The 65,539-nt window shown below is 38.7% G+C and overlaps 2 protein-coding genes and 1 long non-coding RNA gene across 4 annotated transcripts; 2 read left to right on the top strand and 1 right to left on the bottom strand.

Annotated features, from left to right (window-relative positions):
• Positions 1–4,806: 4,806 nt before the first annotated feature.
• On the top strand, positions 4,807–22,735 carry tnfsf10 (TNF superfamily member 10). 2 transcript variants are annotated; one of them, XM_083935940.1, is made up of 8 exons: positions 4,807–5,015; positions 7,180–7,305; positions 14,025–14,070; positions 14,171–14,287; positions 14,949–15,193; positions 16,736–16,876; positions 22,210–22,301; positions 22,636–22,735. In XM_083935940.1, the coding sequence occupies exons 1-8, from the start codon at positions 4,908–4,910 to the stop codon at positions 22,709–22,711; spliced, it is 951 nt and encodes a 316-aa protein (XP_083792066.1). In that variant the 5' UTR covers positions 4,807–4,907; the 3' UTR covers positions 22,712–22,735. The 2 variants fall into 2 exon arrangements, with proteins under 2 accessions (XP_083792066.1, XP_083792067.1); XM_083935941.1 differs by lacking the exons at positions 22,210–22,301; positions 22,636–22,735 and having other exon boundaries at positions 16,736–17,075.
• Positions 22,736–22,784: 49 nt separating this feature from the next.
• Positions 22,785–33,821, bottom strand: msl2b (MSL complex subunit 2b). Its single transcript, XM_083936384.1, has 3 exons — positions 32,702–33,821; positions 26,977–28,331; positions 22,785–24,572 (listed from the first exon to the last, which is right to left on the bottom strand). Exons 1-3 carry the CDS (start codon positions 32,841–32,843, stop codon positions 24,273–24,275), a joined length of 1,797 nt encoding a protein of 598 aa, XP_083792510.1. The 5' UTR covers positions 32,844–33,821; the 3' UTR covers positions 22,785–24,272.
• Positions 33,822–53,269: 19,448 nt separating this feature from the next.
• On the top strand, positions 53,270–57,513 carry LOC310963713. The gene is made up of 4 exons (XR_014593703.1): positions 53,270–53,389; positions 54,724–54,841; positions 56,358–56,436; positions 57,052–57,513. It is a non-coding gene; the product is annotated as an uncharacterized lncRNA (long non-coding RNA).
• The last annotated feature ends 8,026 nt before the right edge of the window (positions 57,514–65,539 follow it).

Here is a 65,539-nt window from a genome sequence, read left to right as displayed (position 1 = left end):
TGTGACTGCTTATGCTTAATGACAGCTGAGGTTTGTTCATTATTTTCAGCCAGATTTTGCTGTGCTGCACCGCAAATACACAGGCTGAAATTTGCGTACACGATCTCAGACCTGACCTGAGATTTGATCGTAGCTCCCGCTCACGTCCAAATTGATAAATGCCAAAGTTTGCCAGGAAATGTTCGTACGCACGTTTTTCTGCAGTACGTTCGTTTGATAAATGAGGGCCACTGTGTTTTGGTTGCTCAATGTTGAAGGTTGTTTTTTTAACTTGTATTCAGTGTTGAAGGTTTATAGTGTATATTATGATTCCCATTCTCAGCTCTACTGTGTCTCATAAGCTGCTACAGAAATATTCGGGTTGAAACCATAAAAAATGGTCCAAAATCCCACTGAGACTTTAAGGAACACCACAGAAAAATATAATTTCTCGATTTTTTGCTATTTTGCATCATTTTATGGTGGTTTTGCATCTAGTTTCAGTCATTTTGCATCTTTTTAACGTGGTTTTGCTCGTATTTTTAGACATTTTGCATAATTTTCATGGTGGTTTTGCATCTTTTTTCCTATCAAAGAAACTCTTCTTTCCTCTGAGCCTCTCTCTTCCTCAGCGTAATGAGGAGTTAACCCTCATCTTGTGTCAGTCACTTGTCAGCAGCACAGCCTCTGTGTGGGGAGGCGGACCCCTCGAGTTACCCAGAGTGCAGCAGGAGAGCCCTGTGAGGAGCAGCTTAGAGAACACGCTAGTTGAGATTTGGAGGAATAAAAACAAAGATGGAGTTGGTTTCAAAGTGAACACCACAGCTGCCGTGTGGGAGCACTTCAGGTTCAAACCCAATGACCGTGGTGAACCACTTCACCTGAGCCGCTGTGACACATTTGTTTAAAACAGCAGCAACTAAACACCAACGAGTTCAAACAGACTGAGAGTCCATTTGATTTACCGTTTCTGGTTGTTTTGTTTCTTTATTTTGGATATTGAAAATGTCTTCCAGTTCTCATGTTAAATATTCTTTAGAAATAAACATTTATTGATCTTTGAAAGGGTGTACTTGCATTATTATGACATTATCATTATATCAGTTGAAAATAGTCTCAAAACGGCAAAATTATCGCTTATCGCAATCATTTCTGGGACAATTTATCGCCCAGCAAAATGTGTTATAGTGAATGGCCTGAGATCAAAACACCACGGCTCTCCTCTGAACGCCCCAGGTCTTTAGTTTGTGGTTGTAAAGTTTCATGAGGCTGTGATTATCACAGCAGCTCATTTTAGACAATGAAATGTCTCCTATGGGGACAGACGTCATCACACATGGAGACAACTGGGCTCAATGGATCCACAAGAGTCTCGTCTTTACAGTCAGACCCAGTTTATCACCTTCAACTCTGTGCATGGACCCCAGGGGGCAGAAATACAGGGAAACTCTCAGGGACCCAGAGAAAAGATTTTCATTCACATATCTGGAGGTCAGAGGTCAACGCACCCCCTTTGACTGGACATGCCAGCTTTTCTCTAGCCAAAATTATCCCTAACTTTGGAACGTTATTTACCAATGGACTCCTTAGATTGTATAGTTTCAGATGATACCAACATATTCACTATAAAAAAATGTCGCCCAGGCCCGTCCAAATGTTTTAAATACAGTGTGAAATTTGAGATCGACAAGCTGTTCACCTGGGATCCAGGAGGGTCACATACCCGTTGGAGTTTGAGGCCAAAGCCCCATGAAGAATAAGGAATCCTACTGAATTATTACGGGTACATTACCTTTACAACACCCTTTTGGCAATGCTGCGCAAAGGATGGCAAACGAATGGCGGGTCATAACGGACAAAGAAAGGCAAATTAAAGAGGCAGAAACGCACAAAGAAAAAGCGAGGGAGAGGCAGAGGGGAGTTTGTGAGGCGTCTGCAGAGGGAGGGAGTCGACTTTGCGGGGGAGTCAGTCAGTTCTCGTCTTCGTATCCCTATCAAAACTTGGCTTCAGTTCAGAAATACACTCTGTGTGTGTGTGTGTGTGTGTGTATGCCTGTGTGTGTGTGTGTGTGAGTGAGTGTGAGTGTTTGAGCCTGTATTCATGACAATGTGGCGACTACATCTTGTTCATATTGCGGGACTTTAAGGTAATTTCCGGACAAAAAGCTCAGAAGGTAAAAATTTCAGACTTATTTTTTTATCATTTATATCAACTGTCTTGTAGTGAGGAGGCTCTAATGGATGATCTTGACCCTCACATACTCTCTGTGCTTTCCAACATACACACACACACACACACACACACACACACACACACACACACACACACACACACAGTTTACAGTCTTCGTTACCCCCAGCAGGCCCTTGCAGGCGCAGGAGAGTGAAACCTAAGCAGAGAGAGCGTCTCCCAGGGGGATGGCGGGGCGTAGGAGCCAGATTGAGTCCAGATGTTGCAGATATAGGAACGAGCCAACAGAACCAGGATCCATTTATAGGCTCAGACTGCCTCACTGCACAGCAATACATCGATAACAACGCCACCAAAAGAAAAATGAAAGAGGAAAATGTGTGAACCTTCTTATTCAAGTTCCGTTTGTGTCTAAATTGTAACGTCCTTTGGCTTGAAATGTACTTTTTTTGGATGTGCTCTAAAAACGCTCAGCAGTTAGTCTAAAAATAAAACTACTCCTCCAAAGTTGACGTTTCTTGACACACGGGGTTTCACTGAAGATCAGCAACACATTGAGAGTGTTTGGATGAGAAGATATCAGATATATGTAGAGTTTAAAGTCACGTTTTCAGGAAATTAATGAGCTTGTGGAGACCCCGGACAACATCGGAGGCAAATTGCCGTTGGCTTCACGCTTGAGCGCGATGTGTTAAACTTTTCAAAGAGGTGAGATGATAGACGCACTCCTGATATTTAGCCTTAGTCGGGGATTACAAGAGCCAATGAGAGCGCAGGACACAGGCTGATGAAAAACCAAGGGAAATTTTCTGTGTGCAGCTGCAGACAAACTCGACTGCAACTAATGGGTCCATCATGTAGACCAAAAATACTTTTCCCCATTGACTTACATGGAGAAAGAGACGTCTATAAACCCCGGCAAAATGACCCGTTTTAACATCAGAATTTGATCCATTCAGTCTGATAACACTCATCAAGTCTAGAAGAGACGCACAAATAAATCATTTAATCCACATTCGAGTTAGTGGCTCGGCCAGGGGAAGTCTTGTCTTTCTTTCCACGCCCAACCTCATCGTCAAACCTCAAATCTCTTTCCAGTGCGCTCAACAGGTTCTTCATGTTTTTGGTCTGCAGCCTCAAAAGAAGAATCTCCCATCAGATACCGTCTAAAAAATATATTTATAACACCAGTTCATTCACTTATATAGTGTCCTGAGATAACTTCTGTTATGATTTGGCACTATAAATAAAATTGAATTGAATTATATTAATCACTGATGAACATAAAAGTGATTACATTTTCACATGTCCTTAAAACCGTAAAAACATATCATCTTGGCTGCATGTGGTCCGACTCAGCCGACAGTAGCAAATAAGCTGAAGCCTTGAAGAAAATATGAATTTATGATTTCCTCAGGGACGTAGTCATTTAGCATTTTTTTGTGGTGGTTTTGCATCCTTATTTAGTCATTTTGCCTCTTTTCTAAGTCATTTTCTATCTTTTTGCGATGGTTTTGCATCTATTTTTAGTCATTTTGCACATTTTCTAAGTTATTTTGTATCGTTTTGTGATGTTTTGCATCTATTTTTAGTCATTTTGCATCCTTTTGTGATGGTTTTGCATCCTTATTTAGTCATTTTGCATCCTTCTGTGGTGGTTTTGCATCCTTTTGTGGTGGTTTTGCATCTATTTTTAGTCATTTTGCATCCTTTTGTGTTGGTTTTGCATCTATTTTTAGTCATTTTGCATCCTTTTGTGGTGGTTTTGCATCCTAATTTAGTCATTTTGCATCCTTTGTGGTGTTTTTGCATCTATTTTTAGTCATTTTGCATCCTTTTGTGGTGGTTTTGCATCCTAATTTAGTCATTTTGCATCCTTTGTGGTGTTTTTGCATCCTTATTTAGTCATTTTGCATCCTTTTGTGGTGGTTTTGCATTTATTTTTAGTCATTTTGCATCCTTTTGTGGTGGTTTTGCATCCTTATTTAGTCATTTTGCATCCTTTTGTGGTGGTTTTGCATCCTTATTTAGTCATTTTGCATCCTTTTGTGGTGGTTTTGCATCCTTATTTAGTCATTTTGCATCTTCTTCTGGTGGTTCTTAATCTATTCTTTGACATTTTATCTTTCTATGTCGTAATTGTATTTCTCTCTATGCCCATTTTACATCTATTTTCAGTCATTTTGCGTGTCTTTTCAGCATCTCTGACTTTATGGACCCATTCTCCATCCATGCTTATAACCGTATGACATTAATCAGTGCTGCACTTCAGTGATGCTAAATATATGTCGGGTACGTTTAATATAAATGATTTAAACTTTAGTTTAAGTGAATCTAGACTCTCTAACATTGTACTAAAATGTCATGTACGTGCCCAAATTCAGCTGTGCCACTCATTCATATAGCTAAGACATTGTTTCTGCTCATATTCTGATCTCACAGTAAAGCTCGGGGCAACAGATCTGCAGCCAAGATATGAAAGTTCACAATAAACTTGAAGGCTATCTGTGTTTTTCCAGCCCAGAAATAAAACAATAATCTCAGGAGAAGTTCTGCAGGCCGGCCCCGCCTCCTCCTCCTCCTCCTCCTGCTGCTGCCGCTGCTGCTGCTGCTTGCAGGGGACTGGGAGGGTAGAAGTTAAGCAGTCAGTCTCCTGCTGCCATTGTTCTTGTTCTGGAAGTCTGAGAACGGGACCGGGGGACGGCGCTGGTCGGGTACCGGACGGCGGTCTGTCGTTATGACGGGCTCCGGTCCGAAGCTCGGGGTGCTTCTGCTGCTGGCGGTTCTGCTGCAGACTGTGGTCGTCACCATCACCGTGCTGCACTTCACCACGGCTCTCAATTCGGTAAGTGAAGGCTCCCGGAGCGACGAACCGGAGACGCGCGGAGGCTTTTACGCATCGTGCGCACCGCGAAGTTGTTGGGAAAACTTGACTTTTTGTTGACCTTGAAGACTCCACTTTCATTTCTTGTGCGTCCATTTATTGTCACAAACAGATCAGGACACGTCTACTTTATTTAGTGTTCTTATTTCTGCACAATGCAATTACAGGACACATGAATTACGTCCACAGTTAAAACAATAATTCAGTTTTTGCAACAATGCAGCTTCATGCAACGACACACTTTTTTCTCTCTCTGCGTTTAAAAACCCGGAAAAATAGGACAAGGAAGTAAAAAAAAAAAAAAGCTCTGGCAGCTGCACAGGTTGACTGCAGCTATTTTTTATGATTAGCTGTGATTATGTGTGTGTGTGTGTGTGTGTATGTGTGTGTGTGTGTGTGTGTGTGTGTGTGTGTGTATGTGTGTGTGTGTGTGTGTGTGTGTGTGTGTATGTGTGTGTGTGTGTGTGTGCTGCACTCACTGCTTGTTTTGGTGAGGCCACACTCCTTTTGGTTAGTTACCTGGATTGATTCCAGCTCAGCTCTTAAGTCTGTGTTTACAGGAAAGAATCATTAACCCAGAAGAGATGCGGCAGAAATGAAAGTGTAACAGATGACAGAAAGAAAGAGAAAGAAGAAATTGTGTTGACTCAGGTTGCAGGGAAACTTTCACAGTGATTGTGAAGGTGTAAAAGGTTTATGCATCATTTTTCTGCCTTAAAAAGCAAATCTGCATCTAATTATACGATACAAAAGTGTGTCCTAAAGTTGATACAAGCCATAAACTGTGGTTTTCAATTCAGCTTCCTATACTATCCTACTGATATAAAAATTAATTTAATTAAATATTAGATATATATTTTAAGAACATAAAATGCAGAACATGATGCTTAGGGTGATTAAGCAATGGTGTTGTTAAAGTTTTTTAATATTACATTTATTTTAATTTATTCTTTATTTAATTTGTCAGCAGTTTGGTCAATATTGAGATTATTTAGTACATTTACTCACAAAAAATGTGTTTTAACAGTTGAATTTCTTGACCTTTAAACATAATCCAGCTGGAAAATATATAAAGAAATAAATGGAAATGAAATGAGATAAAGATAGATAGATAATAGATATTTAAATGATAATAATAATAATAATAATAATAATAATAATAATAATACTAATGCTTTCATTTGGATAGGGGCAGTGCACATTAATGAACATATTTGCATATCTCTGTAAACATATCGGATTAAGCTGTTAATTTTCATCTGTAGTCCCTACTAAATAAATAAAAAAGATAAAAAATGAATAAGATACGTTGTAACATTTGTCCATTATCCATTAAAAACTACTAAACATATATAAAAATAAGTTATATAGATTTAAAAAAGATAAAATGCGTTGTAACAATAATGTGTTTCTATTGAAAACGATTAAAAACATATTAAATATATAAAAATAATAAATTAGATTATAATCATTAAGATGAGATGTAACATTTGAACACACTGAAAACTCTAAGGTATATAAGAATAATGAAAACAAATAAATAAGATAGAACTAAATAAGATAGAATAAGTTGTAACATTAGTGCGCTTCTATTGAAGACTATTAAAAATATTCAATTTATAAAAACAATAAATAAGCTTATAATAACATAAGTAATTACATTAGTGCACTTCTGTTGAAAACTCCTAAACAAATATTCAATATATTAAAATGATAAATAAGAATAAATTAGACCAACATCAATATTCAACATATTTCAGTCAGTAACTAATAAAATAAAATGAAATAATCGTTTTATCAGGATTATTTTGTTTTCATAATCATTGGAAGCCTCAACCATGATCGAAATTCAAATAAGATTAAAAGCCCAGCTCGTACTGAACATGATGCTGACTTAGATGTTCCTCAGTCGTCAAGTCAGATTTCAAGAATAATAGAGCATTTTTAAATTCATATAACACTTTAAAACATTGTACACTTGATTTAACCACATCTTTTTGTGGTGGTTTTAGAGTAAAAGTAACCAAAATGAAAATCCTTCCTGGGGCGCGTTTGACAAGACACTAAAAGAGACGGTCGTTGTAATTGTTTTGATGCCCTTGTTGACATTTTCATTCTGTTGCAGATGAAGGAGACGTTCGCCAGGAGCAGCGTTTCCTGCCTGACGGGCGCCGACCTGCACAGCATCACGGCTGTTCGTGGGGATCCGTGCTGGCAGGTCACTCAGCAGCTCCACCTGCTCATTGAGAAGGTACAGCGAAGCAACAATAACTCTTCCAAAAAACACGTCCAAAACTTGTACGTAAAATCTCATAATTCTCACTTTTAAGTTGTGTCAAGTATGACTTCACAACCGCACAGCAGCACAGAAATGACCTTTGCATATCAGTATTTGTTGATCAGCTTTAACGACTCAGTGATTATTTGGCCAGCTGCTGAGATCTCTGTCTTTTCAAAGCTCAGTGTTTTTTCCCCTCTGGCTGTTGTGGATCAAAAACTCCCCACCCACTGGAGTTTGGAGACATTACGAATCTCTCCCCCCCATCAACCCCACCCCAACACTTCATCATGCTGTAACGGCCAACGAAGCCGAGGATATATCAGCTTTAATGTTACTATCGGAATTATTGCAGGCTCTCTTATTGATCGGACTTTTCTTGCGAGGTTTGAATCGAGGTTTCCACGTACCCAATGCTGTTGCAGAAATCCAAAAGCCTCACTTTGTCGTTTTTTTCTCCAATCAAAAATGCCACATTTTTGCATCATTTCCGCTTCACGTGAAGACAACTTGCCAAAGTGCGTAAAAACTTTAAAGCACCTTTGAGGATCTAATTTTCATGATTCCATTCAGCTTTTCTAATGCAAATTTAAAAAACTGTTAGCTGAGGAATTTTTGATAAAATGGCAAGTGGAGTCATATTTAATGTGTACAATTGGTGCATAATACATGAACACATTTTCTTTCATCACACAGCATAAGCAAAAACGTTGCAGGGCATCATTTACTGTTGCCGTCGTAGGGTTGCAGCGTGTGAAACTGCTTGAAGATGGACTCTTTAATTTGATTGAATTCTGCAGACAATTAAATAAGAGCAAGTATAACAGTTGTACAGTGTGTCAACGCGTCTGCCTTAAAATAAAAAACAGGAACAAAAACAAAAAACCCCGACATTGATCCCACTATCCCTCCCAACAACCCACGTTAGACATGGTCACAGTAACCAACTAAGTAATTAAATAACATATAACATAAGTAGATAAGTAAGGTACAATGAGACCAAACAGAGTGAAATCCATAGCTAATGGCAAAAATAAATAAGGTAATTCAAGAAAAAGAGAAGGAGAAAGAAAAAAAGAAGGGGGGGTCTCTCCTTCCAGGCACTAGGAAGTGTCCTCAGCGTCATCAGGAATAACAGTGAGACTATTGCTATTTAAGCAGCAGTGGGTCCCAAGTTTTGTGGAATGCTGTCAAAGATCCCCTCTGTGAAAACCTAAACTTCTCCAACCATAGACATTGCAAAATATCACATATCCAACTATTGTGAGTCTGTGGAGAAAGGTTTCCTTTTAAGGAGAATGTTGCGTCTGGCGAGCAGGGTGGTAAAGGCCACGACACGTTGTGTAGTAATGGGCAGATTCCAAATTTGTGTTAAGAGCCTGTTTGAGGGGTGGACATTTATCAGACCAACATTCAGAAAGCTTCAGGCACGTCCAGAACATGCGTGCGTGGTCGGCTGAGTACAACCATCACTGTGACTGGGGTATATCTTAGCCAGTTTAGCGTTGCTGAAATGGGCTCTATGGAGCACCTTCCACTGTAATGGGCCGGGCCTGGCCCAAATTGAGGATGAGTGGACCAGTTTCAGAATGTCCCTCCACTGGTCATCAGTAATGTCTACCCCCAAATCCTTTTGCCATGCATTTTTAGGTGAGACAGTGGGGACTGGGCTCAGAAGAGTAATCTTATTATAAATGACAGATATCAGTCGTTTGTGTTGTACGTTGAGAGATAGGAATTGGTCCATATCAGCTTAAGGGGGGTGGTTTGGAAAATGTGGGAATTGCTTTTGGAAAAAATGTCTCATTTAAAGGTACCAAAAAAAGCTATGAGGCAGGCTGTATTTGTCCAACATAGATGCAAAGGACTCAAAAACACCTTCGTCATACAAGCATTTTGAGGCCCTATGCGTTTCTCCCTTCCTGCACAGACCATATGCGGAATCTATGGTCTGTGCAGGAAGGGAGAAATGCATAGTTATTCAAGCCCTTTGCAAACTGTACTGCTTCCTGAACTGGATCCAGATTTTAATGGCATTGGTGACGACCGGATTGGATGAGACCTTGTGGGCAGTATTGGGGAGCTGTGAGCAAATCGTAGAGTGCAGAGAGCAGGAGGAAGATGTTATCTCAGTATGAGCACAGGGTGGGCAGGCGTCTGCAACTTCACTGCGGAGCCAATATAAAAGTTTATTAATGTTGCAGGTCCAGAAGTAGTGATGGAAATTAGGGAGTTCTAGTCCACCGTGAGGTTTAGGGAGTCGGAGAATATGTTTTTTGATACGGGCTGGTTTGTTCTGCCAAATAAAAGCATTAAGCTGTTGATCTAGATTAGTTGACTTGCATTTACCTAATAGTGGCTGGAAGTTCTTTTGAAAAAGGTCCCTGAAGACAAGGCTGTAGACAAACACAACACACACACACACACACACACACACACACACACACACACACACACACACACACACACACACACACACACACACACACACACACACAAACACACAAACACACACTCACACACACACAGAATAACACAACACATCAAATACTCGAACCCCTTGTCGGCTGTTTTAATGGGGAATATTGATAGTGGGAATGATTTTGCCAAGTTGTTGACAAAGAATAACTCACTTTTCTGAATATTCATCTTATACCCCGATAGGTGCCCAAACTGATCCAGGATTGATAAAACTGGGGGGAGGGAGGATGTGGGGTTTCAAATAAATAAGAAAAGGTCATCAGCATGTAAGGAGAGTTTGTGGACCAGGCCAAAACGACCCTGACGGGTCCCACGTTTGAGAAGGAAACGGACGCCATTAGTGCTTACAGATGCAGAGGAGGTTACATACAGAAGCTTAACCTAAGAAATAAAATTAGAATTGAAGCCAAATTTTTCCAAAATGAAAAATAGAAAGCATCACTCCACCCGGCCGAAGGCTTTCTCTGCGTCTAGCACCACTACGACCTCAGGAGTGTCCGATCCGTGTTAGAATATGATGTTGAGCAGCCTTCTGGTGTTGAGTATGCTCCATCGAGTTTTACCAGTTCCTCCACAATTTCCACCAGCCTAGCCCTTTCCGCCCTTCTTATTTGAGAAATATAGGACATCATTTCTCCTCGAGCAGTAGCTTTATGCGCTTTCCACAGAGTGCCACTGCTGACATCAGGGGGGTCATTAAACTCTACGTAAGAGCGGAATTGAGTCCCAACAAAATCTTTAAACTTTCTAAAATCTTTAAACCTACTATCTGACAGTAAGTTTGAGCTGAAGCTCCATGGTGAACATTGAATTGTATCTCATGGAAAACTAAAGTCAACTGTGATAGGAGCATTGTCAGAAGTGACTATTGGGTGATATTCACACGCATTCACGCAGTCGAGGAGGTTGTTATCAATTAAAAATAAATCAATTTGGGAGAATGTGTGGTGTACATGGGAGAAAAAGGAGAAAGATTTCCCATGGGGGTTTCTAAACCTCCAGGGATCAGAAATTCCCAACTGTGATACATATGTGTTTACTGTGTGTGCTGATTTGGCTAGTGTAACCTGTGTAGGAGAAGATCTGTCAAGAGTCACATCCTGCACCAGGTTAAAGTCTCCGCCCATGATAATACAGTCACTGTCAGCGTTTGGGATTTTTGCAAATAGCCTTGTAAAAAACTGTACATCTTCCCAGGTGGGCGCAAGCACTAAAACCAAGACCACTAGTGTGTTCTGGAGTGTGTCTGAAACTATGACATAGCGGCCTTCAGTATTTAGGATTACATTTGTCGGCTCAAACAGGACCCTTTTATGAATGATGATAGCTGCTTTGAGATCAGTGGAGAGGGCTGTGCGGTGCTCTGCCCAGAGGTTAGCAATAGCAGCCATGCTAATCTCGCCACCTGCCTCCTCTGCAGGGCTAGCCTTTGCCCCCTGGTCTTTTACAGTCTGTCTTGTTGAATGTGTCAGCATATTTAGGTGGTGTATCCGTTAAATGAGACAAATATTACTATTGTTGTGTCTTTCGGGGTCCTGAAACGTAAAAATGATCAAAAGTCGTGGGAGCAAGACTCGACTCGAGTCTAGAAAGGTCATTTTTAATCCGGATAACTTCCTGCCTGGAAAAATGTTAATTTCTTTACATGATACTGGGAAATGTAACTGAGAATGTATCGACAAGTGTAGTTTGTGCATTTCTTCTTCCTCCTTCTTCACCCTTAACACACACACATATTTTGACTCACACACACACACACACACACACACACACACACACACACACACACACACACACACACACACACACACACACACACGCACCGTCCTGGTGCTACCAAATGTGTTTTGTGGGAACACAACCGGTGCAGACAGATGTCCGTCCTCCACAGAGCTGGGTCCGTCTGACGTTCCTGTCTGTTATAGTGAAGGTTTTCGTTGCCACCGTACTCTACAGGGGAATTGTTGGGTCTATGTAAATCATAAATAAGTCATAGAGTGTGGTCTTTACCTACTCTGTAAAGTGTCCTGAGACAACTTTTGTTATGATAAATAAATAAAATTGAGTTGAATTGAATCGAATTGAATTGGACAAATGTGGATTGATCCGCCTCTGAAAATTTTCCCCAACAAATTAACTTTTTTCCATTTGAGTCATAAAATCTACAAGAAAGAAACAAAAAACAGCAACAAAGTGAACTGTTTGACAGCATCTTATACATCTAATGCATCTATTTTAAGTGTTTTTGCATCTTTTTGTGGTGGTTTTGCACCTATTTAATGTCATTTACATCTGGTCCATGGTTTTGCATCTATTTTTAGTCATTTTGCATCTTTTAATAGTGGTTTTGCATCTATTTTTAGACATTTTGTGTATCCTTGTCACCATTTCTTGTCTCTATTAGGTCTATTTTCAGTCGGTTAGCATCTTTTTGTGGTCGTATAAGGACATTATTATTATTATTATTATTATTATTATTGGGGGCTTCCCTGGGCTGCTGATCTCTGAACATTAGCAGGAGAAGAAAAAATGCTGAAATGATCCAAATGACTGTCTGCAGACGCACAATGAGCTCCTTCATAGCTGGAGATGTGATGTGATCCTGTGTGGTTTAATCAGCACAGGAATGTGTTCACCTGCTCTCTCTCTTTCTCGCTCTCACACTGCACACATTCTTTTCCCTTTACTTTATATTTCTGCATATTGTTTGTTTTTGTCCTCCTTCTCCTCCTCTGACTTTCTTGAATAACACACGCCGGGTATTTTCCCCGACTCAGCTGCTTGATTAAATTTAGTTCAGAATATAAACATGATGCCGGGACATTCCCCTGAGACTAGAACATCTCGAGGTTTTAACTGAAATCCCATTTCAGGCTCCTGTGAAGAAGATAAAAAGGGCATCTTGTTATCTTATGTCTTACTCTAAATATCTCCTCAAACATGTTTCACTCGAGTTTGTTTGCTTCACACCCGGATAATAAATGATTCAGTCGCTGCTCGGTTTATAAAGCTTAAAAAATCTGTTGAAGTATGACATATTCATTTTGCATCTTTTTCTGATGGTTGTACATCTATTGTCAGTAACTTTAGATAGATAGTAGATAGATAGATAGATAGACGGAACACGGACAAAACGAAACATGGGCACTTAGACATGAGCACGAGATAAATCAAGATAAATGAATAAATGAATAGTAAGGTGCAGTGGCAGGACGATAAACGGAGGTTTATGAATTGAAAAGTCGGAAGGTAGGAGTGATTTCCTGTAATGTTCCTTAGAGCAGTGGGGTTGGATCAGTCTGCTGCTGAAGCTGCTCCTTCTTCCATGATTGCAGGCAGTGTTACAAGCATCCTGTCCACCACCTCCTCCAGGGGGACATTTCTATGGCATCGTTTTGTTTCCCTCTTTGGGCATTTTACATCTATTTTCATTCTTTTTGTGTCTTTGTCGTAATTTTTTGTCTCTATGCTCGTTTTGTGTCTGTTGAGATGATCCAAGTATGATCAGGAGATGCAACTCTGGCGTTTCCTGCGATCTAATCGCGGCCATCGTACCTGGGACTTCAGAAGGAGACTCCCCCATCTTTCCATAGTCAGAAACTTGTGATCTGAGCCTGTCAGGAGCAAAACAAATCAATACATTTTTGATTATAAGTTTCCATTAAATTAAAAACTGTTGACGTTTAAGATAGTGCACATCAAGCAAGTCCTTCCTCCTTGATGTCACAAGGACTTTTCAACATTTATATGATCTTTTTAGTTGAGAATCTTGAATTTGGGGCAGATGTATAAACTCTACAGAAAAACCTGCAAGACCACGTGTCTCATTCTACACAAGTTATTTATTACGATGAACAAATGTTGTTTTCCTGCTCTTCGGTCGTGCTTTTTTCCTCTTTTCTCATCATGTTTTTTTCTCAATTTCATTTACATCTACGTCTCAGTGGAATGGTTTTCATCAGTTTGGCAGTCATTGCATCCTTTTGGAGCCAATTCGTCATGTAAAGGAATCTAAAACACGAGGGAGAGGGAGAGGGGTCGGTTACCAGGGAGGGATCTGTTACCAACCTGAACATCAAGGCTCCTTTTTTTCCCAGATGTCAGCAGAAGTTCACGTCCAACAAAAAGGCTGCTGGGTAGACCTGCAGAATAAAACTAACTAGTGTTGGTTTTGAGAGTTTAATGTATGTTTTCTGCTGTTCACCCTGCAGTCTCTGTCTCAGCGTTACCAGAAGCAGATTTCATCGGCAGTGAGAGGTGAGAAAACTAAAACGCACGCTGACATTTGAGTGGCATTTGTTCGTGGACGCGTTTTCATGTTGTTGCATTCCTTTTTTTTCTCTCTCCACTTTTTTAGATGAAGTATCTCGCGTGCTGCCCTCGCTTGTGATGGTAGACAGGGCTTCACCCCGCCCCATAGTCGCAGCCCACGTCACCGGCAGCTTTGTGCCAAAACTGGAGCAAGAGGGCGGAGGTGAGTCGTGCAGGAAGAGACCGATCAAAACTGTCTTTGTAAACCGGATCAGCCTGCAGAGGGCACTTTGCATCTGTTTTAAGATAAGATAAGATATTCCTTTATTAGTCTCACAGAGGGGACATTTTCTATCCACAGCAGCAAAGAGGACATAGAGGATGTCATTTTCAGTCATTCTGCATCTTTTTTAATGTTTTGTGTCTCTTTGTTGTCAGTTTTTTGGTCTATGTGGTCATTTTACATCTATTTTTAATCTCTTGTGTCTCTTTGTTGTCATTTTTTATCTATGTGGTCATTTTGTGTCTATTTTCAGTCATTTAGCATCTCCCTGTGGTCGTTTTGCATCCATATAATCATTTTTTTGTCCCTTTTTTTGTGGCCATTTCTGGTTGTTTTGTGTTAACTTGTGGTCATTTAGCATGTCTTTATGATCATTTTTTGTGTTTTATCAGCAACATGTTGAGTCAGGGCCCCTGACTTTATGGGCCCTTGGGCTTGTGCCTGTTCAGTAAACCATCCATAAAGTCCTTTATACACTACTCTGGTTTATTGTTATTTAAATGTAACCATGTCGGTATGTTTCGTCCCTTAATGAATTAAAAAATGTGATTCCTAACTTTTTCTTGTGATTTAATTGAGTAAATGTTTTGTTTGTTTTCAGCTCCGGTCTCCGCTGGGCGCAGGGTTCAGGGTCAGAAGATCTCGTGGTGGGAGGGGCAAAAGGGGCTGGCCTTCCTCCAGGACGTCCGGCTGGTGGACGGAGAGCTGGTGGTGCCGCAGTCCGGCCTCTACTACGTCTACGCCCAGACGTACTTCAGACACACCCACTCCCTGGAGGAGGAGGGTGAGGACGGCGAGGAGGCGGAGGACAGAGGGAGACCCCTGCTGCAGTACGTCTACAAAAAGGTGAGCTGAAGGTTGGCGTTGGGTTTTACGCGAGTTTGTTGCTTTACATCGTTCTCTTCTAGTTTATAATTATTTGTCTTGACCTGGATTTGACTCTTTCTTTTGTTGCAAGCCGTAATGTAGAATAGGGCTGCAATAAAAAAAATATTCTCATTATAAATGGCTCTATTTTAATCAAATCATGTTTAATTTTCCACCTAATCTACCTCTGATTTTAAATAGCGTGCTTATTCTGCAAATTCAATCAACACACAACACAATGTTATTGATCTGATATGAGACAGCAGAACACTGGGAAACAGTGAATGCAACACAGGTCTCCAGACGGATTGAAAGCAGGAGCCTGGTGTTCACATGCAGCTCCACTGTCTAGAAATGACATTTGAATCTCTCAGTTTTTGTTGCACTGAACTCTGCAGACGGATGATTCACAGCAGATGAGTAACTTTAGAGGTCGGCCTGTGACTAATGTGAGTCCAGACAGTGACTGGGTTGCATCAACTCAAAGCAACTTTCTGCTTTGTGTGCTAAAACTAAACTAACGCTGAATAGATTACAATTAGTTTATGGAAAGTCTCGCAATAATCTGATGAAATCTTACTCAGCAAAACACCATCACAAATATGTTTGTAAGGTGAGTTATATCAGACAATAAATAAAACATCCATAGTTTTTTTTAAGAGTGAAAACTGAAAGGGGAAATCAGTCGTTGTTTTTCTATAAAAATGAAGGAACGTTGGTTGTTAAAATAGATGCAAAACCACCAGAAAAGGATGCAAAATGACAGAAAAAGATGCAAACCCACCAGAAAAAGATGCAAAATGTCTAATAATGGATGCAAAACCATCACAAAAAGATGCAAAATGACTGAAAATAGATGCAAAACCACCACAAAAAGATGCAAAATGACTTAAAACAGATGCAAAACCACCAGAAAAAGATGCAAAATGACTAAAAATAGATGCAAAACCACCAAAAAAGATGCAAAATTACTAAAAAAAGATGCAAACCCACCAGAAAAAGGTGCAAAATGACTAAAAATAGATGCAAAACCACAACAAAAGACGCAAACGTATAATAGATGCAAAACCACCACAAAAAGATGCAAAATGACTAAAAATAGATGCAAAACTACCAGAAAAAGATGCTAAATGACTAAAAATAGATGCAAAACCACCACATAAAGATGCTAAAAGGCTAAAATAGATGCAAAACCACCACATAAAGATGCTAAAAGGCTAAAATAGATGCAAAACCACCACAAAAAGATGCAAAATGACTCAAAACAGATGCAAAACCACCACAAAAAGATGCAAAACCACCACAAAAAGATGCAAAACCACCACAATAAGATGCAAAACCACAACAAAAAAGATGCGAAACCACAACAAAAAAGGACCAAGAAGAGAAACATAAAGATCACGTAGAAAACCGTCTCAACAGTGTAGAGGGGCCTCTTACATGTCTGTGCTTGGGGGCCTGTTGTCTCTGAATACGCCTGTGCCGCTGCCCTCTCTCACTCATCTCTCCTGCTCCGTCCAGGTGAGCTCCTACCCAGTTCCCATCCTGCTGATGAAGACGAGCCGAACCTCCTGCTGGTCCCGGGGCTCCCAGTTTTCTCTGCACTCCGCCCACCAGGGGGGGCTGTTCCCGCTTAGCAGCGACGACCGCCTGTTTGTCACGGTAACCAACGCCTCTGCCGTGGACATGGACGAGAAGAGCAGTTTCTTTGGGGCGTTTCTCATCAGCTAATGAAATAAGACGCAGGGACTTGGTATCGCGTGACAACGGATCACGTTGTTTTTTTTTAATGCATCCACTTGGTAAAACATCACATTGTTGCAGCCTTAGGACTCGAACCCAAATGAAAAACTGAGTCACAGGGATGTCTGGCTTTCTTTAAAAGGGTCACAAACCGACAAGAAATCTGACAACACTGGTTTAGTGTGTGTGTGTGTGTGTGTGTGTGTGTGTGTGTGTGTGTGTGTGTGTGTGTGTGTGTGTGTGTGTGTGTGTGTGTGTGTGTGTGTGTGTGTGTGTGTGTGTGTGTGTGTGTGTGTGTGTGTGTGTGTGTGTGTGTGTGTGTGTGTGTGTGTGTGTGTGTGTATGTGTGCATTAAGGGTAAAAGGGAGGTGTGGTCACTCATCTTCAGCTGGATCGCCCCGGGACTGGAAAATAATTATTTTTAACTGATTGGAACTGTGCTGTGATTTACACATATGATGTGAAAAGGATCATTTTGCAACTGAAGTATGCCACAGTTTGCCGTAAATCTGCAGTAAGTATAAGGCTGTGAATAACACCAATAAACAGCAGTTTCATAAGAAATAGAAATAGAATAAGAAATATTACACACATGTACAGAGAAATAAGAATAGGCACTGTTAGGACAGACGGTTACGATATGCAGAAAAAATAGAGACAAAATAGATAAACAGGTGACTTCGACATTATCAGGTCTTTACTTGTCAAATAACTTAGTCTGTGTAAAATATTGACTAAAGTGTGATCATCAAATATGGAAAAAATAAGGTTTCAATAATGTATCTCGCTCGTTCTTTCACTTCCTGGTTGATTAAAAAAAGTCAGTTAAGTTAGCTTGTTAGCTCGTTAGCTCTTTAGCAAAGAGGACGTATAGACGAGAGTTCACTGAGCGCTTTCACAGTGGTGCGACGACAAACTGACTTTCTTGACTTTCAAAATGATTTAAATTGACAAATGTATAATTCATGGCTCGATTTGAACAGGATAAAAAAAATCTAGTTTGTCTCTCTCCGTTCACTACCATTCATATTTTGTCAGCATAAAGTCGCTGGGATTGCAGGGACTTCGCCTCTCTATGAGTCTTTGGACTCAACAAACATTTCTTCAAGGCAGAAGCTTTTAAAGGGAAATTTCAGTGTGCAGAGCAGCAGGGTTTCCTAACGGGGCTTGCACAACTCCAATTTTATTTTCATACTGGTCAGCTAACCGACACTGTTCTGCTGACATTCTGCACACCAAGGTTGAACTCAGGCGCCCTGGGACTTCTTTCTTTCTTTCCCCACACTCAATCCTTGAAGCAGCAAATAAAACAAACTGACAGGCAGCAGTTAGATAAAACCTAAAGCTCTAGAGCCAACTATCAAGCTATCTTCAAGGTCCATCATTTCACTTTTTTGTGTGATATCTATTGATTCTACCAGAGCAAAATTACTTAAATAAATTCAAAACCACAACAAAAAGATACAAAATGACTAAAAATAGATGCAAAACCACCACAAAAAGATGCAAAATTACTTAAAATAGATGCAAAACTAATATAAATCATGTTTATTTCTGCTGTAAAGTCGTGTATTTTGAAATGGGGGTCTAAAGGGATTGGCTCACTTCTTTGCAGCCTCAAGTGGCCATTTGAGGAAGTGCAGTTTTCAGCACTTCTGTGATAGCTTCATTTTTTTTTAGCATCGAAGGTTTACGCTTCCTCGTAACTCACAAACAGCTCAGATTCTCCAGCAGGGGGAGCTGTTTTGTTCTCGCTAAAAGCTCAGACATGCACCGCCTACAGGAAAGAAAAGGCACAGCAGCTTAAACATCCGTCTGCCTCAAAGAATTGTTTGTATAAAACGCTTTCCAGCTGAAAATGAGTGATGATCTGAGTCCCTGGATGTGTGTTTGTGTAAAGATGTAAATATTGAGCTACATTATTTTGTATTTTGTTTATTTTTCTAATAAGCCTGCAAAGCTCTCAATGAACTCTTCTTAAATTTCCCTGTGCCACTGCTCACATTACAGGCCTCTCAGACGGCTGAGCTGACAGCCCTGCTGAAAGATTCAAGGTGTAACTTTTCCTTCAAGTTTTACAGCACCAACTTTTAAAACACTGCTCCCTACAAATCAGGCTTTCACTTCGTGTTTTTGTTGGCAGCAGCAGCAGCACCGCCACAGTCTCTCTCTCTCTCTCTCTCTCTCTCTCTCTCTCTCTCTCTCTCTCTCTCTCTCTCTCTCTCTCTCTCTCTCTCTCTCTCTCTCTCTCTCTCTCTCTCTCTCTCTCTCTCTCTCTCTCTCTCTCTCTCTCTCTCTCTCTCTCTCTCTCTCTCTCTCTCTCTCTCTGCTGTTGGCTCGTCCGTCTCACCCGCTCTCCAAATGGAGCATTAAACGCTCCCTAAGCGCTTCTCGGGCATTCATGTCATGTCGTCTTAGCTGCAGATGTGACCTGTAGACCTGGAAAACAATAGTAAACACAGCATCCAAACAGCAGATGTGGAGAAATGTTTTTTTTTTTCTGTAGCTCCTCTGTTCATGTGAACACTGAAGGTCATGTATTTGACTGAAGGAGAGCTGGACGAATGAGGGAGTGTAACTGATCGAGCGTAAATGTTTTGAGTGAGGAAATACTCACTCTTTCAGGTCTACTTTCTAGATCCCTCCTGGGGCTTAGAGCCACATCGTGTGACCTTCATCAGCTGATGGAGAAACGATATTAGACGTCATCCAACTCTCCTCATCCCTCAAGTTTGCACATCCTTGATTCTTTTCCTCGTGTCATGGTTCCTCCCGCCTGAGATGCAAGAGGAGGCAAAGGAAACACCTGAGCATCCTCCTTGAGATGCTGCTTTTCATTCTGCTTTCTTACCCGGGTGCCCAGACCACCTGCACATCAGAAGCATTTTGCATTTGAATCGATCTAGCCATCTGCAGCAGCTCCGACAGGTTCACGACCTGGAGTGTTTATTTACTATTTACACGACAGTACCAGTGGAAACTTGAGGTGTCACCCGATAAAAAGGCTGGATAAATATGTTTATTTACATCTTGCAGTGTGGGCGTAGCAGAGCGTGCATCGCTCGCTGTATTGAATTCAAACGTATGCAAAACCACCACAAAAGATGCAAAATTACTAAAAATAGATCCAAAACCACCACAAAACAGATGCAAAATGACTAAAAATAGATGCAAAACCACCAGAAAAAGATGCAAAATGAATAAAAATAGATGCAGAACCACCACTAATAGATGCAAAATTACTAAAAATAGATCCAAAACCACCACAAAAAGATGCAAAATGACTAAAAATAGATGCAAAACCACCACAAAAAGATGCAAAATGACTAAAAATAGATGCAAAACCAGCACAAAAAGATGCAAAATGACTAAAAATAGATGCAGAACCACCACAAAAAGATGCAAAATGACTAAAAATAGATCCAAAACCACCACAAAAAGATGCAAAATGAATAAAAATAGATGCCAAACCACAACAAAAAGATACAAAATGTCTAAAAATAGATGCAAAACCACCACAAAAAGATGCAAAACTACTATAAATCATGTCCACTTCTGCTGTAAAGTCGTCTATTTTGAAATGGGGGTCTAAAGGGATTGGCTCACTTTTTTGCAGCCTCAAGTGGCCATTTGAGGAAGTGCAGTTTTCAGCACTTCTGTGATGGCTTCATTTTGTTTACACTAACTCATAACGCAGAAACTCACCTGTAGCAGCTCAGGTTGTTTTCTTCTGGCTAAAAGCTCAGACTTACACCGCTATGCCAAACATCTACTGAGAGTTGAACGGTCGTTTATCGTCTGCTGGACGCTTAGAACTTCACGCACCAGACTCTTCCTCCCTCCACCCGGAGCAGACGAGGAGAGAGGAGATGTCCTGAGGAGCTTAGAAGCGAGGAGGACACACAGAAGTGTCCTACGCAGAAGTCTTTTTCTTCATCAAGGGGCGTATAAATACTCCTGCAGGTAAAGCTGTGCAGCGCCTCCACATGGACTCAAGACGCAAGGTGGAAAGTGAGGAGACGAGTTCACAGGAAGGAACTGAGAGATGGCACGCAGAGATGGAGGAGACAAGGAAGCACACACCAGACCAATGAGTCATTATACAACAGCTGGTGAAGGTCAAAAAGGTCCAATAGGAAATATTGACAAAGTCAAGAATGAACCCGGTTTAACCGTCTGTATGTGAGAAAAGCAGTTATGAGTTCTCCTTTTCCCAACTGGACCTGAATGCAACTGTAGCGCTGGTGTAAATATCCCAAGCCTTTTTGCACCTTTTAGACTTTTTCCAAATGTTTTTTTCCCACAGAGGTCGCAGAGACATTTATACTCCAGACGATGGTTTTAACATGGTTTAGAGTTCATTTGTGCTCTTTAATTTGACTTTTCTGACACGAGCGAACCACTAACCTGCAGTCAGTGCCTTATCAATACGTCCAGCCCCCCTCTGGAATAAGTGGAAACATCCACCTGCACGCTCCAAACACCTGGAAGGGACCAGAAAAGGACACAACTGTACACTAAATCACATTCTATTTGAATTGTGAATGCAATCAATGTGAATGTAAATAATGGGTTGGTTTTGACTGTAAATATGTGAAATAAAAGACACTGTAAAAGGAAACATCTTGCATTCATCCCACTTCTTACTTTCTAAGTCATATTTGGAGGTTTTAAGCTGACCCATGAAGACAACGGTGGTGTTTGGTCTGTTCAGAAACCACCTCAGGCACCCTGATGAAACCAAGATCGCACGGAAACGTTTGCTGAAGAAAGAATGAAGAATTTTGCAACATGTTTGTACGTTTGACCAAGAATCTAAATATCCATCAGTCAGTAAAAGCCAGAAATATCCACAAAAAGCTGCCGATTAGAGATCTTTTTCCTTTTTAGAGTTACATTTTGCAGATAATGTAAAATATTGGAAAATCAAGCTTTATCCATTTATTTTGGTAAAATCACTAAATATGACATAATAATAATACATTTATATTAATTATAACATTGATTTCATTTTGGGCTACTGGGCGGTGTAGTGGTTAGCACTGTCGCCTCACAGCAAGAAGGTCACAGGTTTGCATCCCGGGCCCTTCTGTGTGGAGTTTGCATGTTGTCCCCGTGTCTGCGTGGGTTTCCTCTGGGTTCTCCGGTTTCCTCCCACAGTCCAAAGACGTGCACGTGTTAGGTTAATTGATGAGTCTAAAATTGCCTGTAGGTGTGAATGGTTGTACGTCTCTATGTGTGTCCTGTGATAGACTGCCGTCCTGTCCAGGGTGTACCCTGCCTCACGCCCGATGTCAGCTGGGATCGGCTCCAGCACCCCCGACCCCGGGATAAAGCGGTTGAGGTGAGATTAATTTCATTTTATATTTGTCATAATTATAATTAGGGATTTTACCAAAATACTTTAAAATTAAGCTAAATGTACCCGTATGTTGAGGTAAAATCACTAAACATCATTTAATAATACTTTATTTATGAATAACATTAATATATTTGTTAGTGATTTTACCAAAATATTGGGAAATGAAGCTGAGTTTATCCTTTGTTTGAGTAAAATCCCTCAGAATAATTGAATAGTTTCTTGATATTAATAACATGAATTATATTTAGTGATTTGATGAAACTAAATGGATAGATTGAGCCTAAGTTGGCTGTGTTTGACCCTTTTGTGTTGTAAGAGGTGAGCTGAAGTCCTGGACATCTGAAAGGCTCTCCTGCCTCCTGCTGGGGCTCATTAAACACAATCACATCTGACACATGAAGCCCAACGCTGCCCTCCACTGTTTCTGTGACGCAACAGCAGCAGCAGCAAATAATCACACGACACTTTTTGGTTAAGTTTTTGATTTTCTTTCTTTTTTGTGGAAATATGTTACAGTTATATTACAGTTATTTAAATGCCCCGAGGGAGAACAACAACAACAATAATAAACAAACAAAAAAAAAAACGTTTGGAGACTAAACACTAAAGAAGGAGACAGCAACTAAACATGAGACAGAAAAACTGTCCAGACTCCATCGACGGGCGGAAAACTGGCGCCCGGCGCGTCGACCTACGCGTTAGCAGACGTCCAATAAATACTGCACATGTTAACGCAACAAAAAACCAGAACGAAAGACGAGGGAAACTCTCCTCCTCAGTTTCCTCTGTGGTATTTAGCAGCATGTGTATGTAGCTTCGGGGAAACCAAAAACTTGTGAATAACAAAAACGACGGCGGAGGGGGTACTGCAGTCAACCAGAGTTTTCAAACACGAGCAGAAATATGGCGTTCTGATGTGTGGAAAAGTGCTAAAAGCAAGAACCAACAAACCAGGGACTGGAGTTTGATCCTCCACCAGCCGATCTCATGGTTTTTTACTTTATAACGACATGTTCAGGTGTCTCACGGAGTATTCGAACATTCAACAGACAAACTTGTATTTGGTGGGTTTTCAAACTCTCATCCTGGTTCTTTTGCTTGGAAATAAAAGGGATTATTGTCAATGTTTTTAAAGTTTTATGTGTCAAAATCCTCTGGTTGAAAGCAGCTCTGCCCCCCCCCCCCCCATCCTGCAGCCTCCTCCATTGGTTTTTCAATGTAACGTATAAAATATATCATAAAACGTCTGCTTAAATGGAAACCGATTTGTCGTCCATGTACAAAAAGTTCAGTCTTTTATATAAATTACACCGGTCTATGATGATGATGATAATCATGATGATGATGATGATGGTGTCTCCGTTCCTGCTAATAAAAAGGGTGTCTCCAAAGCGAACCCCTTCCCCCTCGCACATCCACGCTCACATGCTCGCACACACGGGCGGGCAGCGTGCGACCCCGGTCAACACCCCTGACCTAAGCTACACGTCATGCTCTACACCAGGGGTGTCAAAGTGATCCAGTAAAGGGCCGTGTGGCTGCAGGTTTTTATTCCAACCAAGCAAGAACACACCTGACTCGACTTCCTCAATCATCTGAACTGCCTTCACACAGTTGATTTGTGGGACCAAGTGTGTTTTTGATTGGTTGGACTGAAAACCTGCAGCCACACGGCCCTTGGATCAGTTTGACCCCCCTGCTCTACACGTTACCCATAGTAGAGAAAGAAATCGAGAGAGGAAATCTTTTCTCCTTCTCTGTACGCGACACCGCAAGCATGGTGCAGTTCCAGGCGATGGATCATCTGGCGACCCTCGCTATCGCCTGTCACTGTAGCTGCCTTGTTCTGGCTCCGCTGCCGTAGCTCCCTGGCACACCCCGAAACGGGTAACGCAGGGGTGGGGGGGCGGGCAATGTGCGTTTACAACTGCGAGGAAAGGAGGGGGCGAAACCTCAGCAGTCAAAGCGCATTTCCAGTGAATCGTCAAAGCCCCTGCTGTCGTGCCCCGCCCCCGATAAGAAGGTGGCTGTGACCGGCGCCCCTGTCGCCGTGGTGACGTTGAGGAGGGTGTTGCCGGGGGAGCTGGTGGCCGGGCTACGGAGGGCTGCCGCGGCGATACTGGTGAGGTTGATGCCCAGTGTGAGGCGCGTCTGCTCCAGAGCTTTCTCCGGCACGGCGAACGCCTCCAGCTTCTTCTCTCCGTTGGCCATGTAGGAGTTCTGGCAGCCGCGGCAGATACAGTCCAGGCACGCCTGAAGGAAGTGGGAGGAGTTCATTAAGCGTAACGGATGACAACGTGATCTGATCGAGAAATGATTTAATAACAATAATAATGAAAAATAAAACTTTGGTTCCACGATCAAGGAGTTCCTGCACTTTCTAAAGGACTTGTTGTTGTCATAAAGAAATAAATATGGCATGTTTTACATAACAGAAAAAAATTGTATTTTTCGTGTTTTAAACATGTATAAATACTTCATAATTATAAGCTTTGTATTTTATGTCTGCATATGTCGTTGGGCCAACACGAGAAGAGTATGCATGATAATAATAATAAAAATGATAATAATAATATGTTAATTCCACTACAGAAGAGACTGGAGATTAGATTTCACATAACTAAGCACTGAAAAAGCTATTTTAAAGAAGCTTCACTCTGATAAAATGCTAATTTAAAGTCCATTCAAAAAGAGCAAGTTTGCACAAATATGATCCAGAAAATAACTTAGTGCTCTCAAATGGAGAGTTATGAGACAGCATAACAAGCCCAAATAAATAACTGAAAGGAAATGCGAATTTCAAAATAAAGGCGCTCTGTGTTGGTATTTTTACTTTCAGGGTTCCCTTGTGTCCTGGAAAATCTGGGGGGAAAAAAATCCATACTTGGAAAATCCGAGAAAATGTTAAATGTTCTGGAAAATCTTGTGTTGCTTCATTTAATGTCTTTAACAGAGTAGACGCAGTGTTTTGTCTTTAAATCATGAAAAATAGAGAAAAATGCTAAATCCATCTCAAAGTGCAGGGTCCTTTCTTTAAATGTCTTGTTTTTCCTACATTCAAAAATATTCCGTTTTATTTGATATAAAAACATATCTGAGAGACTAAAAACACTATTTTCTGACATTTCTGATTAAAAAATCACTTAACAATTAACCGATTATCAAAATAGGTAGGGGATAATTTTATAGCCCAACTCGCAACTCAGGTCCTTTTATTAAAAGAAAAGTTACATTTACTCTTATTTTCCATGACCAGAATTCCCCTCAAGGTTTCCCAGGACACGTGGGAACCTATGGTGGGAACCGTGAAAGTCATAATACCAATACAGAGCGCCTTTATTTGGAAATTCTCATATACTTTGATTTATTATAGGGGCTTTTTATGCCTTTACTTGTTAGGGCAGCTGGAGGTTGGCATCCCATGTTTATTCTTTCTAATAAAAAAGAGTAGTTTGTTTCTAATCTAAATGTTGGAAGAGCTCAGTAATAAAATCACAATTTACTTGTTTTTTTGAGTTGATATAACTATAGACTGTGTGATATGGATAGAACATCGGATCTTGATAAAACGTATAATAATAACAGATCACCTGAAGACTGTCTCATAACAGAAAGGTTGTTTCATTTGATTATTTAGCAGATGCAGTGTTTGGGGACGGGGAAAACGCCTCATCCAGCGTCTCAAAGTCCAAGGTCGTTTCTCTAAATGTCATGTTTTGTCCAAAATTCAGGGATATTCTCCTTAATCTTATTTTTTTAAAGATTTTTTTGGGTAGTTTTCAAGCCTTTATTCTGTACGACAGACAGGAAATGGGGTGTGAGAGAGAGGGGGAGACATGAAGCAAAGGCCCACAGGTCGGAGTCGAACCCATGGGACGACTGCTCTAACCACTGTTGTCACTTTAATTTCATATAAAAACAGAAAAAAACATATCTGAGAGGCTGAAAACACTATTTTCAGACATTTTTGCATTAAAAAAAATGACTTTTAAACATTTAATCTATTATCAAAATAGTTGGGGTATAGTTTTGCAGCTCGGATTATTTTATAAAAAGAAAGTCTTGTTGAAGTTTAACTAGCTGTCTAGCTCAAACAAGTCACCAAGAATATATTTTTAACACAAACTATCCTCCCTGTATCCAAATGTCTTTTATATTTGTTATTTTATTACAATATTTTCTTTTTTATGATCATTACTTCTTTTCTTACAATTTGATATCCTTTTATTTGTTCTTATTTTTGTTGATGCTTTGTTGTTTCCTTATTTAATCATAAAGGTTGTGGATTTATATATATGATGCTTAGGTTGTGAGCTTTACTTACATTATATGACAAAATAAGTAAGTATTAAAAAAATACATCTTAATGCTGCTGTTTGCTTAGAAATGTTTTGCAAGTTTGTTGAACAACAGTTGTTCATGGTATGTTTTGTTGGCTGTTGCCATGAAAAAGAAAATCACTATAAAATTGTGTTTTTAAACAATATTTCATCCCTGTAAACGACTCCCACGGAAACAAATTCATTCATAAACAAACAGAATCTGTTCAACGTAATGAGCCCCGGCTGGAGATTCACTTTGTTAGATAGATATATTTCCAGACATTTAGTGTGTCTGGCGTTGACAGCAGCATCAGCGTCGGTGTTGTTGTTCTCACCTTGCGGTTGGAGTAGCAGGGGCAGCGCTGTCCCCTACAGGTCAACACAGAGGGGTTCTGCGTGGCTCGGCCGCACTTGCAGCCCTTCTTCTCCACAGGCTTCTTATACAGTGGCTTCGAGGGGCTGGGCGGATGTGTCAGGGGGTGAGCGTGGGGGTGCGGGGGGACTCTGTCGCGGGGTTGTGTACGGGGCTTGGGGGTCCCTTGCCTGGCCTTGGTGTAAGCCTTCTTGGGGCCACCATGATGCTCCACAGTCTTTTTCAGCGTCTTGTTCGAGATGAGCACAGTCTTGCCCACCTTTAGGGGGCCGCCGTTTGGCACCGGGGCCTGGTGCGGGTGGGGCGTGGCTGCGGGAAACTTGGTGGTGGTGGTGGCACCGGGGTTAGGGTGATGGGGGGAGCTGTTGGCACCGAGGGGAGGACCCCGTAAAAGGGTGGAGATAGGGAGGGGCTGCACCTTCTCGCTGTCGCTTTCCGAGCGTGAGCGCTTGCGGTGGTACCGAGGGGGGACGTGGGGGACGACTGTGGAGGGCTGAGGGGGGGGCTGCGGTGATGGCTGCGGGTGAGGTTGGAGGGGGCGAGGGCTGTTCCCTCGGGGGAGGGAGGGGATGAAGCGGGAGGAGTCGGGGCAAGGGTTGTGGGGCCCGTTGAGGCTGGATTGAGGTACGGAGGGGGGGCAGTCCGGCTGGGGGTCGGGGTCAGTGTCCGTCTCCAGAGTCCTGAGCACCTCCTCAACACTCAACAACAACGGCCCCTCGCTGTGCTTCAGGTCGTCCCCGAAAGTGCTGATGTCACAGAGGCCCGCCTCCCCTGTGGCGCTCACACACAAGGGGATCTGCTCGGAAAAGCTCTCCTGTTTTAAGAGGCCTCCTCCCGTTTCTATAGTGATGGGTTGCAGAGTGTCCGAAATTAGCAGACCATTACAATCATGCAGCCCGTTGATACTGACGGGGCTCAGCTCCTCCGCCTTGAGCTCCCCCGCGGGCGGAGCTTCATCCGATTGGACTATGTCTGAGGTGGTGGCCGTTTGTGAAAGGCCGAGCGAATCTGAAAGGTCCTCCACCTCTTGCTCGCCCTCAGCCAGCGTGAGGCCCTCGTTGAGGATGGCCTGGAGGTCTGGCGAGTCACTAGCGGCGCTGGCTATGTGCGGGGCGAGCGGCGACTGCGTGATGTAGAGACAGAGCTTCCTGTAACAGTGGACGAGCAAGGAGAGCTGCCGGTTTTCCTCAAAGCGGGAATAGTCCTTACACCAGCTGCAGGACGGCTTCAGCTGCATCCTCTGACCTTTACAACCTCGACACACGTAATGCTGACATGAGGAGTCGGTGGGAGCGATGGGGTCCTGCAGAAGGTTACCTGAGGAGAAGAGGAGGAGAAAAAATGTTAACACACTGCACAGGAACAGTGCAGAAACAGTCACACGTGATTAATTCACAGACTTGCACATGAAGCAGAAAGAGCAACTACAGCAAAATAAATCTTATCCAACCAACAAATGATGGCACACATGATCTGCAGGGTACCTGCACCTTTTCCAAAGTCAAATACAAGCACTTTTCAAGCTTTTAAAGGTGCACTTTAAAGCGTTTTCAGCACCTTACAGCTGTGCTAAACTACACATGTAAAGTAAATACAATATCAATCTAAATCTAACGTTATTGTGCCATAAACAACAAAAAATATGTTTCGTGCCATCGTTCTACTGAAGAGTGCTTTAGGACGTAGCATCCTAAATAACCTACATTTTCAAGCACAAAATTGATGCACTTTAAGCATTTACTGTGCATTTTCAAGCGTTTTCAGACCCTTACAGCTGTAGTAAATTATACATGTTAAGTACAATATACTGTTATTACACGTCTTCATCACATTAAATCAGTTGTTATAGTTTATTGAGACTTCTTCCTACTTTTTTCAGTGAAGTGAGGTTTTTTATTTGTACATATGGTACATACAGTATACTGATTTTTGAACTTCTTCCTCACATTAAATCAAATGTTAAAGTTTATCGAGACGATTTAAAAAAAGAAAAGGTTTGCTGTCTGCCGTTGATTTAGTTGATTAATCTTGTGTCATTTTCTTAGTCATAACTTTGTTTTTATCAATCTAAATCTAACATTATTTCGCCATAAACAACCAAAATTAAGTATTGTTTTAGTCTACTGAAGGGTGTTTGTAAAAATGGATGTGGCATCCTAAATAACCGACATTTCAAGCACTTTATTGTAAATCCCAGCCCTTTTTAAACCACATTGAAATTCAAGTATTTTCAGGGAATTGCGCACCTGTAAAAACCCTGAAATTAGCGCAACAACAGTTTGAGGTGTCACACAATGTGTAACCTGTTTGTAGACCTGGCATCCTAAATAACCTACATTTCAAGCACTTTATTCAAAACCCCAAGCTCTTTTTCAACCTTAAAACACCACATTAGAATCCCATTGTTTTCAAGGATCTCCAGCACCAGTAGGAGCCCATGATCTGATGAATTAAGGCCCGGTGCTTTCTCATTTGCAGTGTGTTTTGTATAGCTTTCCTAAACTCACGTGTATTTGTAAACCTGAGCGTCGCCTGGCAACTTTCCAGACTGGGTGACAGCCGCTCTTTGAGAGGAGCTTCCTTAGCAACGCTGGTTGCTAGGGAGTGCAGCTGCAAATAGGGAAGAGGAAGGGGGGCAGTTGAAGGTCCACCAATGAGAAACAAAACCAACCATTCAAAATTGGCGCGGTTTGTCTGATAAATCCCACGTAACCACAAAAAAGTCTATATTTAAAAGCAATGTATGGACTGCTGTTACAGTATAATGATTTGATATTCAAACAGTGGAGGAGGTTAACTGTGAGTGTAATAAAGCTGCCCAAGGAGATAGTCCCTGTATATACTCACTCACGGTGGCTAAAGGGGAGCTGCTGCATTATGTATGAGCAGTGAAAACCATGCATTAAATATATCGCCAAAATAAATCAAAGATGAGGTTTATTTACAACCTGACACAAGCAGACTAACCAGAGAAATGTGCAGAACTAAACTAAGCACTATCACTGAGGCCCAATAAATAAATCAATAAAATGAACCCATGTATTTTGAATAAATGCATGAATACAAATATAAAAGAATAAATGTATACATAAAAAGTTAAATAAATTCAGAAATACTTTACATTTATTTACTTTACTATTTTTGTTCACCTACATTTATTTATTCCTGTATTTCTGTGTCCATATGTTAATGAGGTAGGAGGTTCCATTTACTCATGCATTTCTTCATTAATTCCTTTATATATTCATGTCTTTATTTAACATTTAGTTATTCATCAATTTCTGTATTTATTTATGCATTTATTTCTTTATTCCTGTATTATTTTGTATGTATCGATGCATCAATGTGTTGATTTATTTATTCCAGCATTTATTACGTATTCATTCATTTTTGCATTTATTTATTTATTTTACTTTTATTTAAGTATTCATTTATTTCAGCATTTATTTATTTCTGTATTATTTTTAGGCATTCCTTTATTCATGTATTTACTTTACAATAATTTAACCATTTATTTTACATTTAGCAATGCATTTATTTATGCATTCATTTATTTATGTTTTTATTTTATATTTATTTAAGTATTCATTTATTTCAGCATTTATTTATTCATTAATTTCTGCATTTTTTTATTTAAGCATTTATTTGTTTATTCCTGTATTATTTTTTCATGCATTCATTTATTTCTGTATTTATTTTACATTTATTTCAGCATTTATATTTAATTATTTCACCATATGTTAATTTATTTCACTATTTATTTATTTCTGTATTTATTTATTTTTGCGTTTATTTCTGTTTTTATTTGTTTATTCCTGTATCTATTTATACATGTATTAATGCATTTATTAATGTATTTATTGAGACTTGAGTCATGTTTAGTCCTCCATAGGGAAACACTCCTTTGCTTGAATGATTTGGATGCCCAGCCACTGCTATTTAATGTACAAACACCATAAAGTACTACCCTTCTTTCTGTTTTTGTGCATGCGTTTTGACTTTGAATTAGAGGATGTGGAGAGTGTGAGATAGATTGGGTGCATATATCCTGTCTGAGTGGACCGTTATTCAACATGATCGACAGAGAAACGCCCGCTGCTACCAAATAACACACAGAGGGGGGTGTGTCATGGTGGGTGTAGACAACTACTACGATGCGTTCACTGCGCCTGGGATTTTCAACACCATTTGAATTTATCTGCTATGATTCTTAGATTGATGAACAGTAAGGGGAGACAGATTTTTTACTTTAAGTACATGTACAGATATATATGTAAGTATTAAAATTGTGTATAATGTATAATTCCAGGATGTCTTTATTTGTATGCAACTGGGATACTATATTATTATTGATGAATTGCACTTAAGCATTATTTCAATGTTGCAGCTGGTTCAGGTTGAACACGTAATAATTAGGAAAGCTGCAGGCTAATAATATTGGGCTATAAACAAAAAACATATCCTTAAAATCAACCTTCAACAGAAAAATATATCAACGTAGCCCTGGGTTTTGTTACCAAATATTCCGTGTTTTATGTTTTCAAAACCATACGGTCTCTGTGTTGTTGTTTTGGGTTCTATCTTGTTTTTCTGGAGAGCAGTTTGTAACCCTGTTGAGAAATGTGCTCTATAAATAATGTTGATAATTGTTAGTTATTTCCAACAAGTATTAATATGATGAAATTTATGATTATGATTATTATTATTATTATTATTAAAATATAAGATAGTAAAATATAAAAATTAGGACAAATATATACATACACAATGAGGTAGTAAAAACTGGAGGGTGGGTCATTGCATTTTGATTTCTTGAATAATAAATTCTTTATAATGGCTGGGTGGAAAGTCTGAGATAATATATATTTTCATTATTTATTTGGTAAGAATGTATTATAACATCACTAATACATGGTAAACTTGATAGTTAATACAGTATCTACTTATCATATTTTGCCTTTAATTAGCTTTTACGGTTTACATATTTATAATATATCTTTTTTTTACCGATGCTTTTGTTAGAAAAGCATTAATATATGAATAATTAACAACTAGTCATATAAATGTAGTGAAGTAAAATATAAATACATAGCCCAAAAATGTAAATATTCAAGTAACTTCAAATTGATCCTAAGTTTACTTTCTTAATTACAATATTTGTTATTGTATATTTTTATTTATTTAAGTCCATGTGCTGTATATGATTCTATTTCAAAGTGCTGAAATGTTTTAAGCTTTATTTCCACGAGTTAATGATCTTCTTTGTGCTATCTATTAAGGCGCCATAATCAAAAATAAAAATGATATTATCTTGTTTTTCTGGAAAGCAATTTGTAACCTTGTCAATAACAGTGCTTTAGAGCTAATGTTTATTATTATTACTGATTCTCCCCATTTATGTTTCCCATAGTATTTATATAGAAGTTATTACTAACTATTCTACCATATAAGTAGTGAAGCAAAATATACAAAATGTAAATGTTTCACTTCATTGAAAGTACTTGTTTACATCCCTTTACCAGTGCCGATACAGGTATCTCCGACTGTTCCTGAAAGCAGCTTCATTTAAAAGGTTCGCTCCCACCGCGAGCACAGCTGACAACAACGCACTTCTCCATAAAAACACCCCTTTTACACAAGGATATATTATCACTTAAAAATAATTAAATAAAAATCCACACACTCACCGCAGACCAAACAGGACAGGGACTGGCGGAAGAACGGCAGCAGCTTGCAGAGCTCCGCCAGGGCCCGGGGGTCTCGGGGGTCGCACTGCAGCACCGAACGGCTCGCGGACACGTAGAGAGAGGTCGCATTGACCGGGTTCATCTCAGCTGCCTGTCCCCCGGGGGGCTCCTCCGGTCCGATCGGCTCCGTTAAAGATGTATTAATACGTTTAGAAGTCACACAAAAACACAAATAAACCAACAGATGGGGGCACGAACTCCCGTATTCTGTGCGCTTAAATCAATGTTTTTCTCAATGGAGTCTGGTGGCTTTGAAGAGAGCATAGATAACGGCTTCAGTTGCCCGTCGGTGAATCCCACATATACAGCAGTCTGCGCAGGGTGCAATCGAGGTTACTCATCCCCCAAAAATCACATCCCAGCTCTTAAAAGTCCTGCAGCTTTTAATCGGGGAAGATCACAAGTGCATTATTCACAAACAGGCCGAGCATGCACATACATTCTCTCCGGTTTGTAGTGGTTTCCCCCCCCGATAGCTCCATAATCCAACATGCATGCTCTTCCCGGGTCTTCCAGAGCTGGTGCCACACAATGCATGTATTATCTCGGCTTCGGTTGCTCTTCTTTTCGCTTGGCAGTGCTGTGCAGCCCCCGTGCAGGCTTGTGTTATTGTTCAAGGCGGCTCGAAAAAAACACAACAGGCCGCCCCGGCTTCAAGAGCACCTCTTTTGGGACAACAAATGACTATAAACAGCACACCGATATGAAGGGGAATTGGCGATGAGGAGGATGTGGTTGATAAAATTTAAAAAAAAATACAAAGCTCCGATTTTTTTTACGGGTGTGAAGAAAAAAAAGAAACAGCCGAAGCCCCGCGCTCTGGTGCAAGCACTACCCGCCTGAGCTGCACCCAAGAGCCGGCTACAAAAGCAGGCCGCACCCCCTCTTCTCGGGGTTAGCAGGAGTCTCTCTGTTCTGGTTGCTCGCCTCGGCGGGAATGTAGCGGGCAAACCAAAGGGGTTTTAGCCGGAATTATGTCCTCCTGCAGCTTCTGGTTGACCCCCGGTGTGTCCGAGAAGACCTAAAAGTGAATTTAATCCGTATTGTGTTTCCTTGCTATCGTTAGCCGCGGAGTTTTTCCTCAGTACCTCCCGTCGTTTTTCCACACACAAACAAAGGGGGCGCTGTTGCTCAGATCTCGCGAGAACACACAAAACGCGGCTAATTTAAAAAACAATAGAGTACTATATAGATATACAGTAGATATATTTATTTTCATTGTTTGTTTTTTAAGACAACGAAATACAGTTTAACAGGTTTACAAGTATTATCAATGTAAATAGCAAAATATTAAAATATGAATATTATTCTTTTTTTAACTGTAGCCCTTTGAGATCTTTAAAGAAAAGGACACTATACATCAAATGTATTATTATTATTATTATTATTATTATTATTAAAATATAAGATAGTAAAATATAAAAATTAGGACAAATATATACATACACAATGAGGTCATTGCACTTTCATTTCTTGAATAATAAATTCTTTATAATGGCTGGGTGGAAAGTCTGAGTTAATATATATTTTCATTATTTATTTGGTAAAAATGTATCATAACATAACTAATACATGGTACATTTGACAGTTAATACATCATATTTCCCTTTAACTTTTAACTTACTTGTTAACTTACATTTTTACAGTTAATTAGCTTTTACTGTTTACATATTTATAATATATCTTTTATTTTTTTACCGATGCTTTTATTAGAAAATGTCCCCACTGTGAGCCCAACAAAGGATTATCTTATCTTTAAAGCAAACTTAAGTTTATATTTATTTAAATGTTCACAAACATGGAATTATAATTAATAATGTTTAAGGATTATTAGCAATGCAATCATTTGTTATTCATAACAGTTACTGTTGCACACATTTTATATTGATTTGTAATTGATCACCAAATAATTTGTAAACCTTTAGCAAGTAATAGTAAAAGAAATAGTTTGTTAATCTTCAGTAAAAAAGGATTTGGATGTGGTTACAAAGCCTCGTTAATGGTTGTTAAAAGCATTTATAAACATCATTAAGTAACATATCAGTGCACAAATAATCATCTATTTTATAGATCACCAATAAAATATTGAATGCACTTATTAATTACTATTATAAGCATTAGTTGCAACTTTATAATAGACATCCAAATAAGGTTCAGATACTTAGAAAAGTATATGTAAAAAACAGTAGTTTAAAAAATGAATAAATAACAAGATCGATAACATATATAATATAATATATGTTATATCATATTACTAAATAATATAATAGATTTTATTTTATATTCTACATGTATAACTTATTGTAAATTCTCATTTTGTATTCAAATTATTTCTTATTCTTATGACTTAGTCCTAATTTCTGTGTGTACCTTTTAAATGAGTGTATTTTTCTGTTTTTTTCAGCATCAGCTTTGCGCAAAACACCAGGTCAAATTCCTAGTATGTTTCACCATTCTTTAAATAACTGTAGGCCATCGTTTACCTATTTTTAGTGCTGTTTCCCAGTCATTTCCCTTTTAGAAACACTGCTGCACGCACACTCATTGATTTTGTTTTGTAGCACATGAGAAATTCCTCTGTCACTGTTTTCACGGATCTGATGACTTATTCAGTATCAGACTGGGGTCAAAGTTTAATTTGATTTCACCAACAGTTCCTAGTACTTGATGTTTTTTATGAGTCATGGAAACAAAAGAAAATAATTGCATCATGTAGTTAGTTTCACAACTGTGGCAATGACTGAAGACAGTTTCACTCTGCTTTTTGAAACTAGACTGATAAAAACAAATACCAGCAGTTATTCATTCAATAAGGGTTTAAAGTGAATGGAGGAACTCACACTTGTATATTATAACATTAATATGCAGGAAAACACTAGCACCATCAAACTGGAGCAGCTAAAGGGAACTCAGCCATTCATTTGAATATTTACTGGATATTTATTTATGTGGAGTTTCATCTTGGCAGGAGTTTTAGAAATACTGCAGTTAAAAATCCAAATTATGACGTAAAAGTTTTGACAAGACACCAACCAAAGCTTGTTCATTTTTCTGAGTATTTAAAAAGAATCACAATATTGAAAATCTTTATTGGACGGTATAACCCAAAATATTATCACAGTATTTTTTAAGATTCTGGCAGTTTCGCGGTAAAACGGGTTGTTTGTTTTGCATTACTGTTCCTCATTATAGGTTTACAGTAACTAATTCTATTGTCAGGAGCTCATCAAGTATTAAAACATTCAGTTCCACATGTAACTTTGTAAATGTAGTACTATTATTGGTGTTAACAATGGTTTACGTGTCACAAGTGGTTGTGTGCCACGGTGTGAGTTAGTTGTGGGCTATTAATTGTTGAATTGTTAAAGTTATAACTGTTGTTATGCATAGACTGTATATATAAAGATTGGTGATGCGCCGTACAAAAGTGAAGCCAAACCATCCCATCCATGGTGTAACTCTGAGTCTGCACAGAAGAAAACGACTAATCGCGAGTCAATCACAGCTGTCAACCATGATGTTTCACCCCGTTTTTAAACCATCAAATAATCAAATCAATAATTCAAACCAAACTAACAGAAAAAGACTTGAACAAACATCAGTGTGATGAAAATTAATATCATACAGAAACTAACACCGATATACAGGTTCAACTCTTATAGCGCCCAGCACTACATCTGTTCAATTATATTTTCTTTGCATTACATAGGGAAAATTATTCATATTTATTACTTATTTGGTTGTATATAAAATAGGGGAAATTATTTTTATTTATAGAATATTTGGTTATATATAAAATGAGGATAATTTTTTATATTTATGAATATTTGGTTATATATAAAAGGAGGATCATTGTTTATATTCATCGAATATTGGGTTATATATAAAATAGGGATAATTGTTTATATTTATCGAATATTGGGTTATATATAAAATAGGGATAATTGTTTATATTTAAAGAATATTTGGTTGTATATAAAATAGGGATAATTGTTTATATTTAAAGAATATTTGGTTATATATAAAATAGGGATAATTGTTTATATTTAAAGAATATTTGGTTGTATATAAAATAGGGATAATTGTTTATATTTAAAGAATATTTGGTTATATAGAAAATAGGGATAATTGTTTATATTTAAAGAATATTTGGTTGAATATAAAATAGGGATAATTGTTTATATTTAAAGAATATCTGGTTATATATAAAATGAGGATAATTGTTTATATTTAAAGAATATTTGGTTGTATATAAAACATGATAATTGTTTATATTTAAAGAATATTTGGTTATATATAAAATGAGGATAATTGTTTATATTTAAAGAATATTTGGTTGAATATAAAATAGGGATAATTGTTTATATTTAAAGAATATCTGGTTATATATAAAATGAGGATAATTGTTTATATTTAAAGAATATTTGGTTGTATATAAAACATGATAATTGTTTATATTTAAAGAATATCTGGTTGTATATAAAATGAGGATAATTTTTATATTTATGAATATTTTGTTGTATATAAAATGAGGATAATTTTTATATTTATGAATATTTGGTTATATATAAAAGGAGGATCATTGTTTATATTCATCGGATATTGGGTTATATATAAAATAGGGATAATTGTTTATATTTAAAGAAAATTTGGTTGTATATAAAATGAGGATAATTGTTTATATATAAAGAATATTTGGTTGTATATAAAATAGGGATAATTGTTTATATTTAAAGAATATTATGTTGTATATAAAATAGGGATAATTGTTTATATTTATATTTAAAGATTATTTTTTGGCAGTTTTCAAGCCTTTTATTATATGGACAGACAGGAAATGGGGTGAGAGAGAGAGGGGGAGACATGCAGCAAAGGGCCGCAGGTCGGACTCAAGCCTGAGGCCGCTGCCTTGGGGACCTTTAGCCTCTTTACATGGGGCAACTGCTCTAACCACTGTGCCACCGGCTGCCCGGTATATATACATATATATAGTGTATATATGTGTGTGTATATATGCTTTTTAACATGTTTGAAATAAAGAAATGTCACTCATTCATTCATTAAATGATGTTCACGTAATTCTGGTGGATTCATTTTCTTTTGAATCATCTTTAAAAACCCAACATGTGCGACTGTACTGCCTCCAAATTTCGAGAAATACAACAGTGGACGCAACCTTTATTGGTGGCGAGGGCCTTGTTTATTCCCGTGTTTTGAATGTGTGGTGGCAACGACCTCCAGTTCAAAGATAGAAGGAAACCCGGCGAGTTGCTGTCTGAGGACGAGCAGGGATGGACCGACCCAGGAGGGAGAAAAAGGGGAAGATAGAACTCAGCGTGGAACTCTTGAGCAATTTCTGTGCCGCTGTAAAAATAACTGCAAACCAACACCCTCGCAAACAGATACTGATACTGGACCGTCGACACACTTGGATGATGCAAACACAGACAGATACTATCTATCAACGCGGCCTCGTCTTCGTTTTTCTTCCTCTTTTCTTTTGCTTCCATTTGTCTTGCTCCTGTTCACACTTTCCACTGTGAGGGTTTGTGTTGAGGGTGTGAGGGTTAAATTAGTGCTGCAACAATTAGTCAATTTATCAATCACTCAAAAATAAATAGAACAGATAATGTCTTAATAGTCATTTAGTTAAAGCAAAAACAGCAACAATTCTTTGTCTCAAGTTTCTTTAATTTATAGATCTACTGCTTTTCTTTGTCATACTGCATTTGACAGTAAATTTAATATCTTTAGGTTTTGGACTGTTAAACATGCCTGTGGGCTTTTTAAATAATTAATCAACTAATCGAGAGAATAATGAAAATAATCATTAGTTGCGATAAAATATACTTTTTCAACAGCTCCTACTCATCTTGTTTCATTTAATCACACTGAAAGGGATTATTTAGATGTTGTATTTGCAGTAAAGTCTGACGTATTCGTCTAGCTGTCACTTTTGATGAATTTCCTAATTTAAAGCAGCCCACAACTTTTATTTGATTTTCTTAATCCACGTTTCATTATCACTTTTCTTGCAGCCAACCTTTCTACATAGTATAGACATAAACTGGATCTTGAATAGCATTTTAAAAACAGTTATTAGAGCTAAAATAATGAGTGGTGGTGCAAAATGTGTTTAAGATAATGTGACACCAGGGTGAATAACAAAAGCAACGGAAAATGAGTCACATATATATCAAATTTAAGCTCTTGATGAGCTCTTTCTGTGGCCAAAAGGGTTCATGTGCATTGTAAACCAAACCCAAGTTATCTATCAAAAACCAAAGAACCTAACACTGAACTAATTGAGGCCAAAAAGGCACTTCATAAGTTAGAGAATTTCTACTTAAATAAATGTCAAAATATTGTCTAAGTATATTGTCACCCACGTTGAGTCAGGGCACAGTGCGGTTATTATTTTTCTTTTGGCTCTGCTGTAACTTTGGCCAAATGTCACTCATGTCCCTCTGGTTCAGCTTTTGATGACTTTACAGGGTTCCTGCACCTTCTCCAAAGTCAGATTCAAGCACCTCTCAAGCATTTCCAGTCTTTCCCAGCAACTTCCAGCAGTGGTAAACTCCATATTTGTATCCAGATCAATCCTCAGTATTCACTAAATACTTGTTCATCACAATAAATGAGATGTTATTGTCATATAAACAACCAACATGATGTTTGGAGACAGCTTTCTACAGAAGGACGACAATGAAAGGAAACCAACTCCACAGAAATATAATCACCAACTAACGGGAGCTCTCATGACAAAATGTCTCTAAATGTTGTTTACACTCTCAAATATGGAGATCTCCTTTTCTCTGTGTTATATTATATATTGCAACTTATATAACATTTCAAGCACTTTATTCATGTATTTTCAAGGATTTCCAGCACCTGTACGAACCCTGTTTCTAATGTCAGAGATCGACAGAAACAGCTGCCAGGCTGCAACCGTTCTAAGAAAATGGCAACCAACTGGCCTTTCATTGTCATCAGTGGACAACCACTTTTAACATCTCAACAATAGGGACAGTAAACAGCTAAACATGCACCCCAAAATTAATCACAAAATGCACGTGACAACGCTTCATGTGTGTTTTAGAGACAGCAGATAAAGTTATTTGAGGGTGACAGGAAACTTCTTTATTACTCAAAATATAAGATGACCAAAAATGGGAGCTATGTTTTTAGTTTTAGCAACCACTTTGAAAAGTCAGTGTACAGTGCTGGTCATAGCAGCACACAAAAATCTTACAAATCTATTACAGGATAAAAACATGCATTTAATCAAGACTTTCTCTAATGCTTCCATACAGTTCTGATGTTCATAGAGATGCATGCACAACCAAATTAAGTTTAAACCAGCAGAGTGATTTTAAGCAGTCGCCCCATGTAAAGAGGCTAAAGGTCCTTGAGGCAGCAGCCGTGGGTTCGACTCCAACCTGCAGCCCTTTGCTGCATGTCTCCCCCTCTCTCTCTATCAGGCCATTTCCTGTCTGTCCTATATAATAGAGGCTTGGAAAAAATCTTAAAAAAAACCAAAACAAAGCAGACCATGTAGTAGAAAGCTCGTGGAGCTCGTAGTTAACCCTTGAATTCATTCACACATTCACGCTGGCACATAATCTCACAGACACAGAAATGTACTTTAAGTGTTTTTGCATGCAGCTGCATTCCATGTGTGTGAGTAATTCCTCTTTTGGGATTCTCAGAAGCATCTTATGACTGCTTCTTTAGGTTATTATGGTAACAGTGGATGTTTAAATATAGCAGGTTCATGAGTCTATGGGAGTTATTATTAGTGTGTCTCATGCGTTTAGGTGATTCCCCTTTTCTTGCTCACTTCAAAATACCAAGAAAAAGATTAAAACCACTGAAATAATGAATGCAAACCGATATATGACCTCATTGCTGCTCATTAACAGACACTTATCTAACAGGAAAAGGTCTGACATTAATAGCTGTGGTGTTACGTAGTTTTTCCACTGTGCACAAACCAAATTCATGATCTTCATCATCACCATGCACCCATATCCTTAAGATGTTTTTGTCTTGGTGCTTTTATTTTCTCTGCTTTATAGAAACCTAATTTAATCCAAAAACTTTTAAACTTCAAGTTGAACTTTTCAAGGTCATTTTTATTTGTGTTTATTGTTGTAACATTGATAATGCTGCCCTCTTGGCCAGGTCACTCTTACTCTAAATCTAAATTCGACTTTTACCTCAGTAAATAGAAGATAAACAGTATATACAGTATACTATACTATATATAGTCATGTGTGACGATGAGCCTTGAGCAAGCACAGTACAGTCAAATCCAGCTCAGCTGAATTGTAATTTGTAATCAATGAGGAGGCTGCCTTTTAATTTCCAACTAGGTTAAAAAGTAAAAAGAAAACCATTGTATAATCAAAGATGAATATATACGGTATATATACAGTACATATTCAGCTGGCTGCAAAATTACATCTAATGAAAAAGTCTGGCACATCCTCATAAATATCCAGACGTCACAGACTAGAAATCATTGACTACGCCGATGATACACGACTGTATCTTCAAACAAAAACCTGTTACTCATCAACAACCTTCATGAAATAAAAACTGGATGACATCCAACATGCATTTAAGGGCTGCGTACACCAAAGCGTTTTATTTCCTGAGACCAACGCTAAAAACATGCAGAGATCGCACGGTTGCCGTTTATTCTGGTCACGATAAATGAAAAATGTTCAGATTTGGCCAAATCACTGTACTCATAACTGTCACTTTTTAGTGTGTTACGAGTCAAAAAGTACACAAAAGTATGTGGCGTCTGAAAGGTGCAATGTGGTGGTTATATAGTGTATATAAATAATGTTTAAGGATGTTAAAAGAAAACATTTATTTATTTTTAAAAGGCTGTTGCCAGTATCTTCTTAATTTATTGGAGTGATAAAAAGAGATATCTGTAAAGACCTAATATGTCAACAAAATGAAAAAATAATTTTGAACATGGATTTAACAAATGTTCACATCTTCAATTTCCCAGCTTGGAATTAATAAAGTATTTCTATTCTATTCTATTTCTGTTCTGGAGGTGTTTGAAAATGAGCTCACATTACATAAGAAAATGCCAAATTTGTATATTTAAACATAGCATTTCAGAAAACTTGTAATACAAAAAACATATGTCTTAATGTCGGTAATCAGCAGGGGAAGTTTCATTGTGATACCTGTGAGTTAGAAATTCTACCCCCTAAGATGGTAAAACGTGAACGTCCGGGTACAGTAAGATGATGCGTCCTGCTACAACACCGCGCAGGTCCTGAACATATATGGACATGATGGACGAACTCTACAACCTTCTGTGTGCGTGAGAGTTCCCCATCTTGTCATCACTGCTGCATGATTTTTTTTCCAGGGAACATTCTGCATGGTTCCTCTTTTTTATGTGGGAAGCTCAAGTATATAAAGATCCTAACTGTCTGGTTCATTCATCATTCAGCTAAACTGAAAAAGACCAAACAGTAGTAAAGCTCAGATCTAGAGTCAGTTTTGAAGATTTGAAGATGTGGCCGACTCTCTTCGTCAGCCGTTGGATTTGCGTGCTCACCCTCACTACGATGATGCTCTTGGCTGAATCAAAAGGTACGAACTGAACTCCTGAATTTGAACACCGCTAATAAAAGCTTCTATACAGAAATGTGATTACATATTGTTGATAAAATTGATAGAAAAAACTATTTGTTTCAGTGAATTTTCAAGCAAAAACAGTAAATATGCATTGGTTTCAGGTTCTGAAATGACCGAATTCAATGCTTTTCTTCTTCAGAAATGTTAAAAAAAAAAAACTAAATGTATCAGACAAAACGAGACATTTGACGTCACATTGGGCTTTGACAAATTACAAGGTGCATTTTTTTCTGACATAACTGGCAGATAAATTAATGAAAATAATCATCAGCTGCAGCCATAACAGAGGGGGGATTATAGAAATAATGCAAATACATTGAATAACTAATAATAAATAGATTTGATAATGACTTAAGGATTAAAACTGTCATGTATTATGAGGCTGAGTGAAGGGTAACTGGACGATCATTCAATTAACTACCTTTTACTACCTATTATTTCACACAATTTCAGTCTAGTTTATCTAAAATATGTTTAGGATACATTGAACAATAATGCTATTTAATTCAGGCATGAAAACACAGTAATGGAATTGATTCAGGTCACTGTAACACATCTCTCTAGACTATTTTGCTGACTATAGACTTTGTGATGTAACTCTTAATAATGGCAGTCTTTTCTCTTTTGTGTCGCAGCGTTAGCCTCCAGTCCAATCGTACCCTGCCGCAGCGACTGCAGCTACAGAAAGATCCACGTTATCAAAGAATGCTTCGAACAGATACCCAGACGAAACTGCGAGCACGCCTTTGTGTAAGCATTAAATCTGACTCTCCAATGTCTCTGTATTGAGGTCTAACTTGATTGCTCGAGAGGGAGTCTTTTGAAATTACAAATGCTAGCTTTCGTTCCCAATTAATGATCTTTACAAGTCACAACAAGAGGGGCCAACGTGATCATGATTTTGTTTCCAGGGTTAAAAACAAAAAGGGAAGTTGGTGCATCAAAGCAGATGCTGTGTGGCTCAACGAGAAGATACGGAAGGTGAGAATCTGACTTCTGTTCATGTGTTTAAAATGTATCTATTTATTTCTTATAAATATCAGAGCAGGTGAATTACTGTTGGGGTTATTAGCCGTAACGTCTTAACCATCAAATGTTGATTCAAGGCCCAGCGATGATGGTTTAAACTCCTGAAGAAGACACAAGTCTGCAAGATATCAAACATGTCTTAAAGGAAACCAGATTTTATTTGCAACGTCCTACCCACAATCCTAAGCGTAACACAGACCGTGGAAATATTGAGTTGCTGCCACTGAACTCTACGATCATTTTGTACTTGACTTTTCTTGCAGAATCAAATCTTTTTATGGTCACGATTCATCTCGTAGTTGTTCGGCTTGGTTCCGAGATTACTCTTTAAGAGTTTTATGAAACGTAAAAATCACTGTTGAGCTCTTCTGTGCCAAAAATTACAGCTCTGGAGAATCTAAATTGCTTCAAAAATGTGATCAAGCGTTCAGTATTTCCTTTGTTTTTTAATTAACTTTATTAACTTATTAACTTGCAGGGAAAGCTCCACTGTCCTCCTGATTTGTCATTTTAAAAGAAGTCCTGGAAGTCGGTGCCACCTGATGAAAATCATCCCAGCAAAGCAGCTACTCTGAACATTTTCTGCTGATTTACTATTTATTTATTTTACGTAAATATCTATTTAAAAATATTTTTGTATTTAACTTAACTGTAGTTGTAAAAACTGAAATGTGTGGCATTATTTTGTAGGGTTTTTTAATCTGGAAACAAAAATAAATCATATCAAATGGATTTAAAATGTGTTTGACTGTGTTTTTTTACATGTATGATGTCTGGTAGTGTAATAGGGGAATTAACTACATGAATGGGGATTTCTGTGTTGACTCACAGTCACGCTTCTTTCAAACCAGTCTGCAAGGATCTGTAAAAAAGCAGGGAAAAATAGAAAAGACAGATCTAAGAGAAATGATTTTAAATGACATTACAATACAAAGCCAATAGAAACTAAAAGGGCACAGACCTGCACCAAGATATGTCCTATCTAAGAATGTTAATGTGATGTAAATTATCCAAGTAATTATACGTTATTATTACTATTATTATTTTTAATAATATCCCAACTCTTTTTTCTGATTATTCCGACACCAAAAGACAATGCACAAATGCAAAGTTCAAATCTGTGTAGACGGTTACAGCTGCAGCAGGTGAATGAGAGCTCTTCCGGCAGCTCTCCCCTCTCTGTCCTCAGCCAATAGGAACTCTCTCTCTGTCCCTGAACAGTCCTGTGATTGTCTAAAGTCTCCCGTCACTACAAGATTTTCTAAAGCCTGAAAACAAAAGTGATGCGGAAGTCTACTTTTCTCTCAGAACACTTGAATAATGATGTTATAAAAGATTATTATGGAATAGAACGCCTACCTCAGGTTTTATATGTTCAAAATGGGGGGAAATCATCGGTTGCTGGTTGGAACATTTTAACATATTGACCAATCCCCAACCCTAACCAAGACCATAACATAACCTTTATTGGTGGAGGTAATAACGAAACGGGATCACATCAGTCGGAGTGATGGTGGTGTGGTGGGGAAAAGTCCCTCCCCCCAGAAATGCAGCTGTAGCGAGTATCTCACTATCCCTGTCCTCATTTATATTTTATAATGCTACAAATTATATCCAGCTATGAAAAAAAAGCCTAAAAAAGGTCGGAGTTTAGAACAGAAGTAAAGACAGGCGACTTCCTGTGGTGACGATGTAGGAGAGGTCTCCTGATGGAACTGTTAATATATCCCTGTAAACACCACAATTTACACGTGAAAGTGGCAGACTACAGTCTAAACTTCAACTCGTCCGGTCATGAAATGTCTAAAACTAAAGCCAGTGCTTCTAACTGTCCAGTCACTCGTGGTGTCACAGCGGCGGCTACTGTAACTTGCTAAAATGGCGACCGGACATTTCATCAACATGCCAGCTTGTTTCTAAACTAGAGAAACAACGAGCCTCGCTGCTGAAGGACATGTCATCTCTTATCCACAAGTCTGTCAAACCATTAGCCCCGCGAGACGCTAAATCACTTTAATGGCCGCCTCGCTGCTGCAGAGACCTTGGCCAGCGACAACTTTGAGCGCGTAACAAGCACACAAAAGACGGGGAAGATGCTGGAAGCCCAGAACGAGTCACTTCGAGCACGCTGCCACGGTCTGGAAAACAGGTCCTGTAGAGTCAACCTACAGATAATTATCATCCCTTAGGGCAGTGAAAAGGGCTGGGACCCGTCTTCACCAGACCCCCGGAGCTCGAGAGAGCCCCCAAACCTGGACCGGGAGGCAGACCTAGGCCTTATGTGATATGCTTTCATCGATGGAGAAGTGAGGGAGAAAGTGCTTTGTTGGTCCAGGCAACGTGAGCTTAAGCACCGCGAAACAACCCCAGACGTCAGCTTCATAACTGCCACGAAAGGAGCCGTTTTCAACAAAATCAAGCAAGCTCTCTGCCAGAAAAGAGTTAAGTCCAGGCTCCTCTTTCCTGCTCGTCTGCAAGCTTCATATACAATGAAACGTTCACTTTTGAGACTCCGGAGGACACGCACGCATTTTACAACGAGCTAGCGATTGAGTTACTATTTTGCGGACATCTTCAACGAGAGTCATGGTAACCATAGAAACAGGTAGGGGCTTGAACTGTGTTTACTCTGATCATGCTCCAGGAGCCAAGTGTATAGTCTTATTGTATTTTGCTCTGTTTCGTCGGGGACTTTGTTTTTTTCCAACTGTGCAGCGTGGGTAGCATTCATATGTGATGTTATCACTTTCTTTTTTTTGTCCTAATTTTGATGGTAAACGTTTTAAGTTGGTCTCATTGAGTCCTGGGTTTGGCTGATGTGCCTCTTTTTCGCTCATGTCTATCATATGTTAAACATTGCTTTATTAGACACTTTATTTTATATTAATATATTCTCCTCTAACCTCACCACCTCTTTTTGATTGCTTTTTGGCCTTGCGGCAGGATTGATTAATTAAGATAGTTTCTTTTTTGAGGAATATACTGAGGCAATTAATGGCCTGTAAACCATAGGTAAATTTACAGGACGACCTCTTGAACGAGAGAAAGTTATGGAAGCAGAAAGTGTTATCCTGTTGGGATTGAAGATGTGGATAAATATGTTGTGTATAAGGGAAAGGGAGGTTGGTGGGAGGTATTTTTGTATGTATGTTTGTTCTTGTCCTGTGTTTTTGTTTTGTCCCCCCCCCCCTTTTTTTTTCTTTGGCTCAGGAATTGCGTTGGGCCTTGGAGAGCTCCTTGTTTCTTTCTGATATGACGACTCAGGGTAAGAATCTTTGCTTTATCTCTTGGAACCTGAAGGGCGCCAACCAGCTGATTAAGTGTAACAAGTTAATGAGGTGGGGTAGTGTTTTCTTTTTACAGGAAACTCACCACTGAGAACAGACAACTCCGAGGCTAATCATACCAAGCGACCTTGAATAGGGCATATATTTCATTCTAAGTTTCCAGTACGGTTTCCAGTGCAGCTATCCTAATACATGAGAATGTTCTGTTTGAGATGAAGACCCTAATGGTGATGATTTGGAATTATTTCTGGTGGTTTATGTGGCATGCCTGTGGTAATGGCCTTTGTCTATGCATCTACATGGGATTATGATAAATTCTTTACAAGCTTTTTCTCCTCTCTTCCTAAAGTTGATGATCACTACTTAATTATTGGTGGTTCCAAAGCCCTCCATAGACAGGTACTCCTCTAATCCTCAGGTGTTATCCAAGTCAGCTAAAGTACTTGACTCATACAAGACCAGTTTAGGTTTATTTGATCCATGGAGAGATCCCATTCAGACAAAGCTTTTTCCTTTTTTTCACATGTCCATCGTCCATTCGCGGATAGATTTTTTTCTCTTGGATCATTCTTTTTTTTATCAGAGGTCCACTCATGTGAGTACCAGAGCATCGTTATCTTGGACCACACCCCTGTATCCTAGGTGTGTCCTCCCCTCCAGACATTGGAGACTTAACCCTTCTTTGCTAGCACATGCTTCCTTTAAAGACTTCCTTCAAATGCAGATCTCCTTGTTCTTTGATACTAATGATTCTCCAGAGATCTCTAGATGCACTCTATGGGAAACTTTTAAGGCGTTTATGCGTGGGCAAATTATATCATGTTTCATCCCTAAAGAAGGCAGAAAGGGTGGAGTCAGAGACACTCACGGAGATATTTAAAATTAACAATTTGTATGCTACAACTCCAACCCCTGCTCTTGACAAAGAATGCCTTCAGCTTCAGTCTAAATTTGATTTATTATCCAGAAGTAAAACACAGAAGCAGTTATTCCTCGCTAAACAACGATTCTTGGAGACTGTGGACAAAGCAGGAGATTAATAGCGCATCAGGCACGCGCAGCCACACTATCCAGACTGATCTCCAGCATCAATTCTGCATCAGGTGAAGTTACCTAAGATCCTATAAAGATTAATAAGATATTTTGTTCTTTCTACTCTAATCTCTACTCTTCACAATGCCCTTCAGATGTTTGGGATGGAGACAACCCTCTAGATGAGATTGTTTTCCTAAAATAAATGAGGATTTGTGTAGAGAGCTGGGACATCCAATTTCTGCCAGGGAAGTACAAGAGGTGATTATGTCACGTCAGAATGGAAGAATTCCAGGCCCAGATGGGTTTACTATTGAGTTTTTTAAGATATTCTCTATCACCATTGCTGCAGCCCTCCAGAGAATGTATAATGAATCCTTTACTGAGGGCCGCCTACCTCCCATCCTGTCGGAGGCCTCTATTTCTCTCCTGCTTAAGAGTGATAAAGACCCTCTTATGTGCGGTAGCTATACTGTAGGCCCATTTCTCTCTTAAATGTTGACCAAAAAATCTTAACCCGCTATGGTGTAGCTGTGTTCTGTGGTGGCTCTGCTCGACTTTTATTCAAACATAAATTTCCCGCTGTGATAACTCTTTACAACTTGCTTAAGTTAGGCATAAAAGGTGATGAAGATGAGGGACAACAAAGGAGGGATGATCAGCTGGAGAGGAATATACAGTTCTGGAACACCTTGCCTATTTCAATGGTAGGGCGTATTATCGGCATTAAAATGGTGGTCTTGCCTAGGTTCCTCTATGTTTTTCAATAAAGTGTCCGAAGTTCGGTTTCGTTTGCAGCTCTTTAGACCGGCACTGCCTCAGTGTCCGTGTCTGCTTCCGCTGCTGCCCATTTTGTGCCGAATGCCGCGGCCGCTTTCCCCGGGCTCTCCTGCTTCTGGTGCTCCTTGAATAAGATACAGGCATTTATCCAAGCCATATTGAAGTCGAGTTATTTCCTACCAACCTGGGAAAACAGTTTCTTTATGTCCAAAGGGACAAACCCAAAGTGTCACATCCTTCTGGTTCATGGCTTCTATTATTGAGCTGGTGAATGCAGTGCAGAAGAGGGTGAACCCTGATACAAGATGAACAACAAACATGAACTAATATGGGCATGATCGACAAACTGATATCGTGTGGGTGTCTGAGTCTGTAAGTGGGCATGCACCATCACCACCTCAGCATAATTATTTCAAATAACAGAAACACTTTGCATGACTACAATGGTTCCTCTTTAGCGCGAAGATGCAGTATATAAGATCACACCATCTCTGGTTTACGCATCCTTACACTTTGGAGAGTTGAGCAATTTGCAGATCCAGAGCCAGTTTCAGTGACGTGCAGGGTTTGAAGATGTGGACTCTCTCTGTCAGGATTGGTGTGCTCAGCGTCATCGCTGTGATGTTCTTTTCTGCAGCAGAAGGTAAGCGGCTTCACTGTTTGCAGATGATTATTAAAACCATTTTTTTCTCCATTTAATTTGCATATTTATCAAATGAATATAAAGTAGGCATGGAACAACATGAACATTTTACATCACAATTATCCTGGCCAAAATAATTGTCATTCATTAGATTTTGAAGCAGTTTCTTTCTAGTGTGGTGCGAAAATACGGTGCGGAAAATGCATGTCAACTCTGCACACTTGGTCCGCTGCAAATTATCGGCTTTGCATTGTTAAAGTTAGCATTAGTAAATAAAGACAGTAAATAAAGGGAGGCAACCACCGGCCCACTGAAGCCATGCAAGTCCAAGACCCCCTCACCTGCAGGGAGTGCTCCCTGGTGGTCTCCAGTGGCACTACTTGGTCTCATTACCTGAAGCAGTTTCATAATTATACATCATTAATGTTTTAAGTTAGAAAAGAATAAAGGACAAAAGGACAAAGTTGTGCTACCTGAATGATCCTGATTTCAAACTGAGCTCTAGTTGGTTAAAACACTGACGTATACAACCTCTTTCAAAAGTTAGATGTGCTGAGCATATATTTTCGCAGAATATTTTTCCCACGAAATATTCTGCAGTGGTGTGCAAGCTTAAAAATAAAAACCTACTAAATCATTTTTACAAGTTTTTCGTGCGCATTTTTTGTACCAAAATCCATGCTTGGAGTGAAACGGCTTTAAAAACTTTTAAAATAACACCAAAAACATACTGGATTGATTCAACCAATCATTTTTATTTGATTCAAAATGGCACAGGAGCGCATGTCATGAAAAGATCGCAGCTGAAAGGAATTGCAGTGATCTATTAAATGAACATTTGTTGTTGTTGATAAATACATGAACAGCAATCTTTCAACTTGTACTTTTTTTAATAGACTACATGTTACATTCTTTTATTTTCATTTAATCACCTCCTAATGAACACTCAAAGTGAAAATTCATTCAGTTCATTTCAGATTATAGTAGACGTACCACATTAGTTATTACATATTTCTCAATAAAACCACACACGATTTCCAGTAGGGTTAGAGCATTAATAAGACATTGATTCACATAGCAGTTGTGTTTGTTGTTGTACTACCATTGTGATAGACAGCGTGATGATTCATTTCATTCAAGAATTTGGTTTAAGAACATTTATGACATTTAATTGTGCAACAGTGTGTGAGGTTTCATCAGTATTTTGGTGAATGAAATAACAAGAGCGTATCTCTTTCTCTTTCTCTCTTAATCACAGTGGATGCTGTTGTAAATCTCCCCTGCTGTTATGACGGTCGCTACAGCACTAACGACCCAATCGCCAAGTGTTACACTCAAAAACCGAGATACGGCTGCCGCATGAAGGCCTACCTGTAAGAACAGCACACTCTGAACATGTCCACATAAATAAACGTTTGATTCAAATGTTTGATTAGATGTATTGTGTAAAAAAACAGCCAAAAATGAGGCTTAGGTGTTGAAAATATCTCTTTCCAGGCTGAAGACTGCCTCAGGGGAATGGCAGTGCATCAAGTCAAGCTCCTCGTGGTTCAGCAGGATGATACTGGCGGTTAGTATTCATTCTTCAAACTGTACATAAGCATACTAACATGCTGACAAGGACAATGCTAACTAGGGGCGGGGATCACGGAGTAACTCTCAATTTAAGTAATTTTTTAAAAGTAAATATAGTCCCCTCTGTGACAGTATACTGAATATCTTTGAGTTGTGGACAAAACAAGACGTTTGAGGACGTCATGTTGAGTTTTGGGAAACCCTAATCCACAACTAATCGATTGATTGATAAAATGATAGTTGAAGCTCTACTCTTTGATAAAAAATGACAACTATTGTATCACGATGCAGCGATTCTGCGATACATTGCAAGACGTTCATCTACAAAACAGCACAATATCTGTCTAACTGAAGGAGGAAAAATGCCAGAAAAAAGGGGAAAAGCAGGAACAATTTTTTTATTCACTGCTCTTCAGTTTCACAGAATTTGACAACTGAGATGAAACGATGTAGAACAAGAACTTCTGGGATTAAAAAGTTTTAAGGAACGATTATTTTCATTGTTGATTATGTTTCTTGGTTATGTGATCAGTGTTTCCTAAAGGCCAAGATGACGTCCTCAAACATCTTGTTTTGTCCTCAACTCAAAGAAATTCAGTTTATTGTCACAGGAGGAAAAAAAACTGAAACATTGATATAAATATTAATATATAAGAAGCTGGAATCAGAGAATTTTGACAGAGAGTCTATATGAATGCAACAACTGTGCCTCGATAAAAAGCTTTTCAATCTGTCTAAATTAGGTTTACAAAACAACAAATAAATGAATGCCACTGTGCTTAACAAGCATAACCAGCTTGTTTTATGTAAACTTGTCTGTCATTTACAAGATGAACAAGGTTTTTCCCAAGAAAGAAGAGAGAGGAATCCGTTTAGAGCACATGCATGTCTGAAATAAAATATCCATATGTGGCGCCAGTGTATTGATAGCGATACGTTACATGCACATATTTTGTCCCACGTTAATGCCAACAAACTGTTCAGTAGTTATATTGATTATCATGTTCACCATCTTAATTGAGGCGTTTTATTGATTGCAAATAAGCATTAAATATAAAGTAGAGCTGATGTGAATGTCATTACTTTTGCAGATATTTGGTCATAAAAACCAGTATGTAGTGAATTTGAACACGTCATGAACTTTTCTGTCTTACTGAGTGCTCCTTTCTCTCCGTCCCCCACAGAAACAGATCTACTGCCCTTCTGTATATGGGGTTTGAAAATGCAGATTTGAATCCCTAGATGAAGTCGCAGCGTAACATAAACACCAAGGCAAAGGAGCTACTCTGAACATTTTCTGCTGATTTATTCTGCTCATGGATGTCATTTAATGCAGCTTTTATTTTGTCAAATTCATCATAAAAATAATTCTTTATTTGCAATTGAAAATAAATCATGTTAAATGGCTTCAAAATGCTTTTCGTTTGGTCCATTTTTGTTCACAACTCAAAGATATCCCATTTAATGTCATAGGAGGAAAGAAACCAGAAAATATTCACATTTAAGAAGCTGCAAAGACATTTTTACTTTTTTTAAAAAGTGATGAATCGATCATCAAAACAGTTGAAGATTAATCTTTGAAGCTCTGGTTTTGAATGCAAATAAATAACGTAAAGATGTTACTATGGTCAGAGAAGCTCATTACTCATCATTACTTTGGCTACTCAGTCAAAAGTGTGTGGACACTCTTCCCAAGAGTTGGAAGAACACGATTGTCCGAAAAAAACAATTTCCTTTCATTGGGAATAAGTGTCTGACACACTCACACTAATATACAGTATACACTGTATATATATGCTCCAATATGGAACAGGAGCATGAGAGAGTTCGATCAATTACATTACTTAAGTCCAGTCAAAGTTGGAATGATCAAATTACTGTATATTTATAATTGTGGGGTGCATTTTTTTGCTTTTATTTGATATTTGAAAGATGAGAATTGACAAAAAAATCCACTTATCTTGTTTTCCTGATAACTCTTTTTTGCTACTGATGCATGACACATGTTCCCGCCTTGTTGATTTGTTGGGGGGAAATTTGTTCGATGTTTTGTTCACAACACCTAAGGTAGTTAGGCATTTAGTTTAACAAGAATTACTCAACAGGTCAAACTTCTTTGAAGGAATAATCGCATTTGTTGAGTGTAAAACGTTTTTCAGCAAAGTTAGCTAACATGCAAATCTAAAATGGCAATGGATAAAGTGTTATCAAAAAGTGAATTTAAATAACCTGTTATGAGGCAATATGTTGACTTTTAATGATGATGATGATGTCAAAAGTGTATTATTCTGCTGGAGAAGTCGTTGCAGAAGAGGACGCACCCTGTTACGAGATACAAACCTGAACATATATGGACATGATCAACAAACTACACAAGCTCCTGAGTGTGTGAGTCTCTCCAGAAAACATTGCGCATGAACACAATGGTTCCTCTTTTAGTGTGAAGCTGCAGAATATAAGATCACACCTCTCTGAGTTCTCTCACTGTGACTTTGTTCGAAACTGAACTGCAGAGTCCGTTTTGGCGGCGTATGAGTATGAAGATGTGTCTCTCTGTCAGGATTTGTCTGCTCACCACAGCCGCTGTGATGCTCTTCTTTTCAGCCGAAGGTATGGCTCTTTATTTATAATGTTTAAAATATAGATTCAAAATGTATTAACCAATTGAAGACTGCTTTAATGCCAGTGATTAATGCAATAAGTGTGTGGCTCAATATCTAAAATATATTAAAACTATTGAGTGCAACATAAAAGGTTTTCTTCCAACCAATACAGTGAGCGACCTGCCTATTATCTAATAGCATTTATCAGTAGAGTTTGTCAAGTTTATATGTCATTAAAAACCCTGATTGTAACCTCTATTTTTAAACGATTCAAATCCATCAAACCATCTCTTTAACACAACAGTCAGAATGCTTTAAAGCCCTGACAAATATCTTCAGGTCTTGAATTTACACATTCATTCTGCTTTTAGCTGTCAGCTGTTTCAGTTATTTAAAAGTCTCTCTCTTTGCTTTTAAAAATGACTTAGTCCAGGATCAATTAACTTTGAGCACAGCTGCAGATGGGATCATTTTACCATTACTTTGTTTTAATCACATTGTAAAGTGAAGTTTTGATATTATATTGATACAGTTTATTGTAATAATGTCGAAATTTGGAACAATTAATCAATAATAACCTACTAAAATAAGGTCGATATTCTACAGGTATTTGTAAAAGCTTTTAAAGATGAACCTCATAAGAAGATAAAACCTCAGTAATGTCTACCCCCAAATCCTTTTCCCATGCATGTTTAGTTGAGAGAGTGGGGACTGGGCTCAGAAGAGTAATCTTATTATAAATGACAGATATCAGTCGTTTGTGTTGTACGTGGAGAGACAGGAATTGGTCCATCTCAGCTTCAGGGGGTCGGTTCGGAAAATGTGGGAATTGCTTTTGGATAAAATGTCTCATTAGAAGGTGGCTATTAGGCAGGCTGTATTTGTCCAACATAGATGCAAAGGATGCAAAAACCCCTTCGTCATACAAGCATTTTGAGGCCCTTATCTGACCATATGCGGAATCTATGGTCTGTGCAGGAAGGGAGAAACGCATGGTTATTTAAAATTGGGGCAAGGATCGAAGCCCTTTGCAAGCCGTACTGTTTCCTGAACTGGATCCAGATTTTAATGGCATTGGTGATGACCGGATTGGATGAGACCTTGTGGGCAGTTATGGGGAGCTGTGAGCAAATCGTAGAGTGCAAAGAGCAGGAGGAAGATGTTATCTCAGTATGAGCACAGGGTGGGCAGGCGTCTGCAACTTCACTGCTGAGCCAATATAAAAGGGAAAACAAAAAAAGGTCTTGGAGCAATTGTATTGTCTTAGCACCTGTAACTGTGTGTCATGTTTATTCATTTGATGAGTAAAAAAGTATTATTATACCTCCTCTCTTTTTACAGTTGATTCACAAATAAACTTCCATTGCTGTGATAAAGTCAAAGCTCCAATGTGTATTAAAAACATCTGCCAGTGCTATGAACAGACATCACGGCCCAGCTGCAGGCACCATGCCTTTGTGTAAGTACAGCAAGGTCTGAAAATGTCTTGAAACATATTTATATTTGAAATACATCGCTCTCTAACGTCATCAAACATCAAACTGCTTGAGACGCACCTCGGGATACCGGAACACCGCTCAGTGACAACTAGGGGTGCAACTGACATCATGTAATACCCTCTCTATCAATCTATTAGTTGTTTGGTCTATAACATGTGTTTCCACAGCTCAAAGATAAGATATCATTGTGATGGAGGGGGAAAGAAACCGGAGAATATTCACATATCAACTATGGAAATAGTTGGTGATTCCTTTAATAACTAATCGATTAATCATTGCAGCTTGAGTGACAACCTCGACTTTCTTCACTGTAGTATTCATCCTGTAATGTTATTCTCATTGAAATCAAAAGAAGAGGAGGAAGAAGTACTAAGATATTGTACTTACAGAGATACTTTGTGTTCAGATGATTGGTGTTTGGTCCATCTCAGTGGCATAAAAGTCCAGAAATCGCTTCACGTCGTCATACTCTCGCGTAAACGCATCAATTGGCAGATTTGGGCAGATCTCCGATGGATAGACAAAACACTGTTTGTTGGTTTTTTCCTTATTTTTGATTGAAATTGTCACGCAACAATTACACGGTCAGGGTTTACATACTTCTCATAGCAATCATTCTCAGTGACCTCATTGTCCAGTGGTGATGGTGGTGTCCTCTTGCCGCGTTCTATAATCTGACCATTTTTCCTGAAATTGTGTCTCTTCTAATCGCAGTTTATGTGTAATTTTTTCCATCACAAATATCTATAATACAATATATATGTACTCGCCCACTGCTCCAGGGTCAGTGGTTCTGCTTTATACCATAACCTTGTTCTTGCTTTCTTTCTTTTGTCATTTTGTTATAAAATACTCTGCTACAAGTAAAAGTATAAAACGTATTGGCATCAAAATCTACTTAAAGAACCAAACATTTGTGAATGTATGTAGAATGGTGCATCAGAATAATGTGTATTAGATTATGATTATTGATGCATTAACGTGTTCATCACTTTAGTGTTACAGCTGATTAAGGTGGAGCTAATTTTAACGACTTTACATAAGCTGCTTCAATATCCCCCCTAAGATCAATAAAGTTTTATCCTAATATACAAGATTTATTATGAATCTGAATCTGCAAAGTAACTCAAATTATCAAGTGTGTGAAGTAGAAGTAGTAGAAAATGGAAATGTCTCATGTAAAGTACTTCATCAAAGTATATGAAAGTACAGGACTTGAGTAGATGCACTTTTGAAATCAGCTATTTCAGCACAAACTACACTGTATTACTGGATATTTGAGCTTCATTCAAGTCTTATTAGTTTGCACAGAAGAATCTGTCAAATGAGAAGTGTTTGTCTAACAACAAAAGGGGGAAAACTGGGCTGTATCCTCTCCTCAAAATGAATTTAAAATAACCACAAGAGGAATATTAAACTAGAGGTGTTGGCAGACAGGAATCCAACTGTCTAACTGTTTTATTTCCCTGTTTCTAGGATTATAAACAACTCTGGTAAAAGGTTTTGTGTCAAAGCAAACCCTCCTCCCCCGTGGCTCAAAACTCTTCTGAAAACGGTGAGAATTTAGAACTAACGGGATGTGCTACAGTTTGAAGGGTTGAAGAATGGAAATTGTCTGCGATGAGTTTTTAGGATTTGTCCAATCAAGCTTATTGTGACTTTCCTAAAATGCTTTTGCTTACGTGACTGCAACCAGGCAGTGTAAAGCTGTAATTTCTGAATAATTATTTCTGAGAAATAATATAACTTGGTCCCAAATTTAGAGAAAATAAGAACTTCCTTGAGAGAAAAGCTCTATTTAATGACATTTTGCAGGTGCAGTCGACCTACTGAGCACTGACTAAGATACTCTCTATGCATTATGGGAATTATTTGGATGTCTACCAATTCAATGCAATCTCTATTCAACCTATGATTTATATCAATTACATTCTTGTAAATTAGCAAATGCATGTCTCCCCCTCTCTCGCTCTCACCCCATTCCCTGTCTGCCCTAAAGAATAAAAGGGTTTAAAAACTGCCAAAAAAATAATGTGATAAAAAAAAGAAAAGTAAGGCTCACTTGCACATTTGTTGAATAATGCTCAGATACATGTTTACATGTTTGAAGACAAGGATGTAATGGATTTCCTTTCCTTATTCCCAATCTCGCTCTCTCTCTCCACCACAGGGGGAATTAAAGTGTCCTCCAATATTCTCGAACAAACTGAGAAAGAGATTTGAAGTCCTGGATGAAGACGATCTGGAATAGAAAAAAAACATGCAGCAAACGAGCTACTTTGCCAACTATTAAAAACTATTTTGGGGGCATTGTTTTTGAAAAGTTGTCCAAAATAGTAATGTTAGTTTTGCCTTTTTTAAAATTTTTTTGAACTGTGGCTGAGTCTTGATGTTCCACATGTTTCAGTGCAGTACTGTCGCTGCATGAATGGGGATTTCTGTGCTGAGTTTGTGCAGTAAAAATGGAAACACGGAATCTGTGAATAACTGTGTGATCACTCAGTGAGGGCTATTCTTAGCCGTCTGGACCTCAGCACCACATCCGCTCTGAAGGCATTTGTCTGTACTTGTCCTGACAAGCATGTGTCTTATCAATGGTGCCATTATATGAATTAATAAAGCTTTGGATCTCCCCTTCCTTGCCCTGGAGTGTCTCAGTCTTTACAATAATTCATTTCACACTAGAGAACAGTGATGGCTTCCTATTTTGTTTAACTTGAGTTGTTCTATTTCTTGATTTCACCTTTATTTGACCAGGAATATTCTCATTAAGATTTAAAATCTCAATGGTAAAACAAGTCTTGTCCCAAACACGTGCTCTGCAGACAGGAAACAAGTATAGTGTCAGTGTTGTGTTGGCCTCTTGTTTGTGCTGCCCCCAAATGGCCCAAAAAAACAACAATTATTGCAGGTTCATATATCCATACTGTTAATCCAACATCTGTCCGTACATGCACAAGCACATAACCGGGTTATTCTGAAAAATATACAAATATTTTCTGTTTTCTTGTGTGATTGTTAACCGCATATCTCTTAGACATTTTAAGATGTCACACTGTTGTTACTCTACAAACCAAAGGATTCATTGATTGATCAAGAATATAATAATTGGCTGGTATTGTAAATAGCTTTTAGATGCAGCTGTAAGTGAATGTGCGTGAAAGCAGAATTAAATATCAAAATAGTAAAGGTAACTTTATTTATTTTTTCTTCCAAAACTTTTTCAGTTTTATCTTTTCTATTCATTTGTTTTATCATTAATATTTATATGCCATAATACAAATTCTAACAGTCTATTCAGTGGGACTATGAGCTGTGTATCCACCTGACTTCTGCACAACACAACTGATGGTCCCAACCCCATTTATAAGGCAGGAAATCCCACTTATTGAAGCTGACAGGGCACACCTGCGGAGTGAAAACCATTTCAGGTGACGACCTCATGAAGCTCATCAAGAGAATGCAGAGTGTGTGCAAAGCAGTAATCAGAGCAAAAGGTGGCTTCTTTGAAGGAACTAGAATATAAGACATATTTTCAGTTGTTTCACACTTTTTTGTTAAGTACATATTTCCACATGTGTTAATTCATAGTTTTGATGCCTTCAGTCTGAATCTATAATTTTCATCGTCATGCAAATAAAGAAAACTCTTTGAATGAGAAGGTGTGTCCAAACTTTTGGTCTGTACTGTATATGGTAACTGTAGGCTGGCTGCGGGACATAAAGTTTGGTTTCATCACCTCCAGTAAATTTATTTTTATGTTCCTGTGTATGTAAAATTAAACACTGATCTAACAGTTTGGCAACAGGGCTAATGCAATGACAATAATGACTTTTTTCCAATATAAATTAGATTAAATTACATGTTATGGGCCCTATGTTTTCAACTGTAAAGATCAAAGAATGATGAGGCTCTTTCAGGTTAATTAGAATTCATTTTTTAAAAGATAAGATATTATGAAATGCAATCAAAAACTGCATGTCGTTCCAGTCTGTTTGTCTGTGGCTAGGATCAAAGTAGACATCTGTCAGTTGCTGATATCAATATTTAACCCCTGATTAATCCTTATTGCTACAGCATGAGCCTGTTTTATATCTTAAAGCAGGTTGATAACGGACTGTCAGTGGCATGTTAACACCTTTTTAGAGAACCCACAGAAACACTGTGTCATGGTGACAGGACGGGTGAATTAACGAGAAAAAGGAAGAGGCGTTTTTGGTCAAACCCAAAATTGTGATATTCAAAAAGGTAGTTGCTTCATATTAACGTTTATTGTTGGCACAAACATGTCACCCAGTATCTTAAAAACGGATAAAGCAAGAAAATCCCATTTAAGCAGTCTGCAAGACTGCAGCCGTAAACTTATATACATTTAAATTATTACGTTTCGTTTAAATTCAATTATTTTTTTTGCATTTAATATATTGTGCTATGTCAGCTGCTCCTATATTACACTGAACCAATACACCCCTTTAAGATAATAACAATAGTATAATGCAATAATGCAATAAATATTTTAAGATAAGATACCGTTACACTGCACTATGACTAAATTCTTGCGTAGAATCAAATAAGTTATTTACACGACCGGATTGTGTATTAGTGCTGCCCCCCTTTTAGTCCTTTTGGTCTTTTGGCCTAAGATTTGTTTAGTCAGTTAATCATATTTTATGTTTTTTCCATGCTATATGACTCTCTAGGGCCTGACCGATATAGGATTTCTTAAATCATTTTTTTAATTATTTTTTTAAATTCTCATATGGTGCCCAATATAGTACCATTTTTGAGCTGGGATTAAAATAGACCTGTTCCATGTTTATTTTGCACCTATTTTGCACTAATAGGACTTTGCAAAGATACTCAGAAATGATGTATATATTTTAATGTATCAACCAATTCTAGATAAACACTGAAAAAAATAAAGAATAAAATAAATATCTAAATAAACTCATGTTCAGTATCAAGTCAATTGCTGACCATTTGAACAAAGAATAAATAAAAAATAAAATAAAAAGCTATGTCAGAAACTTAGTTTTACAGATATCCCGATTAAATCAACTTGTTAAGTCAAGAAAATCGTGTGTTTGTTAGTTGAATACAGATGTATTTAATTGGTGACCGCCCTAATTTGTATTAGCGATAGACCGATACATCAGCCGGCCGATATTATCGACTGACATTTGCGTTTTTTAGGTGTCAGCTGATGTGGGCTGCTGCGTTCGCCTTTTTCCTGAGCATTATATACAGACAGGTGTTCACACGCAGCTCTGTGTTGCTGGAGACCGCTTCAATAAACATTCCTTTTTTTAAATTGAGACTTGTAACATTTGTTATCATCATTGAGTTATTCTTATGAAGTAAATTGAGGGAGCAAAAGTAGTATCGGCTCCAAATATCAGCTCAGGAAAATCGGCAGTCCGTATCGGTCATTGGATTTTTTTTTTAGGAAAATGCCACATGGGAGCTAAATATAATATAAAAATAGGCTTTGAAAAAGAGCCACAAAAACAAGAGCAGTTTGTTACTCAGTCGGTAATCCAGCTCTATATGGTATCCTGACATGTATTCTTTTCAAAGCAGAGACAACTGGTTGGTTTGTTGTAACATTTACTGAAAACCTTCCTTTTATTTTTCCCATTTGATGGCGATGGAGTTATGAACCAAGTCACCCTGTACACCTCAGACTTTCAGTTCCTCTCTGAGTCCTGCCACCTGCAGAAGTTTGCTGACTATTCTGCAATTGTTGGCTGTGTCAGTGAGGAGAAGGAGGAGGAGTACAGGGGCGTTGTGGACTCCTTTGTCGACTGGTGTGCAGCTAATCACCTGATTCTAAACGCCACCAAGACTAAGGAGCTAGTGGTGGATTTTGTGAGAAATAACCAAAGATTTGACCTACCTTATTTATCTATGATTGTAAATCCTTGATTAGCATAACGGTCAAGCTGAGAATGAGCGCTGGGGGATTGTGGATAGGTGACAAAAGGGGGGTCGTAAATACTGATAACTTCCACGGGGGCCATAAACATGGGGTAGTGTGTTTTTGTTAATTCTAATGTCATTGTGTTTGTAAGATGCTTTGATCTGACTTGTATATCTGCTGAAGAAATTTGGGGACAGGCAGAGATGGTAGGACACCCGGTGTTGGTAGGACCGCTCTCCTGTCTGCAGCAGTATTTAGTAAAGATATGATTTGAGAAACACTGAGGACTCCAGAGAATTTCTTTCACATTTTGGCGACGAGGATGGGATGGACGCTCTGCTGATCAGGCCTGAGTCCTGACTGAAGGTTAAACCGGTAAGGAAAAATTCCGCTCCACCAAAGGAGGACAGGATTCCGCCTGATGTCAGGAACGGGTGCTGGACAGCAGACGCTCCATCCATTTTAAACGTGAGTACAGTGTATTTTAGATCATATCTCGTGTGTAATTTTGAAGACAAGCTTAATTTACTGGTGGGGTTTTTGAAGCTCAAAAGAAGGTGTGTGTAAACCTAGGCGACAGTTCGAGAACCTGTGTGTGGTCTGCTGTCAAGATATTCTGTAATTCCTGTGAGTTTGAATATAAGGTCCGACGAGTCTATTTGTAGAGGTCGGACCGTCTTCATGTCCTTTGTGGTTTTGAAGACTAGTTTCATTTTCTGTGTGATTTTGAGGCTCTGAGAAGGCGAGGTATCCTAGGTGACAGTTCGAGACAATGTGGTCTGCTGTCTGATATTCTATAAATCCTGTAGGGTTGAATATCGAGGTCCAATGAGTCCCGTTTGGAGATTGGACCGTCTTCATATTTTTCATTCATTCATTCATCTTCAACCGCTTATCCCGGGGTCGGGGTTGCGGGGGTGCTGGAGCCGATCCCAGCTGACATCGGGCGTGAGGCGGGGTACACCCTTGACAGGACGCCAGTCTATCACAGGGCACATAGAGACGTACAGAGACAGACAACCATTCACACCTACGGGCAATTTTAGACTCATCAATTAACCTAACACATGCATGTCTTTGGACTGTGGGAGAAAACCGGAGAACCCGGAGAAAACCCACGCAGACACGGGGAGAACATGCAAACTCCGCACAGAAAGGCCGAGGTCGGGATGAGAACCTGTGACCTTCTTGCTGTGAGGCGACAGTGCTAACCACTACACCTAGCTCCGTCTTCATATTTTCTGTGTAATTTTATTTTGTAGACTAGTTTAATAAAAATATATATATGCACTTAAAGCTATATAAGTGATGTCATGAATAGACATAAATGAGTATAATGTGTTGTGTGAGGTTGGTGCAACCTAACAAATGAGAGAAGTGTTTTGGAAAATACACAAGCATTTAGGGAGAAAAATGAATGATTTCTGAATCAATTATTAAAGGAGTAGAAATTTTTGAAATGCAAATATAATTTGCATGAGTGTAGGGATTCCCAACTACAATAAAATGGGCGTATGAATGTTGTAAGAAAAATAAACTTTGGGGTAACTCATTTCAGTGTCCTCAAAGCAATTTCAGTCAAAAACAACTGGACTGGTTGTTTGTCTAGGAAGACGTTTCACCTCTCATCCAAGAGGCTTCATCAGTTCATGTACGCATCTGACCAGGCTGGTCCCAGCCTGGTCAGATGCGTCCTGTTGTTTATGACTGAAATTGCTTTGAGGATAACGATGACCTGGACGAATGAGAACATTCACAGGCTCATTTCAGTGTCTAAATATCCGGTTTGGATATTAAAAGGTGCGTTGCTCTGAACGAATGTGTCGTATAAACCACCTGGCTGAAAGATTATCCAAAGTTAGTGTATGTGTGATAAGATCTAACCATGTTCGTATGGAAAGATCAGCATGTGTGAAATCTGTCTGAGTGAACAATAAGCCCATTGAAAGTAAAAGCACATCCCAGTGGGTTAACAGAAAAATGGGAAACAAAATGGGAATTTTTTACAGATCCTGCTAAATTTATAGCAGATAAATGGGTTAATGTGGTTGAGAGCTTCCATTTTGGCATTACTAGACTAAGAGTTTTTTTTTGTTTGTTTTTTCGTCTTTTATTAGGCACATATTTAGGTACATATATAGTGAAGAGGGTAAAGTGATGAGAGAGAAAGGGACAGTGAGTAGGGAAAGATAGGAGGAAAAGCAAACTCAGTTATAGAAAGACAAGAAATTAAAGAAATAAGTATGTGTGACAGAAAGAGAAGTGAATGATGATGAGGAGCAGAGATTAGGGATAAAAGACAGGGCCTCCTCATGCTGTCTCCAGGCCATGCAGTCCTCCATCAAGCCCATATGCATATTCCCAGAAGGACTCTGACAATGAGGGGGAGGGGAGACTGAACCTGCATCTGATGTGTCAGTTGTCACAAAACCAGTGACGGAGGAAAACAGACTGAAACAAAGAGAAGATAACTTTGCTTCTCCAGAAAGTTCTCTCTCCAAACAGCAACTTCTTTTCGACTACTGGCCTGGAGAAAAGGAAACGGATGTCCACGGCACCAGATATTCAGTTGAATTGAACACTGAAGAGCTTGTGTTCAGGACGTCGCAGCCAGAGGAACTAAAAGATTGCAAGGAGGGGGAGCGAGAGAGGTGTGAACTCCGATGGGGCAACATTCGGCTGGCCATTTGGTTCACTATACAAGCAGAATGAGGCACAGAATCCTGGACAAAGATGGCCTCATCGAGACAACATCAGAAGGAGAGAAAGAAGGAGACTGGGACAATGGCTCAATGCTGAAGATCCAGAGAAGTCCTGGTTGCGTGTTTTTTCATGGTTCCCCAATGAACAGGCCATACAGACAGCGGAGGAAGGTCAGAGCATTTGAAAATCACAAATTAGAAATTAAAGATAAAACATCCACACTAGATGACACCGTTAGTTGAACTTAGAATGAACAGGATGTTAATGTTCAACACATACACACACTTGCATATACATATAGGAACATTTATTAAGAATAAGTATTGGTGTCAATAGGGAAAATTAGGGTTTTGCAGTGAGAGTTGATCATAAGACACAGAAAGTTAAGGTTTTTATTACTATGCTCAGACAAAATATTTTTTATCTCACATAAGAAAAAAATCAAGTTGTTGAAAGCAACACTGATTATTTCTTATCAAAGAAACATGCCATTGTGGAATATCTCAAATATACCTCCCATTTTACCTGAATAGGCATCATAGATGTCACAGGTTTGAGTTTCTGGTGATTGATTTTAGAAAATGCAATATTGATGCATCACTGTAAATCCTGACTCATTATTCTGGTTTTTTTGCTTTCACTCTCAATGGTATTTTAATTTTTGGAATTTAACGGTACAGTTTTCTGGGAAAACCTGTTTTAAAAAACTGCCATAGTGATGGTGAAGTTTTCAGAAACATACGTCTTGTTTTTGCAAATTGAAGCATTAGATATAACAATAATAATAAGGATAATATTAATAATGATAATAAGTGGGTCCTGACTGCATCCATAAAAACTGGATGGGTTTTTGAAATAAATAATAAATAAATATATTAAATTCTATTGCCACTTATGAATTATTATTATGTTTCTGTGGAGATCTCCCCCTGTATAAAGAAACTTGGCCAATGACTGACTTTTTAGACTGTGACTGCTGAGGCAAACAGCCTCTACTGACTTAAAATGACCTAACTGATCGAGCTCTGATTGTTTCTTTTTAATATTTGCATGATAATTGTATGTCAATAGTTTTATGTCGATTAACAAACACTAACATCTGACCCTATTGTATTTTCGAAGTGTGCAAGTTCTGCATGATACTCATTGTCACACTAATGTTTAATGTCAGCCTGAAGCGCTGTACTGTCTTAATTTTTGAGCTTTTGATCCTACAGCTGAAGATGGAGAACCATTCTTGAATGGAAATGTTTAACAGTGGATCAAAACCATGGGAAGCATTGTTTGATACATAGTGTCTAACGATAATTCTGTTTTTCTTCATAGATGGTTCTGCGAGGAATCCATCTAACTGCTCTTTCTGTGTTTGCCTTTGAACTAAACTGCCAAATAACTCGTCTGCTAAAGCGAAGAGTTATTTGTATTAATCTGTACTTTTCTTTCTAGGGGCAACAGATGATACAGTGTCAGAGTCACAATATGCTTTAATATTGTCCCTAACTTTCACACTCTGAGAAAAACTGTGGCATTCTTACTCCTACAGGAAAACCTTTTGTTCTTAACCTTTTGTCTCTAACACTTTTACCTGTTTACAGTTAAAAGAGTTCACGCTGACTATAACAACTCAGTTTTCACAGGGCAACGCCATTGCAGATGATGGTGCTAAAGAAATGAAACCAGAAGGACATGGAAGAGAGAAGAGAAAATGGCATCCATGGCATCGAATGAGGCAAAATAAAGCAAAGAAACCTATATAGTGGCTCAGATGAAGAAACATTGTGAATAGAATTGTGTTTGTTATAATGTTTTTCGTTGTTTTTATTTTTACTTGTCATATTCGGAGAGTTAAGAGTGAACCTCTACTAATGTTTGTAGTGTGTAGTCAAAGAAAGAGTTAGTTGATGATATTGTGTTATTTCCAAAAAATTATTTGACACTTTGTGTCAAAAGGGCGGAATGTGAGAAATAACCAAAACCTTATCTATCTATGATTGTAAATCCTTGATTAGCATAACAGTCAAGCTGAGAATGAGTG

The sequence above is a fragment of the Echiichthys vipera genome, assembly GCF_963691815.1.
Source record: "Echiichthys vipera genome assembly, chromosome: 21".
NCBI lineage: Eukaryota > Metazoa > Chordata > Actinopteri > Perciformes > Trachinidae > Echiichthys > Echiichthys vipera.
Note: the sequence above shows the minus strand (reverse complement) of the source record. Positions and strands in the feature narration are given on the sequence as shown.

Excerpts from the sequence above, each read along its gene's own strand:
- tnfsf10 (XM_083935940.1), top strand. The coding sequence starts at position 4,908 with ATGACGGGCTCCGGTCCGAAGCTCGGGGTGCTTCTGCTGCTGGCGGTT. Across the intron at positions 7,306-14,024 it reads TCCACCTGCTCATTGAGAAG|TCTCTGTCTCAGCGTTACCA; the intron begins GTACAGCGAAGC and ends TTCACCCTGCAG. Across the intron at positions 16,877-22,209 it reads ACGACCGCCTGTTTGTCACG|ACTGCCGTCCTGTCCAGGGT; the intron begins GTAACCAACGCC and ends GTCCTGTGATAG.
- msl2b (XM_083936384.1), bottom strand. The coding sequence starts at position 32,843 with ATGAACCCGGTCAATGCGACCTCTCTCTACGTGTCCGCGAGCCGTTCG. Across the intron at positions 28,332-32,701 it reads CCTGTCCTGTTTGGTCTGCG|GTAACCTTCTGCAGGACCCC; the intron begins GTGAGTGTGTGG and ends TCTTCTCCTCAG. Across the intron at positions 24,573-26,976 it reads CCTGCTACTCCAACCGCAAG|GCGTGCCTGGACTGTATCTG; the intron begins GTGAGAACAACA and ends CACTTCCTTCAG.